General features: G+C 45.0%; 2 protein-coding genes across 2 annotated transcripts; one reads left to right on the top strand and one right to left on the bottom strand.

Moving 5' to 3' along the window:
• Positions 1-9,763: 9,763 nt before the first annotated feature.
• Positions 9,764-28,521, bottom strand: MRPS31 (mitochondrial ribosomal protein S31). The gene is made up of 7 exons (XM_056856681.1): positions 28,428-28,521; positions 24,959-25,258; positions 22,434-22,589; positions 16,680-16,823; positions 16,034-16,107; positions 13,549-13,692; positions 9,764-10,025 (listed from the first exon to the last, which is right to left on the bottom strand). Exons 1-7 carry the CDS (start codon positions 28,508-28,510, stop codon positions 9,766-9,768), a joined length of 1,161 nt encoding a protein of 386 aa, XP_056712659.1. The 5' UTR covers positions 28,511-28,521; the 3' UTR covers positions 9,764-9,765.
• A 7,219-nt stretch (positions 28,522-35,740) lies between these two features.
• Positions 35,741-50,901, top strand: SLC25A15 (solute carrier family 25 member 15). The gene is made up of 7 exons (XM_056856507.1): positions 35,741-35,806; positions 41,065-41,185; positions 44,763-45,021; positions 47,596-47,733; positions 48,858-49,027; positions 49,704-49,862; positions 50,780-50,901. Exons 2-7 carry the CDS (start codon positions 41,131-41,133, stop codon positions 50,899-50,901), a joined length of 903 nt encoding a protein of 300 aa, XP_056712485.1. The 5' UTR covers positions 35,741-35,806; positions 41,065-41,130.
• Positions 50,902-51,170: the final 269 nt, after the last annotated feature.

Genomic DNA, 51,170 nt, shown 5'->3' on the forward strand with positions numbered 1-51,170 from the left:
TACAACTGATCTCCAGCCAACAGAGATCAGTTCAAACGGAGAAAATGGCCGCTTTGGCAATTGGACTCTATGGCATTGAAGTCCCTCCCCTCCCCAAACCCTCCCCTCCTCAGGCTCTGCCCCAAAAATCTCCCGCCGGTGGCAAAGAGAGACCTGGCAACCCTAGAAGGACCTCCTGCCTACTTCTATATGGCACGTTCTTTTAGATCGGAAGAAAAAAGGAGGGGGATAAAACCCAACCTAAAAACAAAAGTTGGGTACCCAAGGTTGGGGGAAAAGAAAATATATATAAGTCTTTGTATAAATACTGAAAGTATAATTTATTAGAAGCGCTATATAAAAGTTAAAATTATTTAAAAGCATTAAAATAGCACAATGGCATTTCCTGAGGTTAACTGTAACTACTGCTTTACTAGGTTGATACCTGCCCACATAGTATTTGAGAGACTTATACTAACCAGTATTACAACAAGAACCTATTATACCAGATGTTTGAGTAATTGGGTATAGAATTTACAACATATACACATGCCTGGTTGGGTTTGAACTGTTTGTATTTCTATTCATTAATGTATTTCTGTAAATGTGTGTAGGTTTAACAAAGGGTTTTAATTAACCACTGATGAAGGCCCCATAGCCCGAAACGCATTTGGTATGTGGTTACAGTTATCATCCTCAGGAAATGCCATTGTGCTATTTTAATGCTTTTAAATAATTTTAACTTTTATATAGGGCTTCTAATAAATTATACTTTCAGTATTTATACAAAGACTTATATACATGTTCTTTTAGATCTACACAATGTCAACTCATTTGTTTTGTCATGTGGGAAACAGGGTTGATTTTAACCGTTCCTCTGATGATGCCGGGTGGGATCCAGCCAGCTGTTTCACTCAATTCCCTCCTTACTACAGACACCCCCTTCCCACATGCCATTTGTCAATGGAGGCCCCACAATCCCCAACATAGCCTTTTTCACCGGTAGAAAAACTGGTTGGCTCCAGCCTGCTTTTGGAATATTTTCCATGCGAGGCTTTGGATTCACCACAGAAGCGCATTTACAGGAGTGAAGTTTTCATCAGCTTGGACTGCTGGGCTCAACAGCATGATCGTTAGATATCCCGAAGAATTTCTGTCATTTCGACACCTGGCTTTGCAGGCTGCATCTTCCTCCTCCAGCTCTTGTAAAGCTTTTTGACTGAGGCATTTGGATGATGCATTCTCAACTTTGTCCCGAGCGAACAGGTTGATCTATCAAGCTCATTCAAATCTGCATCAGACCACTTAATTATACCCCTGGAAGCAACTCAAGAGCCAGGACTGCAGAAGTGTTAACTGCCTTATTTATTTTTAGCCATGACTGTTACAGGGTTGCCCTGTAGGGTGCCTCATTGTTCTGACTGCTGCTCAGAGACATTACCTGTGAAATTACTATAAAATGTAGATAAAATTAGGTAGAAAGACCTGTAAGCAGTCACAGGAGGGGGAAATAGAGACATTATTTGGAAATTCCTTCTCCCCCAATTGACTCGCTCATACCCTCTCCTTCCCTTAACAGTGAGATGAGTAGGGTTGCCAGCTCTAGGTTGGGAAATACCTGGAGATTTTAGGGGTGGAGCCTGAGGAGGGTGGGGTTTGGATAGGGGAGGGACTATGGTGTTATACCTTCCAAAGTGGCCATTTTCTCCAGGTGATCTCTGTCATCTAGAGATCAGTCGTTAAAATGGGGGATCTCCAGTTACCCACCTGGAGGTTGGCAACCCTAGAGATGAGAGTATGTGGAAGGAATTAAAGGAGGATGCTGTGTCATCACCCTAGATCAGAGGTCCCCAATGGCACCTGCCAAGTGTTTTTAGAAAGTGGGCAGGGCCAGGGTAGGGTTGCCATCCTCCAGGTAGCAGCAGGAGATCTCCTGCTATTACAATTGATCTCCAGCCGATAGAGTTCAGTTCGCCTGGAGAAAATGGCTGCTTTGGCAATTGGACTCTATGGCATTGAAGTCCCTCCCCTCCCCAAACCCCGCCCTCCTCAGGTTCCGCCCCCAAAACCCTCCATTGGTGGCAAAGAGGGACCTGGCAACCCTAGGCCAGGGTTCTCCGGTTCTTATGGCTACTGCAGCCATTTGCAAAGTTCATTGCTTTTGAAACTTACCTAGCTGCGACGTTCGTCCAATTTCTGTTTTTTCTTCTGAAGGTAAAAATTGTATTCCCTCACGTATGTACCTTAGCATGGTATCAAATCTTCAGTTGCCTGCCTTCATTCACCTGTGCTAAACTAAACTCTTCTGACACAAAGATTTTAATGTGAAGATTTGTGTGTGTGTAAGTGGGTATTGCGAGCTGAACATTCATTAAAACTCGCCACTAGGAAGATACATAAAGGATTTGAAAACAAGCCACAGTTATAAATCTCATCTAACAATGAGCCTCAACAAAGCAGTCAAGACTATGAAGTCTCATGCCGGAGACCCCAAATTTCCCAACTTATTTTAAATGTCAGTCTTCCCTCCAACCTCACACTGAAGATTTCTTCACAAAAAAACAACAACCGCACCATTAGAGATGCTCTTATACCGATAGAGCTACCAAAATGGAGCTCTCTTCTCAGCATGAAGCGGCTTTATGAGTGGCTGATAAAGGAGCTTCATTATATATCGTTGCAAAAGAAAACTGCCTGCCTGAGCTGATGTGATAATTCCTGGTCAGAGTCAGGGTAACAGACTCCATCCTCACTCATTCTTGCGGTTAATTCAATGAAGGGTCTGTGCAGAACGGGTTCTCAATGCATATCTGTAGACTTGTTGCATTTCTGGAAAATGTAACCCTTCGTGGAATGTTTTACCTGAGGTTCACTTATGCATTTGCTTTGCCTTTGTTCGGAAAAGCACAAAACCTTTTAGACATGTGCCAAAGTGTCCAAAACATTTCTGACTCGTCCCTTATCTTGCGGAAGAGCAATCCCTGCATTTTTCACTTTCTTTCCCACAATAAAAATGTTATCAAACGCCCTGCAGGAAAACTGCCATCAGGCAGTTAAGTACAGGCCAAACCTGAAGACAGCAACTTGGCAACGGCAGATAAGTGTTCTTGTCTTCAGCCTATTCCCTTGTCAGAAGCACAGCTGTGCATGAGGGTGGGGTGGGGGAAAACCAGCCACAGCAACTGCAGACAAGACAGCTGTAGTCAGCAAAACCTCTGCTGATATTCTAGGCCTGCATCTGTTGTCGAGTACCCGAGCCTGTTCAGCTTAGATCTTCAGGCTCTGGGTTGTGGCCATCAGGTGGGTTCTAGGGTTGCCAGTGGGCGAGGAGGAAAACATCCTATCCCTTTGATAACATAAGAACATAAGAAAAGCCATGCTGGATCAGACCAAGGTCCATCAAGTCCAGCAGTCTGTTCACACAGTGGCCAACCAGATGCCTCTAGGAAGCCCCCAAACAAGTCGGCTGCAGCAGCACCATCCTGCCTGCGTTCCACAGCACCCAAAACAATAGGCATGCTCCTCTGATCCTGGAGAGAATAGGTATGCATCATACCAGTATCCGTTTTAACTAGTAGCCATGAATACCCCTTTCCTCCATGAACATGTCCCCTCCCCTCTTAAAGCCTTCCAAGTTGGCAGCCATCACCACATTTTGGGGCAGGGAGATCCACAATTTAACGATGCGTTGTGTGAAAAAATACTTCCTTTTATCAGTTTTGAATCTGTCACCCTCCAGCTTCAGCAGATGACCCCACATTCTAGTATTATGGGAGAAAAACTTCTCCCTGTCCACTCTCTCCAAACCATGCATAATTTTATAGACCTCTATCATGTCTCCCCTCAGCCGCCTTCTTTCCAAGCTAAACAGCCCTAAGCGTTTTAACCGCTCCCCGTAGGACAGTTGCTCTAGCCCCCTAACCATTTTGGTTGCTCTTTTTCGCACCTTCTCAAGCTCTGTAATATCCCTTTTTAGGTGTGGTGACCAGAACTGTACACAGTATTCCAAGTGTGGTCTGATACAGGTTTGATGTGCAAAAAAAAAAAAAAAAGCCGTTGAAACTTTTCCTGCCATGGAGCTAAGGATCATCATGCTTGCAGATCAAACTGACATTAAACCAAAAACCTCCCGCCGGTGGCAAAGAGGGACCTTTGGTTAACACCAACAACATTCACACGTGTTTAGGGAGGTTTAGCTTGAAACAGACACTGAGAACCTTTACCTCTTTGGGTGCCCTAATGTACTGCCTTTGTGCATGTGGGGTTCCAGGTTACTAGTACCTTCACAGATCAAAAAGTGATTCTATTGGCAGGCCCAAAGGCAAGACACTGCTGTATTTCTACAGGCAATTTTTAGAAGTGAAACTCAATCATCTCCAAGGATGAGCCTAAAACACACATAAAAATACACAAGAAGATATCTGACAACACTTTTGTTGAATAAGAAAATGTGCTGTCTACTCACCTTCAGTTTTACTACCAATTCAGAACTGCACCCATTTCTTATTAAGTACTGCTCAGAGCTAATTTAGATTGCACGTTTTGTATAAAACATGGGGGGGACGGTACGACCCTTACCCTTCACTCTTTATCCGTTGGCAGATAACTTATTTAAAGGAAAGGCACTTAACATAGTCCACAGCGAGGGTTGCCAACCTCCAGGTAGTAAAACAAGAAAAGAGCACCTCCGTGCTAATACCGTCAGGTTTGGAAACTGGCACAGGAAGAAATCAGTACAATAATACAAAATGTGTATATTGTGTTTCAAAACATTTCAACAAGTACAATGGACTACAACAAGTGACAATAAACGATATATACAAAATATACAAAACGTGTTTGATGCAGTCTATGAATAGTACAGTCTATAAATAGTAGAATCTTCTTAGTATATAGAAAAGTATTTTTAAAAGTCCATCAGGTACATGTATAAATGATCACAAAATCTTCATTAAGCATGATGGGTGGGGGACGGCCGTTTCAAGAAAATTTCAAGAAATATACACATTTTGTATTATTGTACTGATTTCTTCCCGTGCCAGTTTCCAAACCTCCAGGTAGTGGCTGGAGATCTCCTGCTATTACAACTGATCTCCAGCCGATAGAGATCAGTTCCCCTGGAGAAAATGGCCGCTTGGGCCATCGGACTCTATGGCATTGAAGTCCCTCCCCTCCCCAAACCCTGCCCTCCTCAGGCTCCACCCCAAAAATCTCCTCCTGGCGGCGAAGAGGGACCTGGCAACCCTATCCACGGCTGATCTTGCCTAGCACTGAAACCAGGTTCTGAGGCTAAGCCCCATTGAGACTTGCCCCAAATTAAGGCCTGGATCCAGAGTAAACAGCATGGTGTAGTGGTTAACAGTGGCAGACTCTAATCTGGAGAACCGGGTTTCATTCCCCACTCCTCCACATGCAGCCTGCTTGAGTGACCTTGGGCTAGTCACAGTTCTCCAAGAACTCTCTCAGCCCCACCTACCTCACAAGGTGCCTGTTGTGTGTTTGTAAGCCGCTTTGAGGCTCCTTATGGTAGAGAAAAGCAGGGTATAAAAACCAGCTGTTCTTCCTTTTAGAAAACATTAGTTTGCATGTATCTGAATAAAAGACAACACCCAGTACTGCCAAAAACCTTCTGCAGTCTGCATTTCCTGTACTCTCTCTATTCTAGCAGTCTTGCCAGCGTGTCGTGCTGATAGCAAGATATCACTTTAGATCTTTTGGGAGGTAGGAGTTATCCGCCACAGCTATGCAGATATATTATACTGATATGACTCAATAAATGGGTTTTTCTTATGCTCTGTGTCTGATGGAACACTATATGAGGCTTTTTATGGCATAGCAGCAGCTTAGCTATGCTGCGATGCACCTAATTATACACATTTTAAATGATTTTTTAATGTATATATTTGAAGCCTATAAAGAAAAATTATACAAATCTTCTAGTCCAAACTATTACTGGGAGTCAGAGTGTAGTTTCATGTGCAACATCCAATTGAAATATGAATATATCAACTTTTTTTAAAAAAACCTGCCCCTTATTTCTGTTCACTCTCTTCTTGCAGAAATCTAATTAAATGAAAAAGTCATACATGAAAGTATCCAACATTTGTTTAACTAGTCTTCAATTCAAATGAGCATTTGGGGCTTTTGATTTATGTTCCAGTTTAATAGTTAATGACATAACCCTTGATGATTTCTTGTTACTCCACCCTTTATGTAAATCAAGCAAAACAAACTTAAACAGGAAGCCTAATGAAACATTCCAAATTACTTCCTTCACTTTCCCCCAATATTCTTAAACATCCATACTTCATGTAAATCACTCGCATTCACTGTTGAGTATCTTGCAGGTGGTGTTCCTAGTCCATTTAGTTTGCTCAATTTAAAAGGCAACATATACAACTTATAGATTTTATAATAATCCTTTCTAAGATTAGCTGAGATGGTAACGTTGATTTTCTTAGTAAATTTTTTCCCATGTTTCTTCCATAAATTCAAAATCTGTCCTGTTTTCAATAACTTGACTTGCTCATTTGCATCACCATGTATGAGTGTCATAGATTTGACAATAAGCTTAGTTGTTTTCAATGAAGGCACAGTTTCCAGTTAGGTTAGTCTCCTGTTGATCCCAGATTATTTACTGTATTTATCTAAGGATAAAGTAGGAACTTATGAACGCATATTGCATTTAGGACTGCCAACTCTGACTTGGGAAATTCCTGGAGATAATTCCTGGAGGGTAAAGTTTGGGGAAGGAAGGGAGTTCATCAGGAATATGGTACCTATGATTCACCATAGAATTTCCTCCAGAGTAACTGATCTCTGTGGTTTGGAAATCAGTTGTGTAATTCCAGAACTCCAAGCCCCACCTTAAGGTTGGTAACCTAATTGTACTAAAAATTCCTTCATACTGTTCCTTTTAAAAAATCCATGGTTTTATCCATCGTGCTCCCAAATGATATTACCTGAAAGCATCATTAATCAAATCTTCCATTAAAAAAAATAGATGGTGTAAGACGTGACTTCTCCTGTGTAATCTCTTTACCCCATGATATAACAACATAATGAAAGGGGTTTTACACATCTGTGTGGACCAATCACTTTTCTTTTACAACACGGCAAATCTGTTGAACACTGGACCCCCAAAGTAAACAGCCATTGCAGCTCTTTAGGATGTCACATATTATAATGAAATGCAAGTTAAGATCTGCTTCACAAGCCCTGGTCTGTGCCTCCGCCTTCAGAGGTAAGGCAGGTGGCAACCAGAGAAAGGGCTTTTTCAGTGGTGGCAACTCACTTATGGAATGCCCTGCCTCTTGCAGCTCATCTGGCACTCACCCAATTCTACAAAGAAATCTAAACCAGATCCACAATAAAGCAAACCTATTGAGAAACTTTATCCAAATAAGTATATTTGCATTAAATGACTAATTTATGTATTTTGAACTCAAGTGGGTTTTCTTGGCACAAAAATTGTTTTGTTTGTGTGTGTGTGTGTGTGTTTGGTCTACGCATGCATATGAAATTGTTTAGCTTGGAGTTCTGAAACATTAGTTTCCAGGGTTCTGAATCATCTTTACATGCTGTATGTTAGAAACCATAATTTCACCACCTGAACGTGGTAGATTGCTTTGATTAATCACTCTGTTTCTCCACCTCAGGCAATTAATGAAGGGAGATATGAGAGAGAAGCTGAGAAATTGATTCTTAACAGATGAAACTGAATGTGGAAACACAGTCTGCCCTTCATAATTTGCCTGAATTAGCAACTGAGCCTTGTGCGAGCTCTTGAACGCAGCTCTCATCAAGCGCAGCAACAGAGCGGCACACGCAGGTGCCATAGAGAACACATGAAACTACTTTAGGGTGTGATCAGACCATCAGTCTGTCAAGCTCAAGCCAGGAAAGAGGGGCCTCCCACCTCCCTAAACCCAATTGTCTGCCAGTGTGATGTAGTGGTTTGGAGCAGTGGACTCTAATCTGGAGAACCGGGTTTGATTCCCCACTCCTCCACAGGAGCGGTGGAGGCTAATCTGGTGAACTGGATTTGTTTCCCCACTCCTACACGCGAAGCCAGCTGGGTAACCTCGGGCAAGTCACAGCTCTGTTAGAGTTCTCTCAGCCCCACCTACCTCACAGGGTGTCTGTTGTGGGGAGGGGAAGGGAAGGTGATTGTAAGCCGGTTTGAGTCTCCCTTAAGTGGTAGAGAAAGTCGGCATATAAAAACCAACTATTCTTCTTCTACTGTAAGGCCCTTGCTGATCTCTCCAAACGCAGGAGGGCTGCGGTGGAGCTTCCAAACAGGGCAGCTTGGCAGTTGCCCCTCCCCACAGCAAAGCTGCCCCGGTTGCCCCATGGCTAAGATTTCCCACTGCCAACATCTCACCTGCTACCTGATCCTTGGGAGTGGAAATGCTTAGGAATAAATCTGGGACCCTGTGTGTTCAAGGAATGTGCTCTAACACTGACTCACAGCTCCTTCTCTGTTTTCCTTGGGGGTGTGTGGAATACGCTGACCCTTCTCCTAGCATTCCTAAGCCAGGAGCCCTCAGCTATGAGGCCGAAAGTGCTGATTTTCCTAAGCCACCTATTTCAGAACCAGAAAATTACTGGGACCCCTGCCAAATTTCGCAGAACAGACAAGATTCTGTTTGAATTAATTCAGATGCCACCTCCCTGACTGTACCCAGAAAGGTAATAAATGGGGACAGGCAACGTAGCAGCATCTGTGTTACCCCCACTCATCAGTTCATGTTTATATGAAGCTGGCGAGTGAGATCTTCCAGCTTCTCTTTCTCATTTTCGTCAGGCCGAGGAGCAGCGAGTTTGGCTGGGGCCTCGTTTTGGACAGGCATGGTTAACTTGGCGGGGGCATACGAGCCAAAACTGAATCAAAACAAGGCAGGCATGCCAACAGTGGCGCACCAGCCCATTTTCCTTGGCGTCTGAGGCCAGGTCTCTGCCCAAGCAACAGAAGCACTGGCAAGCCCGACCAGGGCCCGGCGGTGGGGGAGAAGTCAACAGGCATATGGCTTATGCCTGTTACTGACTCCCAGACGTGCCCAGTCCAAAGCAAATCCAGGAGATGCTGGCAGTGCCGCCAGGACTTAGCTTGCATATCTGGCCAAGCCTCAAACCCCCCCCCCCATTTTATTTGCCGGACACCAACATCTTCACAGGTAGGCATTGTTTTTTTCCAGCAGAGGGACCAAAAAACCCTTTGTCTACCTCTGAGGTAATGTTACTGGGAAGTCGCAGGAATCTATTTTTACCTCATGGAAGAAATGTTACCAACCCCCACAAAAGTCAGGTTCACGATCTGAAGACATGTTTGGCCTTTCTGATGATTCACTTCCATATGAACGGAACTGAAAGTTGAAAGGAAAAATAAACTGGATCTAACACGGGGAGAAAAACGGTCATGGAAGCCCAAGCTTTGGCAGATCATGAATGAGAATTTGTAAGGGCAAATATTTGTCTTATTCTTCTTCATAGTAATTTTGCCTCCACGTATGCATTTAAGTAATGAACCGGGAGTATTTGACAATATGATACAGCAGAGTAAGCAGAGGGAGGGAGATGACAGAAACTTTCACTTAGTTCACCTAAAATGGAATTACAGAACCTTACCAATATCAGTATGGATTAATTACAAACCACCTTCTTCTCCAAATGTGAAAGGCTTTTAAAACTATTTTGATGTATTCATCTCTTTTTCCAGACTGGGTTGTACAACTATCCAATAGGTACCAACAAAAGTCCATTGTTTTCTTTTTCAGTAAAGCGTTTTCACTCTGCTAGCTTCTCTCTTTCAAGAAGCGCTTCCTTTTCATGTGCTTCAATTTCCTTAAGCAACTCTTCCTTTTCTTTAAAGTAGCTACGGAACCAATCAATATATTCCCCCTTTTCTTTCACACTCAGGAATGGATTTTTAGAAAGTCCGCAGCAGACGAGCTCCATGAAATGGCGAATTGGTCCTTCCTTAGGAAAGTCTGCCAAGTGTTTCTCCAGAAATATATGTTCGTGAAATTCAGCGTCATCTTCAAAATCTAGCCAAGGCAACCACAATAATGACTGAATTATTGTAAAGCCAACAGCTCTTGAACAGAAAAGAAATATAGAAAAGGACAAATGGAATGTATGTTCAAAATATGCGATAACCTTCTATTGGGACAGGTTTTTTTTAGAGGGGGGATGTCAATAAATGTATTTTGAAAACTGAAAAAGACATCTTTAATTTAAATTACCTAATTTATTCTAGGAGAGGGAAGGTGGCATGGTATAGCCTGATCTCATCAGATCCCGGAAGCTAAGCAGGGTCGGAAGGGAGACCTCCAAGATTCTGCAGAGGCAGGCAATGGCAAACCACCTCTGCTTTTCACTTGCCTTGAAAGCCCCTTGCTGGGGTCACCAGGAGTCGGGTGTGACTTGACGGTACTTGACACACACAATTTATTCTAGAAGATTATTTCAGGGGGTAGCCATGTTAGTCTGCAGTAAGAACAGCTAGTTTCGAGTCCAGTTCCTTGAAGACCAACAAAAATCTGGGGGTACAAGTTTTCAAGAGTCAAAGCTCCCTTTGTTAGGTGCTACTGGACTCAAATCTAGCTAATTTCTTCTATAAATTTGTTTCACTAAAATTATGGATCCTGACTAGGCCTACTTCGGTAAATTGTACGAGGTACAATTCAAATACCAACGATTTAGCAGTCCACCAAGCTGAGATCATTCAATGGGAAAAGGCTTTGAAGCATAAGTGGTCCATATTCAAATTCATTCACTTAGAACAAACGTGGCATTATCTCCTTTTTAAAAAAGATGTAAGAGCATCACCTCCAAATTTCCTCTGAGTGTCCTGGATCCAGATTAGATTCTGTAGGTACAAGGACTTAGAATCATAGAGTTGGAAGACCATCTAGTCCAACCTCCTGCTTAATGCAGGATCAGCCTAGAGCATCCCTGACAAGTGTTTGTCCAGCCGCTGCTTAAAGACTGCCAGTGAGAGGGAGCGCACCACCTCCCTAGGTAGTAGATTCCACTGAACAACTCTTGCTGTGAAAAAATTTCCCCTAATATCCAGCCGGTACCTTTCCGCCCGTAATTTAAACCCATTATTGCAAGTCCTATCGTCTGCTGTCAACAGGAACAGCTCCTTGCCCACCTCTAAGTGACAGCCCCTCAAATACTTCAAGAGAGCAATCATGCCCTCCTTCTGCCTCCTCTTCTCCAGACTAAACATTCTCAACTCCAGACTTTTCTGCCTGCAGGCCACAATTTGCCCACTTCCCACTCCTGTGGCGGCCCAAAATATCCCCCAAAATTCTGTTCCTAGGGGCACTTTCTCCTTCAGGAACAGGATTTCGGGGGTGGGGGCATTTTGGGAACAGGAGGTAGGATAATCACACTATGTATGCAGAAGTCCTTGAGCCCACAGAAAATTCCAGTCTGAATCCAGGCCGCTATGTCTTCTCCCCTACCAACCAGTTCTAAGAACTAGAGATTTGTTTGTTTTTTTTAAAAAAATTGATCCTGTCATCCATTAGGCAGATGGGCTTTGAAATCCTGGTACCTTTGAGAAGCACAGCAGTTCCACCATCCATTCTGTCCATCTGCCTACCGTAAAGATTTTCCTGCACAGTACCTTCACCAAAACAGTTTGGTGACAGTTTGGGCTGAAAATATCTAAGAGGCGCCAGAATGCTCATCTACCTGCTCAAACCTTCTAGGGAATCCTGAAGGGTGTGCAGAATGCGTGGAGCCACAAAAAGGGGGTGGGTGGGATTTCTGGCTCCGTGGGATTTCAGGCCCCTGTTGAAGGCAAATCCCTGCTAATGCAATCGTGTCTGCTGCCTGGTTCCTGCTTACTCAAACTTTCCTTCGCAGTGACCTCATATGCTCCCGCCTGTATCAGTTGTGACTCTGCTGGTGACTAATATGCTGATTCATACACACATGTTGCTTGATGACTCATCCTTTGGCACTTGAACCGTGGCAAGGTCTACAGTGGCAGAGGCCCTCAAGGAAGTAAAGTCCACGGCTCGCTAACTGCAGAAGCAGGCCCGAGCGTTACCAGCAGTCGCTTGTTTTCTGCTTTCTCTGTGTTCAGAGACGATGGACATTGTCTGCCTGGACATGCCCTGGCAGGGAGAGCTCCAACCTCAGCCCTGCCTGTTACTCTTGGACTTTTTGGCTGAGTCACAACATGACAATCGAGCTTATGTGTGTGTGTGTGTGGGGGGGGGGGTGATAAGAGTAAAGAATGACTCCCGGTGATGATGGGTATCTTAAGACAGCCACTCCATTCTTCAAACAAATGGCCCGAAAGATCAGTGAGATTTTTTGTTGCTTTTAAAATTAGCACCCGTCAGTATTAGACGAATGAGGGCGTTCAGTGATCAGAAAAGAAACAAAGATAGGAGAGCAGCCAAAAAATAAGTCTCCGAAGCAACAGGAGACTGCCAGAGCAATGCACCCAATGGATCCTATGGTGCCGTTTGTCAGCATAACAGCCACGACTCCTCCAGGGGAATGGTTGTCAGAGGAGGGGAGGGTGGCTTTTGTTGATTTCCCTCTCCTTCTCCCAATTCGGCCCCCACACTCTTCCTTTCGGTCCACTGACCCGAAGGAGCCTGACTTTGGGGGCAGGGGAGGTTTCAGTACAAAGGAGGTTGGGAGCTTCCCTTCCCCTAGAGCAGGAGTCCCCAACATAGTGCCTGTGGGCACCATAGTGCCCAACATAGGGGTCCCCAACATAGTGCCTATTGGAAGCTTCCCTTCCCCTAGAGCAGGGGTCCCCAACATAGTGCCCACTGACACCTTTTATTTCCTTTATCCCTTAGAAGCTCCTTGATCCATTTATCTTGAGCAGCGTGATTTTAAATCTAATGTTTGAGGGATATGAGGACTGAAATAAATCTTGCCACTGACTATGTAGCCTTGGGATCTTTTTCACTTAATAAAAAAAGGCATTATGTCAGACACAGAGGCATTAGATTTATATGTTAAAAGAGGAGAGATATAACGTGATCGAAGTTCCTCATAAAAGCGGCATTCCAAGAGGGCATGAGCTAATGAATCAATAGAGCCAGAAGAGCAAGGACAGGTCCTGTCTGGGTATGGTATGTTAAAAATCCTGCCCTGCATAACCATAGAGGGGTTAGACTGACACCTTTTTCTGGCACTGCCAAGTGTTTTTAGGAAGTGGGTGGAGCCTGGTAGGGCTTTTGACCAGCAAGGCTTGTTTGGCTGTGAATTTTTTAAAAATGTTGCTTTGGCAGAAACGGCCACCACAGCCTTACTGAAGTTAAGCTGTGGCAGCCATATTGTGGCTGGCTCCACTTCCTGCGGCAGCCATTTCTGTTGCTGCACCCACCGTGCCATGTCAGAATTCCAAATGTGCCCACAGGCTCAAAAGGGCTGGGGATCCCCGGCTCTAGAGCAACTCTGCTTGTGCTCAGGATCAGCAGGCATCGTATCTTAGATTCCCCTCCCCCCCCAAAAAAACCCAGTACCACACACACGAGAGAGAAGGAGGCAAACTGGACCCACAAAGATGTTTTTCTGGACATGTACCTGCTTCGTTATTAATTGGAAACTCCCACAGCTTTCCTTCTTTCGTCCACTCGATCATCTCCTCAAAACCATTCCGAGGGGGTCGCTCACCAACGGCGGCAATTTCTTTGGCGAGCTCCACATCCCAAAGGGTCAGTTTCGTCACTATGTCCAAAAAACTGCTGTTAGCCGACGGTGACAAAATATATCAGGATTGCTCTTATTAACAGGAACAAATTCAAAGTTCTGAACGACAGTCAGCGTGGTGCAGTGAGTAGAGCATCAGGCTGGGATGTGGGAGACTCAGCTTCAAGTCCTCATTCTCCCACGGAAGCTTGCTGAGTGACCTTGGGCCAGCCATACAATCTGAACCTTACCTGCCTCACAGGGTTGTTGTGAGGATAAACTGGAGGAAAGGAGAACAACGCAAGTCACTTGAGATGCCCAACTGGGGGAAAAGGTGGGGTGTCAATAAGGTAAATAATTAAATAAATGTGTTGTGTGCTGAAAGATGTATAATGAAAACAAACTCCCAGCTCAAAAAGAGGAGGAAGAAGAAGAGTTGGTTTTTATATGCCAACTTTCTCTACCATTTAAGGAAGAATCAAAATGGCTTACAATCGCTTTCCCTTCCCCTCCCCACAGCAGACACCCAGTGAGGTAGGTAGGGCTGAGAGAGTTCAAAGAGAGTTGTGACTAGCCCAAGGTCACCCAGCTGCTTCATGTGTAGGAATGGGGAAACAAATCAAGTTCACCAGATTAGCATCCACTGCTCATGTGGAGGAGTGGGGAATCAAACCCGGTTCTCCAGATTAGAGTCTGTCGCTCCAAACCACCGCTCTTAACCACTACACCATGTTAAAAATAGGAAATGGCTTTTTCAATGCATCACTTTTCTCCCCTTCATGATCCCCATATTTGGCTACCGTTTTGCATCCTGAAGACTGGGATAATTAATAGAAATCCCAGTTGTACTCGTCAATATTTCTGGTATGAATGGAAAGGTCAGTGATGACTACCAAGGGAACAACAGGACTGAAGCACATTGTCAAGTAGGACAGATCTTTCTTTGGATTACACTCCAGGTTCGAGCTTCCTTGTATTAAAAAAGCCACCCCTACAATTAAACAGAACAGAAAAGCTGACCAAGTAATTATTAGGCCTTATGCGTAAACTTAAGGTCTGAACAACTACGGAGAAAAAAATAAACAGGCTCTTTAAAAGAATACACTTCTAAAAAAATAAAGTTGAAACGACATGGACAATTGTGTTCTACATGTCTGTGGTGGACTGGAAATGCCAAAACTATTTGGCTGTGATGGTGTGGTGAAAATGTTTGAAATATATACCAGTGTAAGCAACATTTGAATAGCTACAGATGATTCCCCCTCCCCAAAGTCTAAGAGATGTAGAGGAGAGGCCTGCAAGGAAACCCTCTGGAACACACACCGCAAAGACACGACTCTATACTACTTGAAACTCAGAATCCAAAAATTGCTCCTCAGTTCAAACGGGAAGCAGTACAATTCCCCCAGCGCGACGGCTGCCTCTCTGGAATGTATTCAGGGTTGGAAGAAGTAGTACTAGTGTAGGGGGAAAGGAAGGGCTGGATCTCAGCTGAAATGGGACAACCTGACTGAGACCATCAAGAGTGGTGATCCTGAAAGGCTGACTCCAGAAAATGGAGGCCGAACTCTTGGCAGTGCTCTTGGCAGTGTGTCTTCACATTTGGCAGTGTGAAGTATTTCTTCACACAACGCATAAATTGTGGAACTCCCTGCCTCAGGATGTGATGACGGCTGCCAACTTGGAAGGCTTTGAGAGGGGAGTGGACATGTTCATGGAGGAGAGGGGTATTCATGGCTTCTAGTAAAAATGAATACTAGTCATGGTGCATACCTATTCTCTCCAGCATCAGAGGAGCAGGCCTATTTTATTAGGTGCTGTGGAACACAGGCAGGATGCTGCTGCAGTCGTCTTGTTTGCGGGGCTTCCTAGAGGCACCTGGTTGGCCACTGTGTGAACAGACTGATGGACTTGATGGGCCTGGGTCTGATCCAGCATGGCCTTTCTTATGTTATGAGCCAAGGACCGGTGCCATGGCACTCAAATCCATCTGGGTAACAGAAGATGTGCCTAGTAGACAAATATCTCTTTGTCATATGTGTGGCTGGTGTGTTCCAAACAACTGCGGAATCCGATGCAGATTCTGTCAACTTGTGTTAACTGTGAGCAAATGATATTATCAAAATTCACAGCTCTCTAGTTTACTATACAAAAAAAAACCTTATGCGGCCTTCACAGGAATAAAGGTTTGGCAATACGTAGACAGGCAAACATTCCCACACGAATTTGTCCAGTCCTCTGTTCAGGCTGATTTTTCCCATCCAGAAACTGACTTATCTGCTCCATCTCCAGCTCACAGGCAACAGTCACACAGGACAGTGGGTGGATTTTATTACACCGGACAATCTGCTTGGCTGGCCGTTACTGCTTGTCTACTAACCTGTTTCAAGAGCCCCCTCTGTTGCAGGAGGAACAGGGAAAATATTAAGCCTTTTTGCTGAAAACAGTCCTCTCCTAGGTTTAAAAAAAGAAGGGGGGAGAGAGAAATTTTGCAACATTTAGAAATACAGTATTAAAACGTCCTGCAAAGAAGATCTATTTAAGATGCTATATATCCACGATCTGGAATTTCATATCTTTCACCTGTTCGCTGCTTTAAGGGCCTGTAAAGATGACATCTACACGTACAAAATAAATATAAATGGCAAGAGTCTTTTCCCCTTTTAAATTCTGTTTTCTTGCAGCCCGCTCAAGTCATGCTGAACATGAATGCAGATTGGATTCTGAAAACTGACTTTCATGATAAGAAGATAAACAACTGGCTACATTAATGAAAAATGAGCAAATTATTTACAAGCTATTTTATAAAATTATTAATACATCAATACGTTGCCCCCTCCTAGCAGAGTGCAGAAACTAGAGTGATGGAAGCGCTGAGAATAAGTTCCCTGGAAATCACACACCCTCTCCAGCACAATCTTTATTAAGCAAAAGGTACTGTACTTGTCCACTGGCATTTGGCTATCACTGTGACATCCCTTTCCAATGGCAAAAAAAGTCATGCAGAGGAACAGGGGGAGATGTACCTTTTCATCCCTGTAAGTTCACGAGAAACCCCTCTCTCAATCATATAGCCTCGTCCATCCTCGTCGAACTGAATCTGATTGGATGGCCGGAAGGCATCCCGAGTAGGAGGGTTTTTTCCAATCCTCATGTTTGTAACAATGTTGCTGGGGGGGGAAATCAAGAATATCCACATCTATTTAAGCAGCAATCTTAGTACATACCATATTAACTATCTTTTGATACTCTTGTACAAATGAAAATTATGTGTTAAAAAACCCCTAGAGGCAGGAAACTGCAGATAAAGAGAAGAGGAAGAAGAATTTGTTTTTATATGGCAGTAAAAGGTAAAGGTCCCCTGTGCAAGCACCTGGTCATTCTTGACCCATGGGGTGATGTCACATCCCGACGTTTACTAGGCAGACTTTGTTTACGGGGTAGTTCGCCAGTGCCTTCCCCACTCATGTTCCCTTTACCCCCAGCAAGCTGGGTACTCGTTTTACCGACCTCGGAAGGATGGAAGGCTGAGTCAACCTTGAGCCGCCTACCTGAAACCAACTTCTGTTGGGATCGAACTCAGGTCGTGAGCAGAGCTTGCAGTACTGCCACTTACCACTCTGCGCCACGGGGCTCCTTTTATATGGAAGGAGGAACATAAAGCATTTGACAACCTTCTCACTCCGAGATCTCCAATGGGCAAGGAGCAATGTGCTTCTTAACACAGAATTCAGCCAACAGTAATCCAGCTGGTAAAAGCAGAAGCCTTGAAACTACACTGATCCACAAGGGATTATCAAAAACCCTGTCAAGTAGGCAGGCCAGGAAACGAGAAACCAGACAGTACTTAAACAGCTGGGTCTGCTTGCAATTGTGTGTGTGTGTAAAGTGCCTTCAAGTCGCAGCCAACTTATGGCGACCCCTTTTGAGGTTTTCATGGCAAGAGACTAACAGAGGTGGTTTGCCAGTGCCTTCCTCTGCACAGCAACCCTGGACTTCCTTGGTGGTCTCCCATCCAAATACTAACCAGGGCTGACCCAGCTTAACTTCTGAGATCTGACGAGATCAGGCTAGCCTGGGCCATCCAGGTCAGGGCGTGCTTGCAATTAGTCCAGTTGAATATCTGACACTAAGCACACACCTAGCCCTGACCAAGACAAGGAGGTCAGACCGCCCTGTGACAACTCCCCCCTCCCCCATCACCCTACACTCCTAGGGAAAAAATGAAAAATACAATGAAAGTTCTGGTTTTGAACAGTGAAAATAATATTTCCTTGGGGTTTTCTCTTCTATGAATATATTAACACTAAAAGATAACTTGCATGACACTAAATAATAAGACACACTATTAAGAAATTGAAGTGGGTTCATTGTAGATATGATGATGATATGATTAAAACAGCAAATAGTTAAGAAAAACCCTAAATGAGGAGGGGCAGAGAAAGAAATTCTGCAACTATGGAACTCTACTTGGCAGAGACTTAGAGGCAGGCCCTGTCATCTCAAACCCCTCCACTATCCTGCTAGAGCAGACCCCCGTGGTGTGCAACAAATTTTTGGCATGTTAATAGAATGTTAGATATGTTTATTTTTCCCTTCCCGTTTTCCTTGTATTTCTCTGTTATATAATAAAAAAAATAAAAAAATAAAAAGAAAATAATATTTCCTTGGGGTTTTCAAGGCGAGAGATATTCAGAGGTGGTTTGCCACTATCTACCTCTCCATGGGCTGAGAGAGTTCTGAGAGAACTGTGACTGGCCCAAGGTCACCCAGCAGGGTTCATGTGGAGGAGAGAGGGAATCGAACCCAGTTCTCCAGATCAGCGTTCACCGCTCTTAGCCACTACACCACGCTGGCTCTCATCCTGCTGTTAAGCTATGCCAAACAAGCATCTACGAACTACACATTTCTCGGAATATTAATAACTGTGTTTAACTCAAAAGACATTCAGGACACAGTGCAACTCTGAGTTTTGTCTGATTTGTAACGAAGCTCAATCCTTTAAAAAAAAATGTGTACGGTGATGCCACAATTTCCACTAAGAGACACCTCATTCCACCCCTGGAAAAAAAAATCCCTGTACTGTTGTTATTCCCGTTGATATTCAGCCCTGTGTCTGCAAAACAAGCTGATGGGTGAAGATTTGGTAGAGCAGTGACATCCACAGGCCTTATGCTATGACTGCAAGCATTAAAAAACAACAACCCTAAAACATGATTTACTGGCATCAAGCCACTTGACTATTTTTGAATGCAAGAACATATCAAACAACAGTCATTTGTTTATTCATATTATTTAAGAATGTGTTTTTTTTTTAAAGGGCTATGTAAGAGATAATCTCTTTCGCATTTTGCATTTTTAATAAGAGTATGTCATAACAGAGATGATGCGCCTCGTTCAAAGGGGAAAGATGGGTACGAACACAATGATTGTTCCGTTTGATGAAGAGCCAGTGTGGGGTAGTGGTCACAGTATCAGACTACAATCTGGAAGACTCAGGTTCAAATTCTCCCTCTGCCATGGAAGTTCACCGGGTGGGCCTTGGGCCAGTCACATACTCTTGGCCTGACCTACCTCATGGGGTTATTGTTGTGGGGATAAATTAGAGAAGGAAAGGATGTTGTTCTGAGACCATTTGGGTCTTCACTGGGGAGAAAAGAATCGTCTAAATAAATAAAGCGATTAAACGAAGAGGACAAAAGGGATTGTTCACAGGTAAACATTTCAGAGAGCCAGCGTGGTGTAGTGGTTAAGAGCAGTGGTTTGGAGTGGCGGATGCTACTCTGGTGAACTGGGTTTGATTCCCCGCTCCTCCACATGAAGCCAGCTGGGTGACCCTGGGCCAGTCACAATTCTCTCTGAACTCACTCAGCCCCACCTACCTCACAGGGTGTCTGTTGTGGGGAGGGGAAGGGAAGGTTATTGTAAGCCAGTTTGAGTCTTCCTTAAGTGGTAGAGAAAGTCGGCATAAAAAAACCAACTCTTCTTCTCTTCTTCAGCTGGAGAAGAATAACCAGAGGCATTCTCTGGGACTGCTTTTATTTTTTATGTTACTAGTGACCTTTGGAAGAAAGGATCAGATAGTCTGATGAAATACGCAGACCATAGCAATTTAGCATTGCCCTCTAACACTAACATAAAGTAGTGTCTGAAAGGCAAATTGGATATCAAAATGGACTAGCAGAGGTGGAATGACAAACTGCAGTAATGAGGAATGAGGGTACCAACCTCTTCCTTATCAGGAATCAGGTGGACGAAAAAAAATCTTGGTCTATTGGTTGATCCCAAGGAGGTGTGTGAGCCAATGATGTGGCACTAAGGAAGGTAAATGCAGTGGATGGAGAAATCTAGTGAGCGATTCCTAGCAAGGTCATTAAAATATTAATTCCTTTTACAAAATGTTTACGAGACAATGTTTTGTAATGCTGCACCTGGTTCTAATTTCCCATGCTCAGTAAGAATGAATTAAAATTATAGTACATACCAGATGTGGCTGGAGATGACCGCAAAAATGGACAGCCTGACTTTGATCAGTTTAAGTTTGAAAAAGAAAGCTTAGAGTAGCTAAATATCCCACAGGCTTTAAAAACGGTAAATAGGCGCAAGCCATTTGGTAGCAAGACAGCTTTTTGATAGCACGAGAACAAATTGCTTCATACTGGCCAATAGCAAATGTAAAACATGGGAGGGAAAAGGGGGAAACAAACAATTTAAAATATTAAGACATGGGGAAATTATAGAACACATTCCCCAAAACAGTGAAGAGAAGAAAGGCTGGCTCATAGAACAGAACAGAATAGAATCATAGAGTTGGAAGTGACCACCAGGGTCATCTAGTCCAACCCCCTGCACAATGCAGGAAATTCCAAACTACCTCCCCCCGCCCAGCTCCATGCCCAGAAGATGGCTAAGATGCCCTCCTCTCATGATCTGTCTAAGGTCATAGAATCAGCATTGCTGACAGATGGCCATCTGGCCTCTTCTTAAAATCCTCCAGGGAAGGAGAGCTTACCACCTTCCGAGGAAGCCTGTTCCACTGAGGAACCGCTCTAACTGTTAGAACCTGTTAGGGACCTTTGGACAGAATGTTTGACTTGAGAACAGAGCTGAAAGGTTATGTACATTTGCAATACATGCCTTAGCCACGATGTGCTGCGTGCACACCTGGCATCTCAGTTGAACTGGCTCACTTTTGTCTGCTTATGAAACAATCGCCTAGCAGCGATCCCGTACCCCGGGCCAGGACACAAGTTTTTCCTACCTGTCCTACAACATGCTTCAATCTGGTCTTAGACTCCCAGAGCAGGGCAGTCCTCGCCCTGCCATTTAAAAAAACAAACAACCCAAAAAACACCCTGTTTTTCTTCATATATAGATGTATAAATCCCCCGGGCCAGACACTATGCACCCAAGAGTGCTCAAAGAACTCTCTATAAAACTTGCAGAGCCACTGTCCATCACCTTTTAGACCTCTTGGAGGACGGGAGATGCGCCACAAGACTGGAGGAAGGGGAATGTTATCCCAGTTTCAGTAAAGGAAAGTGAGATGACCCAGGACACTACAGGCCTGTCAGTCCGACCTCTGGCCCGGGGAAGATATTGGATCAGGTTTTAAAGGGATCAATCTGCGAGCATCTGAAAGAGAACTTGGTGACCCGGGGAAGCCAGCACGGATTTGTTCCTAACAGGTCCTGCCAGACCAACCTCGTTACCTTCTTTGATCGACTGACAAAGCTTACTGGATTGTGGGAATGCCAATTATGTTGTTTACCTTGATTTCAGTAAAGCTTTTGACAGGCTCCCGCATCACGTTTTGATAGGTAAGCTGAAGCACTACAGAAGCTAATCACACTTGGGCTAGTCACACTTTCTCAGCCTCACCTACCTCACAGGGTGTCTGTTGTGGGGAGGGGAAGGTGATTGCAAGCCGGTTTGATTCTTCCTTAAGTGGTAGAGAAAGTCGGCATATAAAAACCAACTCTTCTTCTTCTTTCAAATAAACCTCCTAATGTGCATTACTGCAAATATACCCCAATATTTTTTGCTGAACATGTATTTATATACTCTTGTTCTAAGTGGATTAAAGCTAGTTGAAAGTAGCAGGCTGAGAAAAGCCAATAGTGCAACACTCATCATTAGCTGCACAGAAGTAGGCAAGGGCTGATTGCCAGATTCCTATCTTTAACTCCACACTGCTATTGATGAATCTCTGTAAACAGCGAAGGAATTCCCCAAAGGAGGTCTACCTCGCCCTTCCAGATTCCTGTCCTTAATTCTGTGTTGCTATTGACGAATCTCTGTAAGCAGCAAAGGAATTCCCCAAAGGAGGTTCACTTCACCCTTCCAGCATACTGCTGGGGTCTTCTTCCTCCTCAGATGCTGAAGGACAGATCTCGTCCTCTGCAAACCAAGGCCCAAGAAAGACTAAAGAAGCAAGGCATTAGACTGCTGCTCCTTTGGAAAGCTTCTCCTCAAGAAAGGTGTGGGCACTATCCTCAGGTCTCTGTCAAAGCTACTCTGCAGTTACTGTTCAAATACTGCTTCTCTGGGAAATTATGTGAAGATAAAAAGAGGCATAAGGTATAAATCAGACGTTTTACTGCATTTAAACCCATTACAATAAAATCACAATGTTCTATTATCTGGTTCTAAAGGAGGGCATAAGTTTAAAAATCAAAGTAAAACAGAACCAGGTGGATGCCAGCACTTGCTTGTGCGCTGGACTTCAACTGCAGCGACGTAGCAAAAACCACCGTGGGAACAGGATCCCGCTTGCAAACCTTATGTCAGCAGTTTCTCCTCTTTTGCGTGCCTCAGTGATGTCCTTGTGCTTTTTCAGCAGCTGAAGCAATTCTGAAACGGTCCTTTTTTTGTCCAGTGGCAGAGAAGAAGCGACGGCAGAGGCGGCGGCGACGAGCTCCAGACTGAGCGGCTTGCTGCTGGAAGAAACAAACGTGAGCAACACCGGCCCCATCCCTTTCTGTCCGCAATTCCCAAGTTTTAGTAGTCATAGGAAAATCACCAGGGAGAAAAGCTGCAGCGGTGACTTGACATCAGAAGAGAAAATCACTGGCATCACATTCCACGCATACTCGTTTTGTGCGTAACAGAAATTGTGTCCTCCTGAACCTTAGTTTCATTTTAAAATGAAAGCGCATGTTCAGCCTTCACTGCCACGGAACCAAAGTTTGGAATTTCCCACTGAAATACCAGACAGCTGGTTGGTGCTGAACTTTCTTGCCTCCCCCCGCCACTGATCTCCACGAAATGCTGCTCCTGGGGGACAGGGGACCCTATGCAATGACAGGAAGGTGGATCTGCAGCAGGAAGTGGGAATTGGTGGAAATTTCCATCTTACTCTGGCTCCAGCCCTGCTGTCTTTCATCCTTAGTGCATGACCTGGCTAAGACTGCGACTGAAAGATCTCAGGGTTGTAGTAGAAAGCTCAATGAAAATGACAACCCAGCGTGCGATAGTGGGGGGAAAAAAGGCAAACTCCAAGCTTGGAATTATTGGGATTGAAAATACAATAGACAGTTTTAATGCCCTTGTATAAAGCTAAGGACAGCCAGTGTGGTGTAGTGGTTAAGAGCGGCAGACTCTAATGTGGAGAACCAGGTTCGATTCCCCTCTCTTCCACATGAAGCCTGCTGGGTGAGTTTGGGCCAGGCACAGTTCTCTCTCACAACTCTCTCAGCTCACGCAGAAGCAAGCAATGCCAAACCACTTCCAAACATCTCTTGCCTTGAAAACCTTACGGGGTTGCCATACATCAGCTGTGACTTGATGGCAAAAAAAAAAGTAAAGCTAAGGTGTGGCTTCATTTAGAATACTGTGTGCAGTTCTGCTCACCGGATCTCAAAAAGGATATTGCAGAGCTGGAAAAAGTACAAAGGAGGGGAAACCAAGATAATTATGGGGTTGGAGCACCTTTCTTAACACATGTTGCTGGGAGGCAGCATCAGGGGAATGTATTGGCCTCTGTGACCTGTTTGTTTGGCCCTCCAGGGCCACTGGTTGGTGGCTGTGTGAAACAGCATCCTGGACTAAATGGACCACTGGTCTGATCCAGCAGGCTCTTCTTATATCCTTAAGGGGGGGAGAAACCCCTTTTTATTTCAACAACTTGGACTAAGGGTGTCCTCCCATGAGCAGATATGCTTAGAATGCTGAGGAAGAAGAGGAGTTAGTTTTTAGATGCCGACTTTCTCTACCACTTAAGGGAGACTCAAACCGGCTTACAATCACCTTCCCTTCCCCTTCACACAATAGACACCCTGTGAGGTAGGTGAGGCTGAGAGAGCTCTAACAGAGTTGTAACTTGCCCAAGGTCACCCATCTGGCTTCAAGTGTAGGAGTGGGGAAACAAATCCAGTACACCAGTTTAGAGTCCGCCGCTCATGTGGAGGAGTGGTGAATCAAACCCGGGTTTCCAGATCAGAGTCCACTGCTCCAAACCACTGCTCTTAACCACTACACCATCCTGGAGGAGCAGTTTCACACTTGGCACTAGACAACAGTGCAGCAAAAGTAAATATAAATCCAAGGTGCACTCCTTATTTCTCCGCAACGAAAAGGGCTACATATTCTCCCCCTAACACACTTTTTAATGAAAGGTGGGAACCCAGAGGAGCTGGTAATCAAAACAACAGATTATTATGACATTATTGCACTATAGTGGTCTAAGTGTGTGTGTGTGTAAAGTGCCGTCAGGTCACAGCTGACTTACGGTGACCCCAGGAAGGGGCTTTCAAGGCAAGTGAGAAGCAGAGGTGGTTTGCCATTGCCTTCCTCTACAGTGCCTTCCTTGGAAGTCTCCTTTTCAAGTACTGACCCTGCTTAGCTTCCAAGTTCTGACAAGCTCGGGCTACACCAGGCTGTCTTCCCTCCTATAGTGGTATAACTACTGCAAAAAATTTTTAAAAAGAGCCCTCCAGTGGTATGGAGGGGAAGGACAGCCACAGGCAGATGAGGCTAAGAAAGCTTGGGAAAGCTACTGCATGGATGCTCCACTGCCACTGCGAATGCCCCTCCGCTCACAGTGGCAATCAGAGCTACACAGAGAATCATAACCATGCGGATGCAGCTTAGGTTGTCAAACTGTCAAGCAGGACAACCTTCATCCCCTCTGATGGGAGAGCCCTGCAAGCTCCTCATTCCTGTTCTGTTATCAAACACTCCATTTACTCTGGGAATTAATGACATTCTCCACTACACTTCCAGGTGAATGGAGGTTCCTTCTGCTATCCGTACTGCCTGTAATCTGCCCCACAAAGAGTATGAAATGTGCACGTAGAACTTTCACCTCTTAGCTTTGACTTCTGCAGCTTTCTGGAACATGCTGCTTGCGCTCTCCATGCGTTCTGGCAAGTCCTCTGTTTGGTCCTTTGTTTTCTGGGCTTTTAACCTCTGAAACGTCTTCTTGGAACTTATTTCTACTTTCATTTCACTAAGGACGTTCAGCAAGTTCTTCTTTGCAGTTGCTTGCTTTGCTGCCCCCTTACTCTTATCATCAGTCTTTTTGTCAGCATTGTTGAGTGGAGAAAGCTGTTCATCTTTCGTGGTCCAGAAGACAGCAGAGGTGCCAAAACTCTTGTGTGGCTTACTGGAAAGAGATATAGGCATTTTTAGGTCTACATCTTCAGCATGTACTTGTATTTAACAATGCAGTTTCACAAATGCTTTGCCATCACAAAAATGAAACTGTTGCTATGTCAAGTGTGCAACAAAGATCACAATTATTTCTTGTTTTACATGGTGATGGAAAGTGCTTTCAAGTTGTAGCTAACTTATGGTGACTCCATCAAGTTTTCAATGTAAGAGACATTCAGATGTGGTTTACCATTGCTTGCCTCTGAGTCATGACCCTGGACTTCCTTGGTGATCTCCCATCCAAATACTAACCAGGGCCAACCCTGCTTAGCTTCCATGATCTGAAGAGATCAATGCCTTCTTTTAAAAGGAGAATTTTTTATTGAAAGTGGTACCTAGTATTTCATTACATGACAAAGTGATCTCATAATATACTGGGTATGGCTTATTCCAGAAATGGCACAGCTCTAACAAACTCTACCAGGTACTAGATCTTCACAGTATCCTTTATTCTTTAAGCTGCAACTAACAGACTTAAAACTAAGAAAACCCCCAGCAGCAATGTGAATTATGGTACGTTCACTGTTACAGACCTCTACATTTTAGTTTTTGCCATAGTTTCAATGCAAAAATTCCCTAAGAGGTATTAAATCTTCCTTCTACCCAGTATTTAACAAGAGCAGATACATAGAAAAAGCAATTTGAGCATTATATACAGACAAGTATTAATATACAATCTAACCTAATAGTACTATAGTTGTTGAACCAATGGCTATAAATACAAAATGAGCTAGCATGGAGTAGAGCATCAGCCTAGAATTGGGGATACTCAGGTTCAAATCCCTACTCTACCATTAAACTCACCGGGTGACCTAGGGATAATCACTTTCCATCAACCATCTTCTTCTTCACAGGGTAGTTCTGATGATTAAATGGAAAATGGGAGAGCAATGTTGTAAGCTGCTTTGATTCTCTACTGGGTAGAAAGGCAGGGCATAAATATTTAAATAAATGAATAAGAACGCTTCTTACTGTTATCAGCCCTACCAATAACTTGTTGGATTTACTAAAGAGGGGGAGGGAAGTAAAGAGAGTTACAGGCTGCAATCCTAAGAATACTTTCCTGGGAGTAAGTCCCAGTCAATGAAATGAGACTTACTTCTAAGTAGACCTGCTTAGCATTGCTCCCACAATCAGGCAGTGTGAGGTTAAGTACATAAATGGTGCAATTATAATCTTGCAGCTTGTGAATACACATTGATTCTGGCATTTGGGCTAGTTGAAGTTGCAGGAGATATTTAATCCACTCATTAATTCTCTCTCACACATGCCTATTCCTCTGTTACCCCAAAAGCCTGTTGCACGGAACATTCCCTAGCAAGAACCATGTGTGTGTGGGGGGGTCTCTTATGCTAGGGCTGGTTTACACTTACAGAAGAATGAAGTGGTAGAACAGACTACACCACTACAGGCCACAGGTGATATGTTCCAACCCCAAATCCTTTTTTCCATTAAAAACTCACACCTCAGGGGAGAAAGATTATATGTGTGGAATCATGGCTCAGAAGTAGAGCAACTACTTTGCATGCAGAAGGTTCCAGTTTTAATCCCCAGCATTTCCAGTTAAAAGGGACAAGTAGCAAGTAGTCTGAAAGAAACCTGTTGGAGACCCTGGAGAGCCATTGTCAGTCAGAGTAAACAATATAGACCTTGACAGACCAATGGGTTGACTCAATAGAAGGCAAATTTGTGTGTATACATGCACCACTTCCATTTGATTGCAGTGCCATGGCTCAGAAGTAGAGTATCTGCTTGGCAGGTTCAACCCCCAAGATCTCCAGTTAAAAGGACCAGGTAGAAGTAAGGTGATGAGAAAGAACTAGAATGCTGCTGTCAGTCTGAGCAGACAATGCTCACTTTGATGGACCAATGTCTGATTCAGTATAAGGCAGCTTCATGTGTTCATGTGAGTTATTAACCAAAAAGTACCATTCCAAAACAAGGCGCAGTCCAGTCTATTTACTAACTCATTGTCTTGCATGGGTAAATCAGACCCAAAATGTCCTGCTAGGGTAGCTGTAGACTAGTCCAACCACAGTTAACACCTGTTTTTTTAAAAAGCACTCTTCCTCCCCCAGGGAATAATGCAGGAGAGACACAATGTACACACCTCCTCAACAACCTCCAAAGTATGAAAGTGTGTTACACCAAGTCATCCTATTGGTCTGTCAAGGGCAGTGTTGTTTATTGTGACAGGCAGTGGCTTGCCAGGCATCTTATAAAGAAAGTCTTTTGCATCACCTCCTACCTGAAGCTTTTAATCAGAGATGCCAGGGACTGAACCTGGGCCCTTCTGCATGCAAAGCAGATGCTCTACCATTCCCCAATACCTTCATGAAGCTGCCTTATACCAAGTCAGGCCACCAGCCTATCAAGGTCAGTATCGCCTACACTTACTGGCAGCTGGTCAGTCGGGGTCCAGGGTCTCTGGCAGAAGTCTTTCACATCAGCTACGACATGCAGTCTGGCTGCCCTTGAAAGCCATAGATACTAAGCAGCAGTCCTACACCTAGGGTTGCCAGCTCCGGGTTAGGAAATACCTGAAAATTTTGGAGCGGAGCCAGAGGAGGGTGGGGTTTAGGGAGGGGAGCGACTTCATTGCTATAGAGTCCAATTGCCAAAGTGGCCATTTTCTCCAGAGTAACTGATCTCTATCAGCTGGAGATCAGTTGTAAGAGCAGGAGATTTCCACCCATCACCTGGAGTTTGGCAACCTTACCTACACCCTACCTATGAGGAGGAATGGGGGGGGGAATTTAGCGACTTGCTCGCGGTGACATTTACCCTGCCCTAGAATGATGCCAGTGACAAGTCACTGGAAAAGACAGCCATGCTAGGAAAAGCTGAGGGCAGCAGGGAAAGAGGAAGACCCAACAAGAGGTGGATGGACTCCATCAAGGAAGCCACGGCCTTCCATTTGCAAGATCTGAGCAAGGCTGTCAAAGATAGGACATTTTGGAGGACTTTCATTCGTAGGGTCGCCAGGAGTCGGAAGCGACTTGACGGCACTTAACACACACACACACACAGAGAATGATGCCTCCCAGCTTGCCACCAACCCTCTTCTCTGGTTCGCCCACCCCGCTGAGTTGAGCATGGGGTTGCTGCCCCCCGCCCAGTACCTGTCCTGGGCCACGACGCCATTCCCTCGGGCACGGAGACAAGCGCGGAAGCTCCCGGCCCCGCAAACGCCCCTCCGCCACATGGTCTCCCCGAGCAACGCAGAACGAAGCCGCGACCAGCCTGCGCGCCTCTGTAATCGGCCCCCCACGAGGCACTTCCGCTCTCAGGCTCCGTCGCTCTAACCCGTCCGGGCGGGGCACATTAAACCCGAACGTTCGGTTCCGTCGCTAGGAAGCCCTCCTCAGCACGGGAAGAGGGGTTTTTGCAAGCCGGGGAGAGGTGATTTCATGTTCACTTGCAGACCTCCGAGTGGACCTTGGGCACACCGGAAAGCAGACGTTAGGACGAGGGGAGGGACCACCGCCCATTTTAAAATCTCTAGTTTGATGTATCCTGGACTGGAACCTAATATTTGTCAGCAAACGTAAGTTGCGTCTTTCATCCCTATGGGAGATTTCAAGAATATTAAAAAAAAATTGACATGGAAATTTGCATATGAAATTACTCCAATTTGAAAGTAACATGTGAAGTTATATTTATATACTATATGATTTTAAATTGTCATCATTGCTATATATATATATATATATATATATATATATATATATATATATATATATATATATATATATATATATATATTGTGTGTGTGTGTGTGTATAATATATTACATATATGTAGATTGTGTGTGTGTATAATATATTATATATATGTAGATGTGTGTGTATATATATGTGTGTGTGTGTATAATATATTATATATATGTAGATGTGTGTGTGTGTGTGTGTGTGTGTGTGTATGTATATGTATGTATATTTTATATGTAGAAAACAGGGCTGAAGAAGAAAAGAAACGATCGTCTCCCTCATCACTCATCTATGAAGACTTCTTTCCAGTTCTACTTACTTTGAACTTTTGAATATGTCTACCTACGGGACTATTTAAATATAGTTGTACATATATTATTGTTGTTTTTGTCTATTAGTCACCTTATGCACTTTAATATATCTTGTTTATCATAGAGCTACCTTCATTTATTTCAGCCGTTCCTGTGCTTACTTCCTAACCTGTGGTAATAGTACAGGGGTGTTAATTTTGGTTGCTTAACCTTCAGGTAGTGGCTGGAGATCTCCTGCTATTACAACTGATCTCCAGCCGATAGAGATAAGTTCCCCTGGAGAAAATGGCTGCTTTGGCAATTGGACTCTATGGCATTGAAGTGCCTCTCCTCCTCAAACCCCGCCCTCCTCAGGCTCCGCCCCCAAAACCTCCCACGGGTGGCTAAGACGGACCTGGCAACTCTAGCCATAAAGCATGAAGTTGTGTTGATCTAATTTTGTCATTAATATTTTTTGGGTGGGGGGTTGCCTGTTCTGCTGTATTGGGCACTATGATACATGATGGGTCAAATGACCTTTTTGGGTGGCATGCTGTGGATGGACATACGGAAGTGGGGGAGACATGAATGCTCTGCAAGAGCTTGAAGCCAAACAAAGCAGTGTTGAAGCCAAACAAAGACGGACCTAGGTGAGAGACCCCAGGGGCAAGAATGGACAGAATGTGTATAAACACATTAATGCGTAGACAAATCTGCCCAGTTTAAATGAGTTGCTGACTATATGGAAAGACACACAGGGAACTGTGCGGGGGGGGGGTGTCCCCATTTGCGATTGAAGCATCTTCACATAGGAAGTTATACTTTTATGTGACAGAAATTTGCCCATTCGTTTTGTTTCTGATGCTCCTGTACTTGCATTAGTTCTTCCTGACCTTTGCCCTTTTCCCAAGCTCCCGTTCCCTCTTTTTCTTTCCATAGTCATTTCCTTCCTTCCTTTCATGGACAACATTGAATGATGTTTTGTTATGAGGTCTGGGGTTGAAGGCTGTTCAGTAAAGATTTGGCAAGCCCCAAAGTAAATGCAGATGGACTTTAAACCCTGGTGCACCAGAATTTAATGCATTTTAATATTTTCCTCTGTGGTTTGCTCTATAGCAGGGGTGGGGAACCCTTTTTCCGCCAAGGACCATTTGGATATTTATAACATCGTTTGCGGGCCAAACAAAATTATCAACTTAAAAATTAGCCAACCAAGCCCCAAGCAGGCAACTGCCCCAGATGACACACACACCCCGGTGCAGGCAAGCAGGCAGACATCTAACCAGTGGCGCACTCGCCCACCTGGTGGCACAGGATGGTCTGTTGCACCAGCCGGGCATAGCGTCCAGCCACACGCCAGAGCTGCTCCTGCTCCGCATGGCCAGGGCTGGATTCTACAGCTGGCTCCTACTACCTCCACCTGCAGGGATTAAATGAGGACACACTGGCTAGGAACTCCCCCCATACCCGTGCATTCTGGCCCTGCCCCCTTTAACCCCACCATTGTCATCACTTCCGCCCCCAGCCCTCTTGTAGTACAGAGGGAATACATTTCTCCATGGCCCGGGTGGGAAAGGGTTAACAGTTTCTTGGGTGGTCCTAGAAGCTCCATATCTAACGACTCTTCTGCAAGGGGGGTGAGAAGGTTCCTTTTCTCAGCAAAACAAACTCACTTCTGCCCTGAATAGAGGCTATTCCTGACCACCGGAGGGGGTGGATCGCCAGTCTTAGATCCTTCTGAACTAGAGATCTTCCAGGACCCACGAAGGGCCAGACCAAATGATTTTGCGGGCCTTAAACAGCCCCCGGGCCTGACGTTCCCCACCCCTGTTGTATAGGCTTGTCAAGTCCTGAGCTGCATTTACTGAAAATATTACATCCTCTGCATGGCACTTCCGGAACAACACTAGCGTTGACGTTCCACCCAAAAATGAATGACAAGACTCCAAAAGCTGTTTCTAATCCAGGTTCATCAACATTTAATAACAACCCTGTTTGTGTGTGTGTAAAGTGTCTCCAAGTTGCAGCTGTCTTACTTGCAGGGTTTTCAAGGCAAAAGACGTGCAGAGGTGGTTTGTCATTGCCTGCCTCTGCGCAGCAACCCTGGACTTCCTTGGTGTTCTCGCATCCAAGTACTAATCGTGGCCAACCCTGCTTAGCATCTGAGGACTGACGAGATCAGGCTAGCCTGGGCCATCCAGGTCTTGTGGTTCCAGTAAAGGCATTTAAAAAAATAGTTTCAGTAATTAGCCCAACCACTTCTAATTGGTTCAGAAACATTTCATGCACAATGATGTCACAAATTATGATCTTTTAATGTAAAATGAATGCAACAGTATTGGGGAAAGTATTTTAAAGTATGGTTCCTGGAATACAAGGGAGCTTCTGCATACAGCGTTTCTGGAATGTCTTTTCTTACTTTCCTTTAAAATGTTACCATAAACAGGGGGGGTTACCGCACTTGTATTCCCAGCGATGTATTAAGAGTTTGAAAATGTTATAAAAAATACTGTTCGCACTTTCTATGTATTCCCACCAATGTATTAAGAGTTTGAAAACGGTATAAAAAATACTGTTCGCACTTTCTATGTATTCCCACCAATGTATTAAGAGTTTGAAAACGGTATAAAAAATACTGTTCGCACTTTGTTTGGCCCCTTTAGCTGTGAAGACGTCTTCCAACCATTTATAAGCCATGGTATCCAAAAACCCTTTTAAAGCGATGTTTTTTACAACATTTTCAAACTCTTAATACATCGCTGGGAATACAAAGTGTGGTAACCCCCAGGATTGGGCCTGGTACCATAGAGCCAATAACCACACTAAGGGGATGAAAGAAAAAGGTCTATTTGTGATCGCAAATAGGTGCCCAAGCATCCAAAGCCAAGCACACCCTCCCACTCAAGGCGTGCACACTTTATACCTTATCACATTTGACGCCCAATCCTTCATTCTTCTATTGGCTAAAATTAACATAATCTAGCATGAGTATACTGCACATGTAGCCATCCCATAATAGGCCATCGGGGTAGTAAAATTTAATTATTTATTTATCAGGAGGTGTGTTTTTCATGGTGATACATCATTAGGTAACTACTGTTCACTTCTTCAGAAGGTCAACTGGACCATGTTGTGATTTTCAGCACTTTCTGTGAAACCCCAAGATGTTCCTTATCTTCCCTGCCAGAGCCGTGAATGCTAGAAACAGCTTGTTACAGCTACGCAATTGCAGCTATGCTCAAACTTTCAACTCTTGTTCTTATTTTGGGCCTGGGTCTCAACCCCAAAAGCTGATCTTGGAATTTTGGTTCTGGAAGTAACACCCACAGTTAACAGCAGAAGCTGTAACTGGGATCAGAGAAGCTCATATGTACCCAAGTGCCAGGTTGTGGGCTCTGGGAACTCAGGGCCCCAGCCATACACTAATAACAGATCCTCCACATCAAGTAGGGCTGCTAACTCTTGCTTGGAGATTTGGGGGTGGAGCCTGGGGAGGACAGGGTTTGGAGGGGGGAGGGACTTCAGCAGGGTACAATGCCACAGCGTGGTGTAGTGGTTAAGAGCAGTGGTTTGGAGTGGTGGACTCTGATCTGGAGAACCGGGTTTGATTCCCCATTCCTCCACATGAGTGGCAGGGGCTAATCTGGTGAACTGGATTTGTTTCCCCACTCCTACACATGAAGCCAGCTGGGTGACCTTGGGCAAGTCACACTCTCTCAGCCCCACCTACCTCACAGGGTGCCTGTTGTGGGGAGGGGAAGGTGATTGTAAGCCGGTTTGAGTCTCCCTTAAGTGGCAGAGAAAGTCGGCATATAAAAACCAACTCTTCTTATGTATGCAGCCAGTAGCAAGGCTCACCCCTGGGTGGTCTTGCTCCAGGATCAGCATATTGGTGGATATTGCAGTCTTGTTACACTATGAAGACAGATCACAGTGGGTAGCCATGTTAGTCTGGCTGTAGCAGTAGAAAAGAGCAAGACTCCAGTAGCACCTTAAAAACTAACAAAATTTCTGGCAGGGTGTGAGCTTTTGTGAGTCACAGCTCACTTCTTCAGATATACCCTGCCAGAAATTTTGTTAGTCTTTCAGGTGCTACTGGACTCTTGCTCTTTTCTGTTGTTACAGTATAGCAATCATTTGCAAATGGATTATCCTATGCGGACAAGCCAGTCCAGTTGCAACTCATTGCTACAGGGCAATGATAGCCTAATACCCAACCATGCCTGAATGTGGCTCCGGAAAATCCAGCTCTGAATGACAGCTCTAGCGGATTGATTGTGCCATATCCAACCATGCAGCTTAAGAGGCATCCTTTATAAGCACCCAGGAAGATAACCAGCAGCCTTTCCCTCTCGCTCTGACCCCAAAAGCCTTTGATGGGGGATGGGGGTGGGGTATCACATGAACACATGAAGCTGCCTTATAGTGGATCAGACCCTTGGTCCATCCAAGTCAGTATTGTCTGCTCAGACCGGCAACGGCTCTCCAGGGTCTCAGGCAGGGGTCTTTCATCACATCACCTACCTGCCTAGTCCCTTTAACTGGAGATGCTGGGGATTGAACCTGGGACCTTCTGCATGCCAAGCAGACGCTCTGCCACTGAGCCACAGCCCGTCCCCAAAGAAAGTACACATGAAGTTGCCATACACTGATTCAGACCCTTGGTCCATCGAAGTCAGTCTGAGCCACAGCAGTGCCACTTTCATTCAGTATAAGGGGAAGCGTCATAGCCATTCTTTGGTATGTCCCTGTTGAAATTAACAGAGGTCTTTCACATCGCCCACTTGCCTAGTCCCTTTAACTGGAGATGCCGGGGATTGAACCTGGGACCTTCTGCATGCTCTGCCACTGAGCCACGGCCCTCCCCAAAGAAAGTATACATGAAGCTGCCATCCATCGAAGTCAGCCTTGTCTGCTCAGACCGGCAACGGCTCTCCAGGGTCTCAGGCAGGGGTCTTTCATCACACCCCCTACTTATAGCCCCTTTAACTGGAGATGCCGGGGATTGAACCTGGGACCTTCTGCATGCCAAGCAGACGCTCTGCCACTGAGCCACAGCCCGTCCCCAAAGAAAGTACACATGAAGTTGCCATACACTGATTCAGACCCTTGGTCCATCGAAGTCAGTCTGAGCCACAGCAGTGCCACTTTCATTCAGTATAAGGGGAAGCGTCATAGCCATTCTTTGGTATGTCCCTGTTGAAATTAACAGAGGTCTTTCACATCGCCCACTTGCCTAGTCCCTTTAACTGGAGATGCCGGGGATTGAACCTGGGACCTTCTGCATGCTCTGCCACTGAGCCACGGCCCTCCCCAAAGAAAGTATACATGAAGCTGCCATCCATCGAAGTCAGCCTTGTCTGCTCAGACCGGCAACGGCTCTCCAGGGTCTCAGGCAGGGGTCTTTCATCACACCCCCTACTTATAGCCCCTTTAACTGGAGATGCCGGGGATTGAACCTGGGACCTTCTGCATGCCAAGCAGACGCTCTGCCACTGAGCCACAGCCCGTCCCCAAAGAAAGTACACATGAAGTTGCCATACACTGATTCAGACCCTTGGTCCATCGAAGTCAGTCTGAGCCACAGCAGTGCCACTTTCATTCAGTATAAGGGGAAGCGTCATAGCCATTCTTTGGTATGTCCCTGTTGAAATTAACAGAGGTCTTTCACATCGCCCACTTGCCTAGTCCCTTTAACTGGAGATGCCGGGGATTGAACCTGGGACCTTCTGCATGCTCTGCCACTGAGCCACGGCCCTCCCCAAAGAAAGTATACATGAAGCTGCCATCCATCGAAGTCAGCCTTGTCTGCTCAGACCGGCAACGGCTCTCCAGGGTCTCAGGCAGGGGTCTTTCATCACACCCCCTACTTATAGCCCCTTTAACTGGAGATGCCGGGGATTGAACCTGGGACCTTCTGCATGCCAAGCAGGTGCTCTACCTCTGAACCACGGGCTTAGTCTCCAGGGTCTCAGGCAGGGGTCTTTTCCATCACCTACTTGCCTAATACCTTTAACTGGAGTTGCCGGGGATTGAGCCTGGGACCTTCTGCATGCGAAGCAGAGGCTCTGCCACTGCGCCACAGCCCCTCCCCATGGCAGGGGTCTTTCTTGCCTAGTCCCTTCAACTGGAGATGCCGTGGATTGAACCTGGGACCTTCTGCGTGCCAAGCAGGTGTTCTACCACTGAGCCACGGCCCAGCTGCCCTTCCGGCACGGAATACCTAACGGTATAGCCCACGCAGGCACGCCCGTGGCCGAGGGAGCGTCATTGGCTCCAGGGCGCCGCTTTCTCCTGCCTTCTGACGCCGTCGCTTCCCCAGGCAGGCGAGGCCGGCTTTGGCCACGCCCCCAGAGCCTCCAGTTCCGCTTCCCAGGCCGGGCTCCTCCTCCTCCCTCCCTAAGCGTGACTCGCCGCCTTTGCCAGCCGGTATAACAGCCGTGGCCGCGGAGGTCAGGAGCCGGGACAGGCGATGCTGCTGCTGGACCGAGGTGGCGGGAGGTAGGCAGGCAGGCAGCCAGGCAGCCAGGCGGCCGGGAGGGGAGAGAAGGCGAGACGGGGGCGGCCGCAGAAGGCAGTCGCTGTTGGTCCGCCCACGTGGCGGGACCCTTGCAGTGCAGTCCTGCCCTGCCCACGTTGACTCAGGATCCCTAATGAGGCTCGCGGCTCCGTTGGCAGAGCATCGGCTCGGCCTGCAGAAGGTCTCCGGTTCGGTCCCTGCACTTTCCAGTTGAAAGGGCCAGCTACGCGTGAACACACGAAGCTGCCTTCTACCAGATCAGATCCTCGGTCCATCCAAGTCAGTATTGTCTGCTCAGACCGGCAGCGGCTCTCCAGGGTCTCAGGCAGGGATCTCTCCCATCACATACTTGCCTAGTCCTTTCAACTGGAGATGGCGGGGATTGAACCTGGGACCTTCTGCACACCAAGTAGATGCTCTACCACTGAGCCACGGCCCTTCCCTGAGATTCACATGAACACATGAAGCTGCCTTATACTGGATCTGACCCTCGGTCCATCAAAGTCAGTATTGTCTGCTCAGACTGGCAGCGGCTCTCCAGGGTCTCAGGCTGAGGTCTTTCACATCACCTACTTGCCAGGTCCCTTTAACTGGAGAAGCCGGGGATTGAACCTGGGACCTTCTGCATGCCAAGCAGATGCTCTGCCGCTGAGCCACAGCCCCTCCAGGTAGCAGGTGATGTAGGGAGTGAAGGCGGCATGGTATAACCCGGTCTGGGATGCTAAGCAGGGCCGGTACTTGGAAGGGAGACCTCCAAGGAAGTCTGTGCTGAGGAAGGCAATGGCAGACCACCTCTGCTTAATCGCTTGCCCTGAAAGCCCCTTGCTGGGGTCGCCGCAAGTCAACTCTAACTTGACAGCACTTTACACACACGCAGTAGGTGATGGAGACCCTGGAGAGCTGCTGCCAGTCTGAGTAGACAATACTGACATTGGTGGACCGATGGTCTGATTCAGTATAAGGTACCTTATGCTGCAGAGGGTTGAGGTGTAAGTCCCCTTGGAGAACCCTTGGTGCCTGTTCACGCATTCTGGAGAAGGAGATTGGTGGAATTGGCTTCACCGCTTCAGGCTGCAAGAGAAGGAATGTTTGGAATGTACCTTCTAATTTTTTTTTGTTGAGAGAGAATAAGGCTTCCACCCTACTAAGTACATCAAAGAGACTGGAATTTTGTTTGCTACGAAATAATTAACGCCTTTCCAACCTGAAGCTATCTTCAGGGAGAACAGTTTGGTCTCTCTCCTTTCTACTTTGTGATATTCCTTCCTTTCCCTAGATTTAACAGCCATTGACTATTCATCTACCGTTTCGCACTTTAAAAAAAGGGGAACTGAAATTTAATTTTTCCTTGACACTATGAAGAGAAAAGTTGCCGCATCTCTAACGCAATTGACCGATCTACTTGACAGCAGATAACTCAGTATCCGCCCCTCAGAAAGTGTCTTTAGCTGTTTTATCTAGGGAGCAATATATTTATTTCGTGCAGTATTATTTTGTGGAAGCTAGGGAGTTTACTTGATCCAGACAAAATGGGCATTTGCATTTTTCTGCAATAATTTTATTGTATCGCCCTTGTGTCTCGGCTGAGTTGAAAGCATTACACCTTGCCAATAAGAAAACTCACCTAAATTTATGGATTTCTAGCCAGCAGAAACCGTCTGGTGAGGAGAAAGGGTTTCTGGAAGAAGTGAGGTGAACATTTATGATTTGCATCCTTACACTAAGGACCAATCCTCATTTAAGATCTTATTTTGTAATTGCTTACAGCGTGCTTTCTGAATACTATTCCTTGCGTGTTTGGAATGTGCCTTCTAACTTTGTTGCTGTTGTTTTTTAAGAAAAAGGCTACCAACTAGTAAGCATATCAGAGACTGGAATTTTGTTTGCTATAAATGGATTAATGCCCTGCCCACCTGAAGCTGTCTTCAGGGAGGACAGTTTGACCCCGCTCCCTTTTGCTTTGCGTGCTGGCTTTTCTGTTTGCATACAATTTTTTTAAAAATTAAACGTGAAGGCCTATTCCAAACCTGGAATCCACCAGTTGCCACAAAGCAGTCCATTCTAAACCACCTTTAATTGATTATGTTGTTATATTTATTTATTATTCCTGATATTTAAATTGTATTTCAATGCCTATTTAGGTGTTTGAAATATTTCTGTGCCACTTTTCTTTTGCATGGTACAGAAACTGCTTTATATTGTTGTGTAGAGTACACCACTTTGGGGATTTTTTAAAGTAGAAAAGCAGTCTGTGTAAGTAATCTAAAATTACCTCAAATCTTTGCTCTACCTCCTTCTCTTGAATTATGAAGGACACCACGTAGAAGCTTGGCTTCCCAGGTAGAAGTTTCCTTATATATATTTATAGCCTTCTTTTCTTCCGTGGAGCTCAAAATGGAGGTCTGTTATCCATGTGTGGACGGGACCTGGATCTGCTTACCTTATGCAAGATTGCTGCGTTGTGTGCCCCCCAACCATAACCCTGGAAGTGTTGATGGCTCGTTCTGCCCTTATGGCTAATTCTCAGGCTTCTTTCCATTCCTAGGGAGCATCCACACGTCATTGGATACGGTGCTGTGGTAGCACTATAATAATGATCAGCAGCGAGAATTCCCTCTGTGGGCAAGCCAATCTAATGGCCAGAAATTGCTGTATAGCTCCATATCCAACGCTGAGTGGGTGCAGCCCTTGTCAATCCCACATCACCACACTTGAATAGCCTTTCGTGCCTCCATTCTTGGAAGTACAGTGTTTGCGCCCAAAAGCTACAAATCGCCCAAAACAAGGTGATACACACAAAGGATTTTATTACTGGTTTAATTTAAAACTATCCCCCTTTTTATGGCATCTGGGGAAAAACTGAAAAAGGGAGTGGTGGAAAAAGAATGCTTCAGCAACATCCTACCACATCTGTAGATTGTCTTGCCGAACCACATCTGTAGATTGTCTTGCCGAACCGAGAGTAGTCTTGCATAAGATTGGCTGGTTTTGTTGGGAAAGGAGGTCTGTTTTGAGTTGCCGGTTGTCTAAAGCTAGTTGAAACAAAAGGTTTTGAGCTGCCTGTTCTGCCATTCAGGCTGTGAATATTCCTCAGACAATGATTTGTTTCTGTAGCATATTGTAATTAGTTAGAACATTGTCCCTTGGGGCAATTCCATAAAGTTTGCTAACTTAAACCATTTTAACATGCCTCCCCACCCCCACTTAACAATTGGCCATATTAAGGGAAGATATTTCACAGGGGGTAGCTGTGTTAGTCTGTCTGCTGTGGCTCAAGAAAGCTCATACCCTACCAGGAAATTTTTGTTAGTCTTTAAGGTCCTACTGGACTCTTGCCCTTTTCTACTACTGCAGACAGACTAACACGGCTACCCACTCTTGCCCTTTTCTACTAAGGGAAGATATGATAGAGGTCCATAAAATTATGCATGGTATGGAGAGAGTGGACACGGAGAAGCTTTTCTCCCTCTCTCATAATACCAGAACACAGGGTCATCTGCTGAAGCTGGAGGGTGAGGGATTCAAAACAGATAAAAGGAAGCATTTCTTCACACCACACATACTTAAATTGTGGAACTCCCTGCCCCAGGATGTGGGGATGGCTGACAACTTGGAAGGCTTTAACGGAAGAGTAGACATGTTCATGGAGGATAGGGTTATCCGTGGCGACTAGTCAAAATGAATACTACTCATGATGCATACCTATTTTTCAGTCAAATTGGGAAAGTCCCTCCCCAAACCCTGTCCTCCCCTAGCTTCATCCCCAAAATCTCCAGGTATTTCCCAACCTAGACCTGGCAACCCTAGTTGTATCCCTGGAGATGCATTTACTGTAAGGTCGCCTTTTGGCCTGGCAGCTGCAGCCTGCCCTTGGCTCTAGAGTAGTGCCAATGGGCATGATGCCTGATCATAAAACTAATATTTTCTTTGGCTGTGGCATTGCAGTCGAGGAGGCTCCAACTTCCTTTGTTTTTAATTTATAAAGGCTCCCTACGATAAAGCTCCAACAACACTGTTTGTATCAGCTGCCCTCGTGTGCGTCTGAGCTTGAGCTGGCTTTGTTTCAAGTGTTTTTTCTGGCAATTGTCAGCAAGGGGAGGCTGCTGTATGACTATCTACGATTTGCTTCTAAGTAGGTTGCTGGGATTAGGAATTAGAAGTATTAACGGAGCACGTTGGGTCAAAGGATGATGAAGTTATTGTCACACTCTTTGGCAAGCTCCCTTTTGCAAATATTAACTTTATGGGTTTGCAACGTGCTTCTCAGTTGCATTATCCCTAACCTGCCTAAAATGAATATTTAAAGGCATTGTAAATGTGTTACGTTTTTGTTATTTCTCAAATGAAGAAAAACAATTGGGTGGGGAGAGAAGAGTTGTTATGATAAATATAGTTAAGTATGACTTCACTTACTCAGATGCCATTCCCATTGATTTTAATGATGCTTCAGTATAAAGGCACCCTTCTTCCTTTAGCTTGGAGATAATTGAATTAAAAGGGTCTGCTTTCCTGGTCTGCTTTTATTTCTGCTAATTTGTGTATGATTTCTCTCGCCTTGCTCCTGGCGTTTTGAGAAACTAAGACCTCACACGTAATTTATTACATAATTTTTTTCTTCAGAAATGGTCAAATGTATGTAAATCTTAATGCCGATTTACATAAATGTATGTAAATCTTAATGGAACCGGACATGGAGCTTTTACTTTGCACAGATCTGTAAGTTTCGGAATACTTGAAGAAGAAGAGTTGGTTTTTATATGCCGACTTTCTCTACCACTTAAGGAAGGCTCAAACCGGCTTACAATCACCTTTCCTTCCCCTCCCCACTACAGACACCCTGTGAGCTAGGTGGAGCTGTGACTAGCCCAAGGTCACCTAGCTGGCTTCATGTGTAGGAGTGGGGAAACCAACCTGGTTCACCAGATTAGCCTGTGCCGCTCATGTGGAGGAGTGGGGAATCAAACCCGGTTCACCGCTCCAAACCACCGCTCTTAACCACTACACCACGCTGACTTTTCACTGCTTTTCACTGTTGATGATGTTTGCCATTCTTCGACTATATTTATTTAGGACATTTGCATACCTGCTATCCAGAGACCTGTTAGCAATTTAAAAAACAAACAATGGAATTTAGAAGAAAGTCACAACAGTGAATTAAAATCAGGTGTGATTTCCCTATGTTGAACTGAGAGGGACAGGTAGTTCCACTGTAACTTTGGTCTTTCCTCTTTCTCTCTAGAGGTACCCATTGCAAACCTTCACTTACGGCAGGAGACTTCTAGAACCACCACGAAGCAAGTGAACCATGAGGACAAACCCAGTTATTCAAGCTGCCATTGATCTTACGGCAGGGGCTGTAGGTAAGTTGCTGCAAAGAGGATTTCCTCAACTTTTTAGAACCTGGTTCGAGAAGCTTTTATGCCAAAAAAAAAAAAAGCCCTTCTCCAAGTGCACAAGGTAGGGTCTAATGACAGTGATGCTGGTCCTGAAAAGGACAGTTATCACTTTCAGTGGGGTGACATGGATACCTTTTTGACCTTGTTCTGAGCATCTAGCACACTGCTTCCTTTCAGTGAAAGGCTGGCCTGCACCAAAAGGTAAATGTGTAGACACTCTTGTCTAATAATTTTCTAAGTGTTGCTTTGAATTCATTTAAAATCAGCTTTCATGCTCACATGAGTGTTTCAAACTGTGTCACAAGCTGAGCAATGAAGGTAACCCCAGTAGAAAGATAATATTTTGGTTGTAAAATGAAATATATGCTATACTTACTTTCCCTTCAAACATGAACCCATTGTGTTGCTTTAACAACATAAAATGTATCATTTACAACAGAGTATAAAATTGTATTAATTGGCATATTTATTCATTTTTAAAGTATGAACGTCTTTGTTTCCTACAAGTAAAGTTACAAGTATGCCCAATGTTAAAGTTGAGAGAGTTGCAGCACCCAAATATTCTCTTCTTCTATTTTTTGCCATCAAGTCATAGCTGATTTATGGCGACCCCATAGGGTTTTCAAGGCAAGAGACATTTGGAGGTGGTTTGCCAGTGCCTGCCTCTGTGCCACGACCCTGGTATTCCTTGGAGGTCTCCCATCCAAATACTTGCCAGGGTCAAGACTGAGAGTGTGTGACTGGCCCAAGGTCACCCAGCAAGCTTCTATGGCGTGAGTGGGTTTCCCAGGTCCTAGTCCGACACCTTAACCACCTTACTCGATACATAAAAGACCAAATCATCATTATAAGCAACTTAGCAATGATGGTTATGTCAGCTCAGTGGGGAAAATTTGTTTAAATGTATTAGTAATTATTATTACTAAATAAATTACTACATTTATTAGTAATTAAAGCAAAGAACCTTTTGGCAGTTGAAGGACTTCACAGATTTGTTGAGGCATAAACGTCCATGGGCTCAATGGTCGCCTCATCATGAAATGTCATGTCCAGTTGGCAGATACCTACTTACATGGACATAGAGGAGAATCATGTAAACAGAGGAGTCAAAAGGCCGTGGGACTGGAACATGAGTGGAAAGGAAAATATACTGTTCTGCATACGCTAATAGTGTTAGGGCTACCACAACACTTGCTGACTGTTGTGCTTATTGTTCTTGCGAAGAATTGCGAAGGCTAAGCCTTGTGCACATCAAAAAGAAACTTTGGATGCAATAATTTACACTTGGTGACAGTTAGACTGAGGAAGCAGAGTACAACATTTTTATGAGAAACAGCAATCGATCAGTACAAGCAGCCTCCAAGATTATTTTTAGCACTTCGGCATGCTCAAGGACTGTTGTGCACACAGAATGTTTCATTGGATCCAACCTATAATACACAACTGACCTTTTGACACTTATACACATTTGAAAGGTACACAATATTAAAACATAGGTTTCTTTCTGAAAATTTGAATTCCTGCCTGTGGAAATGCACGTGCCACTATCTCTCACAGAAGGATCGGCACCCTCTCTTATTCTTGAGGGCCGATCCTGAGGAGCAAGTGTATGTCTTTGAGCCTGCCAAAGCTTGAGCCAGTTGTGCACTTTCAGCCACGACCCCGGCTGATATTTGAATTGGAGACCTCCAAGGAATACTAAGGCTTTGTCGTGGAGGCAGGCGATGGCAAACCACCTCTGAACGTCTATTGCCTCGAAAACCTGATGGGGTCGCCATAAATCAGCTGCGACTTGACGGAAGAAACACACACGCTGCCTGTTTTGGAATCCTGCAGTACAGGCCTCCCCAACATGGTGTCCATGGCACCCACCAAGTACTTTTAGAAAGCGAATGAGGCTAGATGGGGCTTTTGCCTAGCAGGGCTTCTGATTGGCTGTGCAGATTAAAAGGTATCCTGTCAAACAGAGCTTCTGCCTGAAATGTTGAAGAGGTACTATAAGAGTTATACATAACCTCGCTCCCTGACATTTTATGGTAGGCTCCGCTGTCTGGCAGCCATTTTGTTATTGTGCCCACCACCCTATGTCAGAATTCCCAAAGTGCTTGCAGGCTCAAAAAAGGTTGGCGACCCCTGCTGTAGAAGGAACCAGGAACAGATACCCCACCAGCAACCAGTACAAGTCAAGGGGGCCACAGAGGTTCATGGGAGCCATATTACTGCTGCCTTGGTGTACCCTTCCGGAGAAGACATCCGCTGCCCCCAGCCCCCCACACCACACACTGGTCCAGCACTAGTTCTTGAAAGTATGCAGAGAGCAACCACCCCGTTAGTTAGAATATCTGCTGTGTCCCGCAAATGACTTCAGCTTTCTGTAATTGAAAATGGCAGCCATTTTTAATGGCTTGAAGTACCTTTGCCCCCAGGAGCTGTGAAGTTTTTGCTCAAGGATGGGTGGACCGTTCAGGGGGTGGGGCAGGACCTCACAGGTCAGGGATGAAGCCGACAGTCTTTTCTCCAAATCAGGCCACCCCTTGTATTTGGTTATAGGGCTGCAGTGCCTCCAGAGTGCTGCGCTCTAGGTTTTTATGGGCACTGCAGGACTGAGTTGGGATGAGGGTTAACCCAACCAGGCTTCACGATTGTTGCTGTCTCACTGTCCAGAGAAAGCATGGCTCTGAAATCCAAAATCAGGTATGGGGGAAAGGTGGCCAGCAGATATATTTCCCTTATATGTGTATCTCACCCTGCTTCCAAGGTTATCCTTTCCTCACAAGATCCCCGTGAGGTAGTTCAGCCTGTGATAGTGACTGGCCTAACGTCAGTCAGTGAACTTGATGGCTGAATCAAGTACTGAATTCAAGTACTTGAAGGGCTGTCCTAGAGAGGAGGGTGCCGAGTTGTTTTCTGTTGCCCCAGAAGGTCGGACCAGAACCAACGGGTTGAAATTAAATCAAAAGAGTTTCCATCTAGACATTAGGAAGAAATTTCTAACACTTAGAGCAGTTCCTCAGTGGAACTGGCTTCCTCGGGAGGTGGTAAGTGCTCCTTCCCTGGAGGCTTTTAAACAGAGACTAGATGGCCATCTGTCAGCAATGCTGATTCTGTGACCTTAGGCAGTTCATGAGAGGCAGTTTATGAGAGGGAGGGCATCTTGGCCATCTTCTGGGCATGGAGTAGGGGTCACTGGGTGTGTGTGGGGGAAGTAGCTGTGAAATTCCTGCATTGGGCAGGGGGTTGGACTAGATGACCCTGGTGGTCCCTTCCAACTCTATGATTCTATAATTGGGAACTGAAGAGACCCATGTTTGAGCCTCTCTGGTACTCTTATGACACTGACGTTCAATATTATGCTGAAGTGAGGGAATATATTTGTTCCACTGAAATAAATGGAGTAGAGCCTGCGTGTTCTAGGTACTAATTTTCATCAGGTTGCATCCTCACTCCCAATGCTCTTTCTCTCAAGCTCGGCTTATGAATGTTGTGAAATGAGAGGGACTTCCGAAGCTCACAACTCTCCTTTTTTTTTTTTTTTGTACAGGAGGTACAGCCTGTGTGGTAACTGGTCAGCCGTTTGACACCGCCAAGGTGAAAATGCAGACATTCCCCAAAATGTACCATGGACTTGTCGACTGCTTTGTGAAGACTTACAGGCAAATAGGATTTCGAGGGTTCTACAAGGGGACCACCCCGGCACTTGTTGCAAACATAGCTGAAAACTCCGTTCTCTTCATGTGTTATGGCTTTTGCCAACAAATTGTGAGGAGAATTTTTGGACTGGACAGGAAAGCGCAACTGAGGTTAGTGACCGAGCTTTTTAATTTCCCAAACAGCCGGCTCCGTTAAGAGCTGGGGCGTTTCTTGACCAAGCATTGTTGCTGGAGAAACAGGTTGGTGTGGTGGCGACAAGTGGGTACCCCCACCACTACATCAAATATGGAAAATTGTCTTCCTTTCTGGATTTAGCTGATGGAACTACACTGATCCATGCTACTGTAACGTCTAGGAGTGACTTCTGTAATGTTATCTCCATGGGGCTGCCCTTGAAGACAACTCAGAAACTGAACTGGTGGAAGATGTGGCAGCTCAGTGGTTGATTGGAGCTAACTAATTTAACGTGTATCCTGGAATATCTTCATTGCTTTTTTATGAGTTCAGTTGAAAGTTTTTGGTTCTTCATAGCCCTTTGTGGAGTGGGACCAAGGTATCTAACAAGTGGTGCAGTCACAAAATTATAGATGTGATGGATAAAAGGTACCCCCGTGCCAGTTTGCTGCCTCTTTTCTGGACAAAACAGTTGCAAATGTCTGCACTATATCCCTCTGTAACTCCCTAAGTTAACTGTCAGTTACTACAGATAATTTAAGATTGTGTAACCATTCTAACCTTCAGAGTTGCAAAATTAAGCTGGGTCACATGAAGCATGTTTAAGGTCAGTGAATAGCAACCTGCTAATGCATAGGGTTGCCAACCTCCAGGTACCAGCTGGAGATATGCTATTACAACTGAGCTCTAGCTGATAGAAATCAGTTCACCTGGAGAAAATGGCCGAATTGGGAATTGGACTCTATGGCATTGAAGTCCCTCCTCTCCCCAAACCCCGCCCTCCTCAGGCTCTGCCCCAAAAACCTCCAGGTATTTCCCAACCTGGAGCTGGCAACCCTGCTAATGCACTCTGATTTGCACTGTTTTCATAAAATAATTTTGAGTTTTTCCACTTTTTAGGATTGTGATTTGGATTACAAGGAGTTCTGGAATACTAAAGTCCATGTCACTGAATTAATTAGAATCCCTCTCTCTGCTTATGAAAACAAGTCTCAGAAGTAAAATCCCATGTTATTCAATGGGGTTTATTCCCAGGGGAGCGTCTTTACAACTGCAGTCTGTGCGCCCCAAAAGTATACCAAATTAGTTTTGGTGTATTAGAATATGGTTTCTATTCTATGAAAGCTGACTGCCCTAGAACAAGACATATTAGCATTGCATGATTCTGTTGTTCAACAAATGCATAACAGAAAAAAGATTGTTTTTGAATACTTAAAATACTTTCTGAAACAGAGAATGCACATGTTCCCTGTGTCCGCATCAGAAGATGCAGTGGATTTTAAAACTGAAAAGATGTCACATAACACACGTATAACAATAAGGGCAGTTAACTAGTGGAGGAAATTGCTTAGGGAAGTTATGGATTAAATCTTCTATGGCCATTTGTAAAGGAGAGTTTGAACAGGGCTGGCATCTACCTAGCAAATTTATTTCTTAGGAAATGTCTATGCAGGGATTTAGATTACTGGGCTGAATACAGATGTACATACCTTGATTGTCAAGCCTGCTGGGAAATGTGCTTTGTACATATGTACAATTTTCTCTTTTGGATGAGCAGCTGGTAGGCAAGAGGGACGAGGCATCTTTCCATTTCTACAATTGGGAGAGTTCCAATTGGCTGGACATCATGATGGTACTAGGTCATTTTCTCTTCCCTCCCTCCCACAGAACTTTTTTAAAGTTAAAAAGTTGATTTTTATAATGTAATCAGTGCAGTTCTTTTAAAGTGGGTGGAAGTGGTGGACAGCCCACCTGACGGAGAGATCAAGCCAGAGTAATGAATCAGTCTTTGATTTGTTGATGAGTACATCGGTCAACAGGCAGGAGCCAGGTTTGATCTATATCAGGGGTGTCGAACTCATTTGTTAACGAGGGCCAGATATGACATAAACGTCACTTGGCCAGGCTGGGCCATGTGTACCATAACATTTAATGCCAGGTATACAAACTTTATAGACGACACAGGCAAAGCCAGTTAATGATATAATTTTTCACTTAAAATACCAACATGCTTAAAACAATAACACAATTACAGTACTTTCTTTTATTTAAGTCTTTGATAACTGACACCTTGGAAGCGAGGGGAGTGGCTACCCCGACTGGCAAGCCTACCAGCTCAGATCAAGAGGGGGGTTGCTTCCCCAACTGGTGAGTCTGTAGTGGACTTGCCAGCCCAGACTGGGACAGGCGGTCGCTGCCTCACGGACCATATAAGAGCTCTCAAGGGGCTGGATCTAGCCCCAGGGCCTTATGTTTGACACACCTGGTCTATATGCTTTGATTTCAAGACACATCTGAATGCAGCCTTAATTCACCAGCTCATTTCCCCTTTCGATTCTGCATTGGAAACCAGATGCCTTGATTTGTAATCCAGTTTCAGTGACACTGTTTGCCAGTTTTCCTTTCAGGGAATTCAGAACAGTGGCAGGAGTATTACTTCAACAGAGCTAACCTGCCAGGGAAACAGAAAGCCTGCACACGGCCACAGCAGTGCTGCAGATCGAGGGCCCCGGCTCTCACATCCCAGATACCATTTATCTTTCTTGCAGTGACCTCCAAAATGCCGCTGCCGGTTCCTTTGCTTCCACCTTTGCCACCTTGGTCCTTTGTCCCACAGAGCTCGTGAAGTGCCGCCTGCAGGCCATGCATGAAATGAAGCTGTCGGGGAAGATCCTTCAGGGGCACAAGTAAGTCACCCGCACCTCTGCAGAAGGCCTGTTGCTTTAAAGCCCAATTCTGGAACTCTTCTTGTCCAGTCCGCACAGCATGCCACTTTCAAAAGAACCAATTCTAGTAGTGATCCTGTCCCAAAGCCATTAAGCTCACCCCTACTTCTAGATGTAGAACAAGCCTTTTGCTATAAGCTGCTACCTCTCTTGATCATGTCCAAAGCCTCTTCTTCCTCTCTCTCCCCTTCCAAATCTAGCATCTTCCTTGGTCTGTTCTCAGAGGCAGATCTACTATGAAACTAATGAAGCTTAAGCTTCAGGGTCCCTAATCCCAGAGGGGCCCTGAAGCAACTTTTCTTTTTTTAATGAGTAAACTTTTCAACAAAATTGATGTTTTTTGAAATGTTTGTTATTAAAATAAGGCTATTTTTAGTGATAGCATCATAAGCCAATGATTTGGAGTAATTAATATTGACCTCAGATTATGGTCTAATACCCATTTCCATATGGTCTCAAAATGTCCCTGTAATTGATCAGATTTCAAAATTTTCTCGGGGGCTTGAAGTGCCCGAACCCCCAGCTGTGTGGGCTCGCTTAGCTCACCAGAATCTACTAATAGCCTACATTTTGGCAGCTGGATCCTCGAATCCTTTGTTGGTGCATGGGTTAATAGTTCTATAGCTCAGGCTAGAGCCAATCGGAACCATAAAAAGACATCTGAATTCTCAATTCAGGCTGCACTCATCTCGCTTGTGCATTTTAACACTAAAAATCAGATTCTTTAAGGTGCAACTAGAATCTGGTTTTTGTACTGCGGATCAACACGGAGACCTTCCTGAAACAGATCAATGTTATGTGGGATACACAGGGGACTTGAATAGGTGCACACTTAAGTTGCTAAAAATAAAACAGAAATGCATCTTTGAAAACATATAGGCCTTGATTTCTCCCCAACTCCTCTAAGTATTGAAGCCCAGAATGGGAGCTGGAAATTCCTATTTCTGGCTCTTTGCATTTAAGTTACCTGGCCTCGGAGAAATCTTGTTGCTCTTACCCAGTTTGTAAATAACCTGGTACTCAAGCAGTTTCCATTTGATTTGCAAACTGTGATCCATCCTTAACCATCTTTATTCCTCTCCTAGTACAGTTTGGTCAGTAGTGAAAGGTGTTCTACAGAAGGACGGTCCCCTTGGATTTTACCGTGGTCTCTCCAGCACTTTGCTACGAGAAATTCCTGGCTATTTTTTATTCTTTGGGGGCTATGAACTGAGCCGGACATTTTTTGCTTTTGGGAGACCAAAAGAGGAGTTAGGTAAGTTCTAGCTTCTTAAAATACAAACAAGATGTTCTCCTGTTAAATGAGCAGAACCTGGTGAAATGACTTGTGCTTTCCAATGTTTAGGCCTAAACTTTCTCACCATTCTTCCTTCTGTGAAAGATGCATCTCCAAAAATGTTTGTGTTCAGGTCGGAAGCATGCCCGCTCTCCATTCTGCATCACTATGGTGTGCAGTAGTGATCTTGTCACAGCAAGATGATACCCATGCCTTAAAATTACACCCACAATTTGCTTCAGGGGATGCACTAACATTGGTGCCCTGACCTGGATGGCCCAAGCTAGCCCAATCTCATCTGATCTCAGAAGCTAAGCAGGGTTGGCCTTGGCTAGTACTTGGATGGGAGATCACCAAGAAAGTCCAATGTTGCTTTGCACAGGAAGGCAATGGAAAACCATCTCTGAATGTCTCTTGCCTTGAAAATCCTTCAGGGTCATCATAAGGCAACTTAAACCTGACAGCCCTTTCAGCCACCACTAATATTGGGTGGGGGAAAGGGAATAGATCTTGGGATACCAAAGGCATCAAATCATCTGCTGGTGTTTCTTCCCCCCTCCCATCACAAGGGAGGGGGGATTTTCTCCTTTTCTCCAACCTCCCATTGTATTGGGTACTCAGATGCCTTGAGTTTCCCCTCTGCTTGGTGTTGCAGGTCCTGTGGCGCTGATGTTCAGTGGCGGCTTCGGTGGAATCTGCTTGTGGTTGGCTGTCTATCCAATCGATTGTATCAAATCTAGAATCCAGGTGCTTTCCATGGCTGGAAACCAAGCAGGCTTCATGGGAACGTTTGCGACCGTATTGCGGAAGGAAGGTTAGAATATAAAACAGGAACCACCTGGGGTACAAGGAAGGGATATGTGTCTCCGAATCTGGAGAGCCAAGACCACAAGTGGCAGTTTTTACTGGGAATCCTGTATATCAGCAGACCTCCCCTTACTCTGGCCTAGCCTGCAACTGGGGACACATATTTTACCATATATACCCATCTCTTTCTCTCCTGCTGTCTACCTCATTTTGCTCCAAGAGAAAACAGGGATGTGACATTGACAAGAATTCTCTAACAGAGCAGTTGCTCAGTGGAACAGGCTTCCTTGGGAGGCGGTAAGCTCTTCTTCCCTGGAGGTTTTCAAGCAGAGGCTAGATGACCTTAGGCAGATCATGAGAGGGAGGGCATCTTGGCCATCTTCTGGGCATGGAGTAGGGGTCACTGGGGCTATGGGGTTGGAGATAGTTGTGATTTTCCTGCATTGTGCAGGGGGTTGGACTAGATGACCCTAGTGGTCTCTTCCTATGATTGAGGGCAGGAGGATCAGAATATTCAGCTCTCTGCCTGTTCACATACAAAGCCAGGCTGGGTGATGGGTGGGATTTCTTTACAGAAAGGAACACATAGGTGAGGGATGCTGGTTTGGACTAAGATCCCAAATATTTAGCCCTCCCACGAATTCTTGACATTCTCATGTATGCGCCAAGGGTGTTTCCCAAGTGTAGGACAGCATGAACGCTTCATTACCTACAAGTATTTTTTTAAAAAACCCATCTCTAAGTTCAATCCTGACGCCTGCAGAAGAATTTGGCTTGATTTTCTGGGCCGAGGGATAAGTGCAGGGGAAGGAATTTCAGCACGGGGTTACTTAGTATTTATCCACACAGTAAGAATTTCACTCTTTGGTTTCAATGCCTGTAAGGGAAGAAACAGCCATATTAATACAAGCTCTTTGTTCACAGGTGTGTTGGCCTTATACTCTGGCCTAAAGCCTACTCTGATCCGTGCATTCCCAGCCAACGGTGCTCTGTTTCTTGCCTACGAGTACAGCCGGAAGCTGATGATGAAGCAGTTTGATACATAATATAAAGCTCTTGTTGTTGCTTGATGCCATTATGTACATCTTGTAGGTTGATGCAGGAGTTGGCCATGTGGAAAAGGTCACACTCCCATCAATGCAAGTTTTAAAATGAAAATGTGCACAGGTCAGTTTTAATAAAAATCCTAGGTTTCCTAAATTTTTGTGCAGCTAGTAAGAGATTCTGTGCACAGAGAACATTTAGTGGTGGGGATACACGTCCAGATTAAGCTTAGAAATGGGCTAAATTTCAAATGCAAGGCAGTCTGGTTCTT

Source organism: Euleptes europaea, chromosome 10 (genome assembly GCF_029931775.1).
Source record: "Euleptes europaea isolate rEulEur1 chromosome 10, rEulEur1.hap1, whole genome shotgun sequence".
NCBI classification, from domain to species: Eukaryota; Metazoa; Chordata; class Lepidosauria; order Squamata; family Sphaerodactylidae; genus Euleptes; species Euleptes europaea.

Bases quoted from the DNA above. Each gene is read 5' to 3' on its own strand.
- MRPS31 (XM_056856681.1), bottom strand. From the start codon at position 28,510: ATGTGGCGGAGGGGCGTTTGCGGGGCCGGGAGCTTCCGCGCTTGTCTC. The intron at 16,108-16,679 runs GTACATCTCCCC...TTTTAAACCTAG, and splicing joins GAACTTACAGGGATGAAAAG to GAGAGGACTGTTTTCAGCAA. The intron at 10,026-13,548 runs GTACATGTCCAG...TGCCTTGGCTAG, and splicing joins TCCAATTAATAACGAAGCAG to ATTTTGAAGATGACGCTGAA.
- SLC25A15 (XM_056856507.1), top strand. From the start codon at position 41,131: ATGAGGACAAACCCAGTTATTCAAGCTGCCATTGATCTTACGGCAGGG. The intron at 41,186-44,762 runs GTAAGTTGCTGC...TTTTTTGTACAG, and splicing joins TCTTACGGCAGGGGCTGTAG to GAGGTACAGCCTGTGTGGTA. The intron at 47,734-48,857 runs GTAAGTCACCCG...TTCCTCTCCTAG, and splicing joins AAGATCCTTCAGGGGCACAA to TACAGTTTGGTCAGTAGTGA.